The sequence below is a fragment of the Geospiza fortis genome, unplaced genomic scaffold (assembly GCF_000277835.1).
Source record: "Geospiza fortis unplaced genomic scaffold, GeoFor_1.0 scaffold194, whole genome shotgun sequence".
Lineage (NCBI taxonomy): Eukaryota > Metazoa > Chordata > Aves > Passeriformes > Thraupidae > Geospiza > Geospiza fortis.
The window spans coordinates 3,218,141-3,281,873 of record NW_005054322.1 but is presented as its reverse complement, the minus strand read 5'-3'; the positions used below and the strand labels follow the sequence as shown (position 1 = coordinate 3,281,873).

Below are 63,733 nucleotides of genomic sequence, written 5' to 3'. Positions count from 1 at the left end.
TTTGGAGTATAAGGTGGAGCAGAGAAACCCACTGGAGAAGTGCAGTCACCACAGGGCAGGGGACTGTCACTGTCGGGGTCAGCAAGGCCTGCTGAGGAGCACCAGAATGAGTCTCTGCCTATGAACAAACTCTTCACAGAGCCTGGAGAAGATGACAGAGTAGCAGCCTGCATTGATGTGACACTTTTTTTGTTAGCCCAGCTGTGGCTGTGCTTAAATAGTGACAGTAATAAGCCTCTGCATCTTGGATTCCAAACCAAACACAGACAAAACCTTTGTGATCAACTGGAAACCCTGCTGATGTCTTTAAAACATGTCCATGGGAGGACTACAAAGCATTAGCAGTAATATTTATTTTTCACAGCGTAACTGTGTTTTGAGAAGGGGAGGGCAATGCTCATTAGCAGCACCAAATGCACCAACCTGTATTTTCAGGCTATTTATGTGGTGGCTAGAGTTAATGGAAATATAATGGAATGAGATGCTTTTAAAAGTATGGGATTTAGCACAGTCAGGGAAAAAATCATAGGCATTAAGGAAATTTAATGAGAAAATCAGCTTGCAGTAATTTTACAGGCAATGATTATTTCCTTGATTTGACTACCCTGAATAGCTTTGTCTTTGGTATGATGCACTTGCAAGGTGTGCACATGAGGGCAGTGAATGATGCATTACAGACCACAGCTATGACTGTCCTGGAAAGGAAACATGGTTTGATGTACAGAAGATTGTGTGCCTGGATGAAAGGCTAAAGCCTGACCACCCCCTTTGAACCAAAGAGCAAGGGAGGGATCTCAGATCTGCTTTGTCCATTGGCTGCTAGTGACACATCATATCACAATTCAGTTATTTCAGTATTTGGAGTCACCTACCCTCCTCCTTTGGAGCTGGAGCCGAGGCTCTTGGCATAAGTAGTGCACCCTGCCCTCCAGCAGCATTGTGCTCCTAATTAGGCACTCAGTGTAAACCCAGTAATACTCAGGATTTTATCACTACACTTACACACATGCTCATGCCCACCTTACAGAGGTTTTCTCTTTCCTAGGAAGTGACCAGTGCTTTCACCCCTCTCTGGGGCTGATGGACATCACTGCTGTCCATCAATGAAGCTGATCTGGAGGGACTGAATGGTGCTAATTAGGCTGAAAGGGCCAGGGATTTTTTTCCCCTACCTTGGGGTGCCAACAGAGCAGAGATCTCTCTTGGGTCGCTTTAGCTGTCTGTAGGGAGAAATGGGTGCATTTAGCATCTGTCCCAGCTGACTGCTTTTGGAGCTCTGGGCTAGGAGAGGCCTTGCACATTGAAAGTGCCTGTTTGTCTTCACTGGAGATACCACTGATCATATCCAAATTTGAAACCTCCACAGGAAACTTCCCATCTGAATGCAGACAGACTTGGTCAGCCCTCCCAAGAGCCTCCTGTAGTGAAGCTGGGATATAGACCTACATCAGTCTTCTCTGCTGATGGCACCAGAAATGCCCAGGAGCCCAAGGAAACAGCAAGAGAGATGGTGTTTCATGGACAGATCATGATGGTTTCTATCCCACAGTTCCAAGTGAGGTTGCTTGGGCCTACCTCATACACCCTGTAGGTACAGAGGATTAGGCAGGAAAATGCCTCTCTTGTCCCACAGAGACAGCATAACCAAAATCCTCTGCTTGGAACACATCTCACTAACCTCACATGATTGAAAATGTATGGGGACAGCATGGTTAAATCTGTGTGCATCTTAAAGGACATAGCCTCAAAGAGACACTCAATGCTGTTCCTGGAGTCTGACATCTAGAATATCCCCTCACCCTTCTACAGCTCTGCACTAGTTATAGAGAGAAAACTTCCATAAGGCAATATTGGCTCTGGTCCCTCATAAAGACCTGGATCACGGTGGTTAGCCAGGGAAGAAACTCCCTGCAACAAAGACTTAAACTGCTGGTGCCAGACACTACAGGCCCAAAATTCATAAATTTTTGGGAAAGGAAGGAACAAATCTCCTAGTATGGATTTCTTGACAAAATTTGATTTCACTCAGTACTCTGGCACTGAGCTCAAAACTTCTTGCTGAGCTGTAGCATGCACTTTAGAACATCCGATTGCTTTCCAAGGTCACCAGCAAGAAAATAAGACTGAAGGCATCCAGGAGGATTGTCACTTATGGTGCCCTCTTTCTGAGTACTGGTCATGCTTTGCATAAAAAGAAAACTTCAGCCCTGTCAGACTGAAATGATTTGTTAATTTTATGCTTAGTGGTCTGCCTCCACATTCACTGCTCACTCAGACGAACAGTGTGTGAGCCTCCAGTGTGGGAGCTGTGTGCTTTGACAGGCTAAAGTCCAGGAAATGTTATTACCTGAGCTTTTCTTCTTTTTTCTTTTTTCTATTTTTATGGGTTTTTTTTGGGGGGTTTTTTTTTGGGTTTTTTTGTTTTGTTTTGTTTTGTTCTGGATTTAAAAGGATTAGAGTGAAAACTCAGAGCCAAACCTTCATGCCTGAGTCTCAGCAACTGTAATACAGCAAGGTAGCTCTGACCATTTCAAAACTGTATGAAACCCATGAAATCAAGTGGACACCTGTAACACTCAGAAGTCACTGGAGGGACCATCCATGATTTTATTTTTCCCAGTGGATTTATTCTGTCATTTCTTTTGGGTTTTTTTTTCTTTCCAACATACCATGAAATTTAAAATTAAAGATCTACTCTGAGGAGAAAAAACTGCAAAAAATGTTATAATTTATCTAAGGTGCTAAAGAAGAAATGAAAAATTCAGCAAAGATGTTTTTTTGTTATCTGCCTTTAAAACTAGAGTAGATTGCTCTGAAACATGTATAATTCTGCAAAGACCCCTTAGCATCATTTGGAGTATTGCTTCAAGCTTGTCTGCTTGCAACTTAATTTCTCCAACAGTTTCTACCTAAAAGCAAATTTCATATGAGGAAATGACACTGCATCTTAGATCACACAGAAACACTTTTCAGTATCAGTAGAAGTATCAGTCTCACAGGCATCAGGGAACTGTGGAGTTGTGCAGAGCTCTTGCCTCTCCATGCACATGGAGCCAAAAGGGATGGAGCAAACTGTGTCACTATCTCATACCATTTTCTTGCTAGCTCTCCTGCAAGTATTACATTAGTGAAATGTCATCCCAGAGAGTTTCAGTTTAGTCCTTGTCACAGACAGCACAAAACCAGTCACCTTTCTTTTTTATTTTTCGCTTTGATTTCACTCACTGAATTTTCTGTGGACTGAACTTGTTTACTTCAAATCTTGTATCAGCAGAGTACACAAACATGCATTTATTATTCAATGGGATATTAATAAAATGTCTTGTAGACACTTCCAGGGTGGGAAACTGTGTCTATGCTAAAGCAATCTCTTCCTATAGAGGAGGGAAAATAATGATAGTGTGTGAACGATAGTGAGCCCCATCAATTTTTTTGCTGTTGTCAGCTTTTTTTTTATGCAGAAAGCTGGACTTTGCAGCAGCAAATGTTTTAGCATGAGGAATCAGAGAACTTTCATTAAGATTTATAGTTTAAAATGCAAATGTTTACATCTAAAGCAATTGCTGTGGCTTCCTCTATATGCAAGGAAATAAATACTTGGGGGGCTCTGCCACAGGCCCCCAGTGTAGGTAGCGGTGGCAGCAAACCCCCCTGCATGCTGGAGACCAGAGTCATGATGGGTCCCCCCACCCTTCCCCAAGGGTAACCCAATCTTTCCCCTAAAGCTTGAGAAGCATGTGTCTCCAGCTTTGAGCTCAGGTCATTGATTTCTTTCCTCAGTGAAAAAATGAAGCCTGTTTGCGAGAAGTGGCGGCATTTCTTCCTTCGTAATCCATTGGAAAGAGGCAAGTAGTGCGACTGAGCTGTTCAGTTCATGGGATTTATTCGTGCTTTCAGCTCACTGGGAAGCTTCAAAGTGCTGTGTAAGTATTATTGGGACTGGATGTTCAAAACTATCTGTAGCCAGTCTTACTGCTGCATGCTTGAGCACACAGCTCTACTTTGTAAACATCAAGCCCCCCAACTCATACAGGCATTATTTATTTATTTATTTATTTATTCCTGGACACCTTTAAAGGATATGGGAACTAATTATATTGAATTCCATACATATACTTCTGTGTGTGTGTGTGTGCACATGTGCATACACACATGTATATAGGGCTTATATATATCTTAGATGTTTGTGTGTAATAAGTTGGAATTACATTAGAAATGGATGATCCAGAAAAATAATTAGCAAAGCATGGGCTGTGCCTCTTCACTTCCATTTTACCTCTGATACATGCATTTGCATGAGTGCCTTGCTTCCACTCTTGCTGCCTTCATTAGTGCCAACATAACCTGGTAAAATATATGTGGGATGGTGAAGCTGTGGTGCTGAGGAAGCAGGAGAGTTCAAATGACTGGGAAAACCCCAACCATAGTACTTCCTGAGGCATTTACATGTCACACATATTGGTTAGCTTATTAACAGGAGGGTCAGAGGCTAGGCAGAGAGGAAAGCTATGGCTGCAGATGAACAATCCCCCGGCAAAAAGGTCATCCCAAGGGATGCTCAAGCTCTGAGAGGCTGTGGTGCTGCAGCCCAAGCCCCAAGACTAATTTCCCAAGGCTGAGTGCAGCCCAAGAAGTTGTCGAAGAGCCTGGCTGTCTTCCAGGGCATGTCAAGCCCTAAGGTAAAACAGATAGGTCTTCAGACTGTTTTGCATGTGTTCAAATCCCTTTCCTGGAGACTGTTACTGGGGATAACTTTTATTAAAGTACTGTAAAAAAAAAAAAAGTTACCAGGCAGCTGCCTTTTGGTCTCTGCCTTCACCCCATCTCTCCCAGAGCAAGTGGGTGCTGGCTGTCCCTCTGTCATAGCCATTGGGCTGGAAGCAAATCCTGGGGAGTGCCCACAGGGAGTTCCCTCCCTGTCCCTCTCCTTTCCTTTGCTTTCTTTCTCTCTCAAAAACCATGTGTGCTCCTATCCAGCAAAGTAGTGGAGCAGCACAAAGCTGTGACTGGATGCTGCTATGGTGGGACAGTCAGGGTCTCAAAGGAGAGAGTGGATGAGGCAAAGTTTTGAAATCTGAGAGCTGACATTACCAGAAGGGTGCAAATCGTGGGAAAGAGGATTGTCGTCAGTTCCTTTGCCTAAATCCATGCCTTTCTCACACATCCTGCAAATCACTTCTCACAAGGCCAGAACTGATATGTGTTGTCTTCAGGGGAGAGACTCTTTGCAACCCATAGTAAATCACAATATAGGAACTTTTCTGACATGATGTCTCCCTTTTCATGGAGCACTCAGCTGGGTACAGTGAACACAAGAGGCTTCAGCCTTACCTGGCTGCTTTTTCTGTTGAGAAAAATTACTACAGCTCCATACCTGGGCAATTCTGTCCTGATGGGAACTAAGGAAGTTTAAAAGAAGGTGGCAGGTCTTATTAGAACAGCACAACCGTCTACACCAGTGCACTTCTGAACTACATCTACATGAATTTCCACTGTGTTGGAGTGACAGCCCTGTGGCTGCACTCACCCTGCAGATATGCCACAAGTTGCAGTGGCAGAAATCTCAAAGCTAGATTATTAAGAGGAAACATTTCAAGCAGGAGGGCCTGGCCCTCCCTTTTGTCTGTAAAATTTGTATCTCCATGTTTGAACTTGCAAAATACTTCTTTGTGTACTTGCATCTCTCCCCACTCTTATTTAGCACTCTTATTTAGGTGGCAACACTTTCATCTGAGCTTGCTTTTCAATCCCAAGCGGAAGGAGTCTGTGCAAATTGCAAGGCTGACCTTCTGAAATGAGGCCTTGAGTTCCCCCTCTCTTGTATTTAACTTGCAATTTACCACACGGAGGGAAGATAAATTAGATGGGTTAATTAGGAAGCTCTGGAATACTTTTGATCATTGTGCTATGCAATCATAGATGCATCTTGCATTTAGGACCCTGAATATGCTGACATGAAGCCTTTTCTGCATGCCAGCCACGTGGCATCTCCATCACAATAAAGGAGAGGGAGGGCAAGATGGAGTAGCCAAGCAAATCAGGAAAAACAACCAGCTAAATTGAGTGCTTTCTAATCTAATGCATTTAAGTCATACTCAATAAAGCTTGCCAACAGTCCCTGGCCTCTCTGCTGCAGAGTTCACAGAGGCATCTGATTAGAATAACATGTGTCTTCTAAAAATCCTCTTTTAAAAAGATTTTCATTCTGGATAGGGAATACATAATGAATTGGAAATGTCCCTTCGGGAGTGTGGGGTGAAGGGGGGCATCCAGCAAGCCCACCCAGCCCCAGAAGTCTGGCTGCTCTCTGCCTACTGCAAGATGGAAAACCCATCAGCTACAGCAAGTTTTTTATTCCCTGCCAAAAAAAAAACCCCAAAAAACCAAAAAAAACCAAACAAACAAAAAAACCACCCAAAAAAAAAAAAACCCAAAAAACCCAGAAATAGCCCCGATCAGTTTTGTATTTAACTATCTTCCTGAAATTATGTGAAATCCAAGCCCATTTTCAAATACCAGCAATGGCAGTGACATATCCAGGAGTCCCCAGGAACCTCGTTCTTCAGAAAAGTGCCAATTTCAACATGTGTTACATGACTTAGAGTAACTCGTTCAAGGTAAGGCTTTTGAGATTTAAGGGATGAGAGTGGACAGGATGTGAGGAGAGATGAGGAATATGGTGAGAAAATGGATAACCACTCATATCATGAGCAGAGGGGTGGAGCCAAGCTGTGACATGGGTTGTCAAGAGTAAGAGGAGAGAGACATTTTTTCCTTTTTTTAAAGACAAGTTAAATTTTGTGTCTGAATCTTGAGAACCAGACCACATGATATGTTGTAAAAGAGTACAGATTGTGCAACAAATGCTTTGTCTGTGACTGTATATTTGCCTGGAGCAGCTTCATGGACTGTGTGCATCCATGCTCTCTTTTTTTTTTATACTTCCTTGAAGAGTCTGAGCTTTTTCCACTTGCAGAATAGTTGGTGTCAGTGCCAGGAAAAGAGTACTTTCCTGGACAGTCTTGGTCAGGAAAATGCTAAAGTTTCAGAGATGTTCTCTAGCAGTGTCACTTGCTGCTTCCCCCACTGCCATCTTAGCAGAGCACATCAGCCTGAATAATGTCACAAATGGAGTGTCAAACCTTCTTGAGCACGGTTGTGTTGGTGTGTTGTATTTCACACAGGTATTAGAGCCAAGAAACCTTTCAGGGTGTCTCAGACCACACCTGAGCAGAGCTTTGCTGGCAGCAGTGATGTTCAATGAACCTTCCCTTATTGCAGTCCCGTTTCTCCAGAATTCCAGTATCTTTGCAGCCTGGGAGTCTTAGAGGACAGGTGATGGAGAAGCTGTTTCTGTCCAAGGCATGCCTATAGGTGTAGTGGAGAAGGGGAGAGATGGGTGGATACTCAAGAGAGATCCATACTGGCCTTGATTGGACTCAATGACCTTAAGTCCTTTTAAGGGCAAATGATTCTATGGCTCATTGCCCTTATCCAACAACTTCCTGAATTGCTGAAATACAGCAAAGCTCAGGGCCATTTAGAGGTCTTTATGCCCAGTCAAAGCTCTAGGTCTGGCCTGATGGGGTGCGATAACCTCCCTTTTCTAATCCAGCTTCACCTATGGAGGTGATGAAATCTGCATGGCCCTCTGCTCCTTGCCCAACACCCACACCACTGTAAAATCCAGTTGATGATAAAAGCCTAAGATAGCTGAAAAAATGTACAGTCAAAACAGAATTTCTGTGTACTGGTGCATGAGAAGAGCCTGTGATATCACCTGTATTCTTCAGTTGCATGTACAGTCCCCTTGACCTCACAATTCCTTTGGAAAATTGGACAGGAATGAGGACATACCTCATGATGCCTGGAGGACCACTGAGCTGTCTTGGACTTGTAAATACACCTAAACTGAGCAGTGAAACATTCTTGAAACTTGGTACCAGTCCCTGCTTTTATTTTCTCTGATAAAAAGGTTTCAATGTAGTACTGGTTTTACCAGGAATTAGACTGCCAGCTTTAATGTGGCATATGGCATTTTGTTGTATCAACAATTAGGTATTTACAGGCATGTCGTTTTGTGCCTAAGGCCAGCTTCTGCCAAGCAGGGAGGATTTGCACATATGATGCAGATTTCCATAAATAAGGAGCTTAGGTAGAATAGCAGAGCACTGGAAGATTGTGCTCAAGTCTGATTGTACCATGAAGAATTGTAATTTCTCCTTGCTTGTTCCGTCTTGGTACAGCAATGCATTACCCCTAAGCATTCCCTACAGTGTGTGACATAGAAAATAATTTTTCATTCTCTTTGTGGAAATAAATTAGCACTGTTACCATCCCTCCTTCAGAATGTTTAAGAATATATAGGCAACCTGTTTTTAATCTCCAGCTGACACAACACACAGTTATATACTTCTAGTATAAGTGAAATTTGCTCCAATCCCCTGGTTGCTTCCTTTGAGTGCTCTTTTGCAGTGCATATGAAATCTCTGACTTTTAAAATACTTAAAAATAGCTATGGGTTAAGAGCACTTGAACCTTCTCATTCACTGTGAAGACTAATTTAGGAAACCTGACAGGGTTCATCACTCTGCTCCTGATCAGTACAATCTATTAACAGCGTTGGCGGTGAAGTACCAGCTAGACAAAGGGAAAATGACTGCTCTCAAGTAAGCTGCTGAAATAAAAAGATATTAAGCAAAAGGCTTGGACATAATTCAGTAATGACCTTCATCAGCTGAAATGTTTTTGTGTTTTAAGTGAATTAATGAGATATAATTATTAGTGTTCTTGGAGATGGTGATCGGAGAAAGCATTTTGCATAATGCAAACAGAACAACACAAATGGAAGACCTGTCTGTCTCAATCAGACAAGGTCTCTTTTGTTATAATTAAATGTTATCACCTTCATTACTTCTTAAAACGTGCTTCACAGTTTATACTTTGACATCCTCATACCACCACACCATTGCTATTTATGGTACAGTCACATCTGCCATAGCAATGAAGGTTTTGAAAATGTTTTACCTGACTTTTAACAGATGGATGTTAATGGGATATTTATTTACAGAATAAAATTAAATTGAAACTGAATCTTAATGCACAATTTACATAATCAGCTTTGTTCTGAGCTGGTGAGCTGTTTTTCCAGCACTTGGGACCCTTCAGCCACAGCTGCATCAAAGAAACAGCCACTGAGAATGGAGATTAAACAATTTCCTAAAGCTAGAAGTCTTGATGAGAATCTATTATTCCATATTAAAGTACCATAATTTCTCCAGACACTGCCATAAGATCAAAGATGTATGTTAGAGCTTTGGCATAGCCCCCGATCAAAAGGAAGATGTTCAATTTGCATTTAGAAAACAATTCTGCCAATTATATTTTTCTGATGATTTGAAAGTTTTGTGATTTTACCTTTTGCACCAAAAGCATTAAAAAAATCTATGAAATCAGAGGCATAGAAAGGCTGTATGTATTTGCAGCAAAGTAGGAGAGATTTGCTCATACTATTTGTCCAATCTACCTACAACCCTCTGCCCTGCTGGCCCTCAGCTCAGCTGGATTTTGGCATATGCTTCAAGTGGCACAGAACAGAAGCCTCAGATGCAACGCTAAAAACTTGCTGAGTGCCTAATCCCTGACTCTTGAGGCTGTGTGAATGGCTGTAGGGCTGCATGGGGTTCTTCTGACCCAAGTGTAGGACCCAGAGTTTTTCCTTGTTGAACCTCACACAGCTGGCCTCAGCCCATTGATGCAGCCTGTTCAGATCCTTCCGCAGAACTTTCCTGCCTTTCAGCAGATCAACACCCCCACTCAACTTGGTATCATCCACAAACTGACTGAGGGTGCACTCTGTCACCTCATCCAGATCATCAGTGAGGATATTAAACAGGAGCCGCCCCAACACTGATCCCTGGGGACATCACCAGAGACTCGCCACCCACTGGATGTACCTCGTTCACCACAACATAGTCAACATAAACAACAGCCTTTCTCTCAGTTATTAAGCAGGTCACCTTGTCACAGAAGATCAAGCTGGTCACAAGCTGTGATCAAGCTGCTTTTCACAAACCCATCCTGGCTGGGCCTGATCCCCTGGTTGTTCTGCATGTGTCACACAATGACACTCAAGAGGATCGGCTCCATAACCTTTCCCAGTACTGAGGTTATGCTGACAGGCCTGTAGTTCTCCAGACCCTCCTTCCAGTTGACTGGAGGTTGGAGAGTTGACTTACATTTAGCCAGGGCTGCTGGTGAATGGTGGTGAGTGCCCTGGTGAGCCCTTCCACCAGCTCCCTCAGTACCCTTGGGTGGAGCCCAATGGGCCTCATACACCTGTGTGGGTCTGGGTGATGAGACAGGACACTGACCATCCACCCTTGGACAATGGGGCTTCATTCTGCTCCCTGCTCCTGTCCTCCACCTCAGAGGTCTGGGCACCCTGAGGACAGCTGGTCTTACTGTTAAAGCCTGAGGAAAGAAGGGATTAAGTACCTGAGGTCTTTTCTTCATTCTTTGTCACCAAGACAAAAATTCTCTTTAGCCTTCCTTTTCTTGATGACGAATTTATAGAAACATTTTTTACAACAGTAACCAGAATAAGTTTTATTTGGGATTTGACCCTTTTAATTTTCTCCCTGTATAACCTCACAACACCCCAGAGGTCCTTCTAAATTGCCTGCCCCTTATTGTCATAAACTCACTTTTTTTTCCCTTAGCTCCATCCAAAGCTCTCTGTCAGCCATTCATCAACTGATGTGTCCATGTCTCAGGCCTCGACTCTCCCCACCTAACCTTGGCTACTCCAGGCTCTCTGCAGTCAGCAGGGAAAGACCTGAACCCTCTGGCAATCCTTCCTACCTCCACCAGCTGCAGAAGTGACCTCAGGTGGCCATGAGTCTCAGTTACTGCTTTCATTTCAGTGTCTCCGCCTGGCTGAGATGAATACCACTTTGGAAAATGTGGTAAAGCTTTAAAGCTTTCTGCTTTAAAACCAGCCAACAGCCCCTGTAAGAAAGAATTTCTTTATGAAACTTATCTGAGGAGCTACTCCCCCTCTTCTTTGCACCTCAATGCAGGAATATTTTGAGTAGTCTATGCCCAAATTGTATGTCAAAAAAAGAGGATGGCTAGTCCAAGTTTAGCACAAAGGCTGAGTGAAAGACTTTCACTTTATCCTGCATTTAAATGTACACTTATGTCGAATTCTGATCTAAACTGGAATTGGCTGGGAACTGGCTGGGAAAGAACAAACTGGGCTGCTGAGAACACCAATCAACAGTCTGCACCACTATGGAGAGGATGGCTTTTGGCCAGCACAACAGCTTTTGTAGTACATCCTCAACTTCATGAAATCACAAGCATAACTCTGGGAAAACTGTCTTCAGCAGTTAACAGGAGCAAGCCAGGGCTCAAGGAAGCTCCTAACACTTCAAAAAAATTCTGAAATTGCAATTTAGGGATGAGAGGATGTGATGGGGCTGCTGAGATGAGCACAAAAGGCCAGGGTGGGTGTTCTATGAAGACAGTACAAACCCAGGTGTATTAGACTGTCTAGTAAAAAATGAGAACAGGAAAGTCAGCATTTCCACAGAGCCCAGCTAGAGGCAATAATCCAATTCACAGGGAAGTAAGAAGATGATGGTGACCTTGCCAAAAATCCAGCTTTCCAAAAATAGTACTGATAAATGAGTAGTAAAAAATAAGGACCTAATCACCACCAATAAAGAGAGAGACCGAAAGTTTGTCTTTCTACAAAAGGTAAATTATGCACTATAAGAATGACATCCATCAATTTCAAGCCAGAAGAGCTACCAATTTCCAGGGACTTGTAAACCAGTGAGCAGACTAGAAAAATATATTAAATTTACTCAATTTTTTCCCAAACCTGCCTAAATTTTATGATTATTAATACGTTCTTCCTGTACATGCCTGCTACTGCACTTTTCTTCCATTTGTACCTGAAGTAGTGTGCAAAAGCTGTCAGTCCAACCATTCCCACCAGCACACACTCTAAAGATGGAAACCTGTAGGATGGCACCACTGAACTGGTGAATGGCACTGGCTGGGGACATGGAACAATGCAGAAAATGGGCAGTGCTTAGGACCCTCCCCATGCAGTCCTGTGGCACTCTGCAGGCCACTCAGTCAGATGTCACATCTGTGCCCTTAGCATTAACAGGTGGAGCAATACTCATGATCATCTGCCTTTCCAACACCCCCCAGAAATGATCCTCCACTGTTGTCACCGACTCACTCTGGTTTGTAACCAAATTAGCAGAGTCTGGAGATTTGGTACCTTCTGGGATAATGAGAGTGTCCTAAGGTGACTTTATGTGCTTGTATTCCCAATTGTTTGTTCTGTTTATGCTGGATACTAAGTTCTGCACCTTTAAGGCTGGTTCTGAGAGCAAAGTGGGGAGAGAAGAAGTGCAGAGTTTGTTATCAGGGACTGCACTTGCTCCCCCACATTCTACTTCTGGACTGTGCTGTCTGCAGCACGGACAGACAGCAGGAGAGAGCTATTCTTTGCTTTTTTGTTAGTTGTTTTTTAGCTAGCTGAGGCAGAGAAGTTGCCTGGACTGCATTTTTTTTTTTTTTTGTTTTTGTTTTTCTTGGAACTGTTCGAACCTGCTCTGGACCAAAAACCCCGAAAAACGCCGGGAGCTCACACCTATGGCCCACTGGGGCCCAGGACGCAGCATTCCCATGCCAGAGGGACTGATAAGAGACTGAGCAACCTGAGAGTCCATGGCAAGGACTCTCTGAATTTGCCATCTCTTCAGAAAAGCGAGAGGTTCCATTGTTTACTATTATTAGTTTTTCCATGTTTGTGAGTACTTTGCTTGTTAAATAAACAGTTTTTTCTACTTTTCTCAAAGGAGATTTATGTCTCCTGAACTGGTGGGGGTCAGGGCTGCTTGAATTTGCTTTCTGGAGGGACCCCTTTGGAGGTTTGCTCCCAAATTTGCCCTAAACCAGGACAGAGAGTTTGCACAGCACACAGTCCTCTGCAAGGTTAAGTGCTGGGCAGTTCTTTTGTAGACATTGTCATCTCACTTGATAGACTTGAAAAACTTGAAGGAATGATAAATTCAACTTCTCTGTGAGAGATGCCAAAAAATATTTACCAGGTGCAGATTTTTTCATAACCAGGAAGATCAAAGATCCAAAGAAGCAATCAAAGTGCAAAGGACTCTCAAAACCTAATTCCTTCCAGAAACATCATTAGCATTCAGGAGAAGTAGTGTGTTCCCGTCAGGATCCTACATGTGTGCATGATATTTAAGCTCTGCCCAAACTATCTCAATTTTATTCAGAAAGTAATAATTTCTCCACACAATAGAGAGATCTGAATCAGCTGCTTAATGAAGGCATTGCACAGAAAGCAAAGCCAGGGACTGGGACATACTCCCAAGCTTGTGCCTCTTCACCACTTGATGAAGCATCTCCTCTGTCTGGAACTGCCAAGTTTCTCACACAGACAGCTCCAAACCAAATGTCTAAGTTGGAGTTAATTGTCCTCAAAGTAATTATAGAGGCAACAGAGAGAAACAAGGGACTCCAGCTGGTGACACAGCCTACTTTTAGTCTAATAGGAGCAAGATTAATCACAGCCTGAACATGCCCATTCCTTCCTACAGGACAGAAAGGAAGCCCAGGGAGACTAGCCGAGATCCGGACGTCCTGTCCTGGATGGACACCTGACATTATGACTCCTCACAAACACCTGGAGGAATTATGCACTCCCAAGTGTCTTTCTTGCCCATATATAGTGTTCCAGATTGCAATGCAAGATGTTTTCTATTACCATCTGTATGGCAGATTACCTTGTCAAGTGAGCAGTTTTCCTTATCTCTCTCTTTGAATGACCACATTCACACCTCCCTCGGGAGGGGACCTCCGCTGATAACAGACTATTGAATATCGGTGCATGACTGATAAGAACTATAACATCCCATTGTGAGATGCTCCGCCCAGAGGGAGGAGCCAAGCATTGCTACCCAGATATACTCTGAGATTCTGGAACACCAGCAGAGCTTTCTGCACGGGATTCCCCAGAGGAACAGCGACTGTCTCTTCTTCCACTGGATCTTCAGAGGAAGAATACATCCTTTTCTACAGGACCCCCTTGCTCCAACAGAACCACACCCGATACTTCAGGAAGTCTGCAGCCACATTTCCGATTGGACTGTCACCAGCACCCTGACCCACAGGGTGTCAGGTTGGGTTCTGACTCTGTCAGTGTTGTTCCAGTGGACTGCATTGTTTATTTTATCCTTTTATTTTTTTTCTTCCCTATTAAAGAACTGTTATTTCCTGTTCCCATATTTTTGCCTGAGAGCCCCTTAATTTAAAATTTATAGCAATTCGGAGAGGTGGAGAGAGTTTATATTCTCCATTTCTGGGGAGGCTCCTGCCTTCCTTAGCAGACTCCTGCCTTTCCAAACCAAGACATATAGGGACATGGCAGGAGTCAGTATTCTGATCACTGGCAAAAGAGCAGTTTATTTCTTCTAATGGAACACAAATAAGTTTGTTAAGATATGAACACATGCTCAGAGCTTTTTTCTTCTGCTGCCCTCCTCTGAACCTCTGCATTTGGGTCTTCATAGTCCTGTTTCTCCCTCTTACCAAACATTATGTTCAATGTTTCGTAACATTGGACACAAACACAGTGAGGGAGATGGCATAGAGAAAAGCAGCGTGTCTGAAGGTGCAGAACATGAACAGGTTCCCCAGCACAGTGCTGAGGTATTAATCTATTAAGAGCTGTAACCCAGTGATTAAGCAGGAACAACTTGCTGTCTGCACATCCACCTATTAATGAACACTGTTCCTCTTCTTCTCACTTCATTTTTACAGATGCAGCCCTACCCACACCAGTGAGAGCCAGCCATTTAACTTCATGCCTGAGAGATTTGCCTCAGCATCCCAAAGCCAGAGCAGCAGAAGAAAATACCTGTTGTTTTAAGCCTCTGAAGTAAAGAGTCATCACTTGCACTTAGCATGGTATTGTTTGAGTGAAATACAAGGTGAAAGATAGTTCATGCTTTAGGTTATTCCATGGCAAATGACTTAGAGACTTTTACACTAGAGTGATATCCTGCTTTTGGGGCCCTGTTGCAACAGATAAACCTCACTGTAACCTCTCCTTTGCTTTACAGTAATGCTCCTACAATTGCTCTGCAGAAGGCTCCCTGCATCTGTCCTGTCAGATTTCTTAAAGGTTCCCATATTCTGCCTGAAAGATTGTGACAAAATGCACCGCATCTGGACTGTCTGAGACACACGAAATGCATTTCCAGCCACTCTGGCCACACAATTGAGACCAGACCAGAATTTCAAACCTGAGCAGATCAAAAGGCTCTCATCTTCTGTGTCAGCAGATCACTGCAGACTGGCTTGTCCATTATAGTGTGAGTAGATGCCCTTCTAAATAGTGGCTTAGGCCATAGAACAGCCATCAAAATGTTGCTTTTGGCAACCTGTGCTCTTGCTCTGGGGCAGGTAAAAACCTGTTTCATCCGACTATCCAAGAAATCAAGAGAGACCTCACGGCTCTGTGCAGGAGAAGTCCTGCTGCCAGCTCCATTCTCTCCTCTTGCCTCCATCATGATGTCTGGGAGGAGGGATCCTCCTTTATTAATCACAGGTTTTTTAGCAGAGATTGTGAGTCTATCCTTGGACTACAAGCTGGCACACTGTAACCAGAGTTGAGATCCTCAAGCAATAACCTTCTGAAAATTTAGGTCTTGTTACCAGAAACTTTGAAAAAAAAAAGTTGAAAAACATGATTCTTGACACTAGGCAAATTCATGACAGTCACCTACACTATATAACCAGAAGGTGAAATATATTTAAGTAGTGCAAGAAAGTTTCAGAAAGACTCGATGTTCCCCAGATATCTTCAGGCTCTATTGGGATTTTATTAGGTTTCCTGAAAAAAGGAGAGAAGCTTTCTGGGAGATGAGCTGGCAGTTCTAAGTCCCAAGCTTCACATGTCTCCAAGCTGATGCTCAGTTGCCACCTTCTGTCCTGCTTCCTCATACACTGGGGAAGTGACGGCAATGATCTCCTTTTCCAGCATATCCATTTGAGCTGTAATGTCTGACATAGTGTTTTTCACAGCCTTCAGCTGCAGCTTCAGCTTATTGTAATCTTCTTGGAAGGATCTGTTCACGTCATAGAGATTGTGACAGCACTGTTTCTCCCCAGGAGGATGGCTCCTTTTCAGGAAGGTGTGGAGGAGCTCACATAAGTCCTGGAGAACCCGGAGGATTTCATGCTCTCCTGGTGTACTTGGGGCAGTCTCGATCTTGTTCTGAGTTGGAGTAGTGCTCTTCCTTTTACCTTCATGTTTCTGCTGGGGGACTGGGCCAGGATTACCCTTTTCCACATCTGCAATGGTGTCAATGTTCTTCTGAAGATCTGAGCGGGCATCTTTGCTCTCTTCATGGACTGTGATGGCTCTTTGGCCTTTCCAGGTAAGTGCTTTATTCTCCTGCTGGAAATCCTCAAAGGTTTTATTCTTTTCCTGGACTGCCTGGAAAGCTTTATTGCCCAGGCTGAGCTGAAAGCCTGTGTTCCTCTCTTGGAAGAGTGGAAATGGCTTATTTTTGTTCTTGAGGCTTCGCTGAATAGCATCAGTGCAAATTACCTGGACAGATTTGTTCTGTGACCGGAGATATTGTAGAGTCTTGTTTTCTTCCCAGAGCATCCTGTTTTTGATCCAGAGGACTTGGTTTTCCTGCCAGAGTGCTCTGTTCTCCTCCCAGATGCTCCACTCATTCTGTGCCTTCTTGCTAAGGAGTTTCTGCTGTGAAGAAAAGGGTGGCTGGCAGTAGGTGTCATTCACCCATTCCCCATCAATAAAGACAAACATCTCACCCCTTGGCTTCACCCGAGGCGTGATGCAGTCTGTCCCAGGCTCTGTGTGCTGCATGCTCTGGTTCCTCTCATCAAAGGCAGACATGGTCCTTCAGCAAATTGAGGAGGACTGTGGGGAAAGGCTTCTTCCAGGGCTTCTACAGGAGGCTACTGACCACTGCCAAGGAGTAGGTGACACAGCGGGGCTGGAGAAGCTTGATTAGGACTGAAAGAACAGGGAACACAGATACATAGATTTACTGCCAAAATTCCACATCAGAATTAAACTGCATCAATGACAGGACAAGCAAATAAATCTGTTCTCAGGGTAACTGATTTATCAAATAAATCAGTTAACCATGTTAGCCCTTTGATGCTGAAAGGTAAGGAATCCACCAGATACTTGTTGATAGAAGCTGAGAAAATTTGCATTGGTAGATAAAGCAGCTCTATGGCAGCACTAAAAGCTTTCTTATAAAAACCTGCACTTCCCCTTTATCTCTCTACCTCCTTTTTACAGACCTGTAAGGGAGCAAAAGACTATTTTCTGCCTCAGAATAACATGCTCCCAAGTGACCGATGCACAAACACGTTAAAAATTGTTATGAAGCTCAAACAAACTTTTCAAAATAAAACATTTTTAAAGGTTCATAGAAAAAATCTGGCCTTGAGAGCAGGTTTTTCTTGCTAATGCTGAGTAGCCTGTGTTAACAGGATGCCACAAAAATGCAGTGACAGGTTTGCTTTTTGATCTTAAAATCCACAATATGCACAAACCAAAGCTTTGGGACATCAGAGCTTTGTTGCTCTTTGCGTGGTTTTTTGACAAGCTCCCATCATCGCAGTCTGAAAACTGTCACAACCCATAGATAATTCTCCACCTTTCATTCTCATTTCTCCTGTCACTCTTACTCTTTATATGCTTTGATAGCTCTGTTATTTTTCTTGCTTTCTAGCCCTGCAATAGTGATTGCTTATCTTTTTCCTACAGTCCATCTGCCTCTTTTTCACATCATCAGAAAACTCATCTCTAAAATCCATACTGCAGGGCCAAACCTCTAATGCTTCTCATTTCAGACACAGAAACCTCAGACTTATCTGTTGAACACTCTCCCCTCCTTTCCTTACCCCAAATATTGCAGCTTAAATCATCTTCTAACCATGAGAGAACTGGGACAAATTATGGATTTCAGTCTTTTATGTGGGTAAAAAAAAAATAACAACTAACCAGGCAATCAAAAGTTATTGTTTTGTGCCAAAGAAAAGCTTGTTTTCTACAGCTTAACCAAAATTAAATTTATATGATTTTCATGATGAAGTTATTTGATCTGAGGTTGAACTATTTTTTATAACCAAATTGTTGGAATTCTCAGGGTTTCTACACAGAGTTTTTAACAGCACAAATGTGCCTTTTTCTAGATAAAATAAATAAATAAATAAATAAATAAATAAATAAATAAATAAATAAGTTCCTTGTCAAATTTCACTCTGGTGTATTCCTCTCACCCTGTGAGGTCTCCCAGCTTCCCCGCTGTCCCTTGGAAAGCCCAGTTCTGCCTTTCTGTCTGTGAGGAGAGTTTTACCTTCATGAATCTTGCCCTCATATATCTACTCTAAGCATTAAGCAGAGGGTGACCACCACACCCAAGTCCCTCATAGCCTCCAGCTCTGCCATCTCAGTGAGTGCCCTCTGTCCTATTGCTGCCCTCTCCTTTTCAAAACCTGTTGCTCTCCCCTTTCCCTGTTATTTCCACCAACAGCACTGCATGTCCAGGCTCCTCCAAGTTACTTCTTAGAGCCAACATCAATAGATGCATCCTGCACCCCCTTCCCAAGTTTGTCCAACCACTCATAAAATTACTACTTTGTTTAAAATCCCAAATTCCTGCATTTAGGAGAGGGCTATTGCAATATAGGTCTTTTTGCATTAACATTTTGTTTAATTGCAACTTGTTTACTGTCTGGATTTCAGGACTGTCTTCCACATCTTCTGCTGCTTTATCTCATGTCGCACTTGTGTTTTCATAACATCATTCTTCTGCTAAAAAAGTATCTCCTTAAAACTCTGTTTTGGACTTTTTTTTTCCTCACTTACACTATGTCCAGAGCCATGCATTGCTCCCTCCCTTACACCCTTTTCCCCTGCAGCCTTTCCAACACATCCCATTCCACTGAGGTGCCCAGTCCCATTTTTTCCCCCAGAAGCCCCAAAATGGGGGCCTAGTGAAGGGTGAAGGAGCAGAGGGCAAATCAGCCACGGAAGGAACAGATCCCTAGTTATCCAGGGAAGATGCAGAACACATGCAGCAACAGAAGCCCAGACCCATGTGCCTATCATGGACAAGCAGCTACAGTTCTTAAAGTCACTTAGAAAGTGTTTACATTGCACATTTTCAGGATAAACAGAAATGTATAATATAAATGACTTGGAAGGACATTACCTTGGGGACAATTAAACTTGACAGTGGCTCTGTCAGCTCTTTTGCACTGCCAGTGAGACATCGACCCAGCTTTAGGGAGATGCTTCAACATCTCAATGCCTCCTATATAATTTTTTCCCCCATCTCTGAATAATCCCAGGAAATGCTGGGCTGCTGGGTGGATGGGCAAGGCAGCCAGCTGCGGGGAAGCCACAGCAAACCAAGAGAGGCTGGGCAGTTTGGGAGCACACCATTGCAGACCCAGCAATGCTTACCTTCTCAGCGTGGCCAGCTGTGCTCCTTCCCTCTGCCCAGAGCCGAGCTGAGTTGCTGGGGTGTACAGAAGTGGTGGGGTGCACAGCAAGGACGGGACTGAGGCTGGCGTGAGCAGGGACCTTGTCCCAGAAGCAGCCACCCGGTCCCCAACCCTTCAGGGTCTGGGAGCTCCTACACAGCTCCCTTCTGCGCTCCTTCCGTGCTGTCCTCGCAAGATTGGCTTTGCCTTTTCCCAGCATTGCTCTTCTGGGTTATTTCTCATGGAAATGACCTTCCTGCTAGCTCAGCTCCCATGCCCTTTCCTGAACCCAGGCTTCCTGACTTCCCCTTGATGCTCATAACTGAGAACAGTTTGGATGGATTCTTTCTCCATCACACCCTCTTAAAACAAATTTTGCTTTTATTCTGAAACTTCAGATTCTGTTTGCTGCTGAACTGATATTGATACATTCAAAAATCACTTCCTTGTATGCACTGTGAGAGTTGAAGCTGTCTTCTGAGGACAACGTGGTGCTCTTCTTTGACTATAAGTTTGAGAGCAGACTATAGCTGAATGCTAGTAAGAAGAAAATCAAATATAGAAGGCATTCACACATGCAGGTTTAGATATTATTTGTAACAGCCATTTCCACTTCCAGATCTTTACATTTCTAATTAAGTCTTTCTTATTTGCTGCATCTTTCAGATGTGGATTTTTTTTCTAATCAGGATTCTTGAATAATAAATACAGCATTTCATTTCTTTTTCTGTGAAAATTACCAAGTTGACATCACCCTCAAGGTGACTGCTATTGCTTTAGGAACTTGGAGGTATAGTTCAGCTTTGGTGTTATATGAAAATTATAAAATCATGTATAAAATCCTTCTCTGTAATTGCTGCCTTGCTTATATTTAATCTTAGACGACAAAAACACATCACAGGTTACTATGGCAACTCCCCAGGGAGTATCCTTCTTTATTTGAGCTCCAGGATCCTGTATAGGAAAACAGAAAAATGTCCTCAAAAGAGAAAATATTTCATCATGGGCTGTTTGTGCTTGGCCTGCCATCAGATGGGAATCTAAGGGTGCTGCACAGTGGAGACACTTTTCAGAGGGGTGACTGAAATGTCCAATCACAGCATCTGCAGAACTGTGGCTGTGGACTCTGAAAGTGACCTTTGATGAACATTTTAAGGCCTAAGAGCTGACTAGAAACTGAATTAATAGAAAGAAGTGCAGCTGCTTAATCCAGAACCATGGAGAACTAACTTTATAGTGAGCGTACCTTTGCTTTTCTCACACAGTATTTTCCTCAAAGTTTTGTAAAGTTCTTCTGCCAAGTCAATTTTTTACTGAAAATTATGAATTCAAAGGCCAATACATTTGTATCAAATTTAATGAATATCATCAAATGTGTTTATGCAGACATCAGCATTGGAAATGCTGCAAGAGTTCACAGCAGAATTTTTTATAGCAGCTACACTGATTTCTGAGCTGGACTCTCAAAAGGACTGAAATGTCATTCACAAGATTACAAAGGCAGAAATAATGCTGAGTGTGTTCCCCTCCCTGCCAAGAGACAAGTAACCCCTGCTCTATAAGAAGGGTTTGAAGCAGTTTGCCAGCTGAGTGTTTTGTCCACAGCTTCAGACCACTGAATTTCTCAAAGGTATTTCACTGTACAAAGAATTAAATATTATTTGTAACAAAAGCCTTTTTTCTCCATCCTACCTGCACACCTTATACCATACTGCTCAGCTGACTTTGCTGTCCTTCTTCTTGGAGATTGTCTGGTTCTAGAAGGGATTCAGTGCAAAGGAGTGTGTGATCCCAGACACGCTCATGTGATACTCTCCATGTTCCGTGCTGGGGTGCAAGAGGTCACCATCCAGTGATGGGTTGAAAGCCAGGGGAAGAGCAAGGTATGAACTGCTGCCATGAAGATTTTGCAAGAAGGGCCCTGAAGACCCCATACCAGCCTCCTTTCTATTAGATAGTGGTACATACCAGCAGTAAATGTCAGCCCTTTCCACCCTTTGCTTTTGGATTAGAAGATCTGGTAAAGTGTCTGAAGTGAAAATAATCTGTGTGGGGGTCTTTCAGCAAAAAGCATGCTGTATTCCCAAATCTTTATTTGATAGAACCAAAAGTGTCTGCTGCCACTTTCTTCCATGCCAAACACATCTGTGCTTTTAAAATGCCAGCCTGTGTTCATGCTAGTGCAGGCTGGTCTCACCACACACTCATCCACTGTTCTCCAGGGCATTAAGCCTGGATGTGAGTCCTATCTAGTCACTAAAAAGACTCTTGCATATCTGAGTGCTCTTGAATCATCTCCTGACCTCAGTTGCTGGGTAGGGAGTAAAAATTATATTTTCTCAGTTTCTGAGGCAGTGAAATGTCTGGTAATATCTCAGCATTGTATTCTGCCCAGGAAGAGACAGTCAGCAGGGTGAAAATCAGTAATGAAAAACTCCAGATCAGTTTTTTTTTCAGGCAGATAAATGGCTTGAGTGGCTCACCTATGTCATCACCTACTTGGACTAATTGTCCTTCCAGGGACACTATCACAGTGCTGCTGCCAGTGTGCCTCAGTGTAACCCTCACAACATCCAATGCTGTGCAAATCACCAACCCTGCATTCTCCTCTCAGCACTGGGTCAGCTCAGAGCTGAAATGAAAGGGAGAAATATCTACTTTCATATCTTCCCTCTGATCCTAATTGTATTTTAGACATTGGGTAAGTCATCATTTCCTCAGGTTCTCAATGAGTTTGGGATGCTGACTTTCTGATGTAAGCTGTCAAGAGAATTTAGTTCTTCTTTGTGAAGTGCCTTGAACATGAAAGCATGACAGCAAAGAAGCCCTACACACCACTCTTATTTATCCCCCTGATTGTAATACACACATGGTTTACAGGGTGAAGGAAAACATTTTACTATTGCTAGTAAGTGACATCTTACAGACATGTCAGGCTTTGTGTTGTTCCACCTTTGATCTCATTCTCACTTTGCTTGCTTTGTACTTTAGCTAAGAATATTTTTTTTAAAAATCATCAAAACCCATGCGCATTTTCTTGGTCAACTCTAAGCCATTTCCTGTCAATGCTGTTCCTGTGTGTTGTGCCTCTGTGAGCCTTGCCAACAAAAACCAGCCCAATTACCATGTCACTCTCCTAGTTCTGTCTGAACAGATCAAAATTTACAGAGCACTCCATGCTGCTGAAAGAGCCCATTGTTCACTGATGAGTCAATACTAGCAGAAATGGTCAGTGGTGCACTTGTTTCTGTTCTGAGGGCAGAGGGGCACAGCTGACATTGCCCCTGGAGGAGCTCTCTGCCCTTCCTGTACACAGGGACAGTTTGGAAGGGAACAGTCACCTCAGTGTGCCAGGTGTGAGCATGGGTTATCCCCCATGGCCTCCCTGGGACCCTCTGAGAGCCAGGCCTGCCAGCAGGCTGAGCTGGACATGCTGTCCCTGATCTCTGATAGCCACAAACCCCAAACACCAACAGGCACCAGTGTTCAGGAGACAGACTTGAGCCCCCAGGGACCTGTCAGCCAAGTGATGCTCTGGTTAGGTCTCTGCTGACTGCACCTGAGCTCTGAGGTCCTGCAGACAGGTGCAAGATTTGGGAGTTGGGGGCATTTCAGCTCATTCTGAACACAGAGCAGCTCCTCCGTGTGACAAGTCTCTGGGTGAGAGGAAAAGCCAGTGGCTCCATTCCTGATTGACAGCGAGAAAATTAAGGGTTCAGGTTTATTAAGCAATCTCTAACAGTGATTTATGGGGTCCTGTACATTTTAATCTAACAAAAAAATTTAAATCATCTAATTAGCTAAGTGTGTAATCCTGTATATTAATTGTCTATTAGCCACTTTTAATTATAATGGAATGCTTATCAAATAACATGTGATGGCCACGTAGCACCAATTTAAGTCATTATCAGACCAGCTCCTACTTTAATAAGGATCTGTTCAACTGGAGTCTCATCACTTCATTTTATTTTAAAAGTTCTACAGAAAAGGAAGCAATCGCCTTAAAAAAATAATATTCCATTAGGACTTTCTATACTCTTTACTGTAAACAACACTACGTGAAGAATCACAAAACTCACATAAAATATCCAAGGAACTATCAAGGAACCTGGAAAGCTAGATCTTGTTTTTAAGTTTGTCCAGGAGATCCTTGTTCATGCACACAGTCCTTTCAGCATTTTTGCTTGGCTTCCTCTTTCTAGGGATGCATCACTCCTGAGCTTGGAGGTGGTGATCCTTAATTCTTAACCAGCTTCTCTGGGCCCATCATCCTTCCAGGGAATTCTACCAAGCAGATCCCTGAAGAGATCAAAGTCTGCTTTCCCAAAGTCCAGATGAGTTTGTTGTGTGATCTCCTCAGTGTCCTAAATATTTGAACTCCATAATTTTGTGGTCGCTGAGGCTAAGGCTGCCCTTGGGCCTCACATTCCTCATCAGATACTCTTGCTGGTGAAAACAAGGTCCAATATTAGCACCTCTCCTCATTGGCTCCTCTATCACTTGGAGAAGGAAGTTATTATCAGGGCATTCCAGGAATGTCCTGGATTGTTTATGCCCTGTTGTGTTCCTTCCCCCAGGAGACACCAGGGTGGTTGGAGTTCCCTAAGGGCCAGGGCTTGTGAAGCTGAGATCACTCCTACCTGTCTGCAGAGGAACTAACCCACTTCCTGGCCAGGCAGCCCATAGCAGACCCCTACTATGATGCCACTTGTCCCTGCTGTCTCTTTAATCCAGACCCATGAGCTCCAAGGTGGCACCTGATCCATCCCCAGGCGGAGCTCCATGCACTGATCATCAACATGGAGGGTGACACTCCCTTCTCATCTCCACACCCTGTCCTTCCTAAAGAGCCTGTATCCCTTCATTCCAACTCTCCAGTCACAGAGCCCACCCATCACAGCCCTGCAGGCATGCACAGTTCTCTAATTCCTCTGGTTTATTCCCCATTCTGCTTGCATTCAATAGAGGCATTTAAGCTGGGCCCCCATTAAGATGACTTACTGTCTGGAGTGGCTGGAATCACACTGGGCTGCTCTTCAGGTGCTCTCGTGCTGGCCTGTGACCCCTCTCCAGGCTCTGAGCATCTCTGGCTGGCACTGGCACCACACTGGTAGGAGTGGGATGGATTGAGGTTTCCCTCCCCTGGCAACATCAGTTTAAAGCCATCTTCACCAGCCTGGCAAGTCTATGGGCAAAGACATTCTTCCTCTTCTCTGGCAGATGAACTCCACCAGCTCCCAAGAGATCAGGTTTCTCGAAGAGATTCCCATGATCTAAGCAGCTGACCCTCTGGTTGCGGGACCAGTGCTGTAATCATCCTAAGATTTTATATGGACTCTCCCGCCACTGCCCTTTCTGATTACTCATGTGTCATCTTCCAAGCTATTTTGAAATAGCTCACTCAGACTTGTACCCATGTTCCAACGGGCAAACACTGCTGGGTACAGCCCTCTCAGTCCTTGCAGGCATGCAAGATTTGTTTTCCCGTGTTTCTTTATCACTAGACCTGCAGGAGCAGACTTCTAACAAGGCACAGGACCCATCTGGTAATCTTATTAAAAATCAGATTTGGCTTTCAGAATCAATCTTTACCCAGTGGGTTTCTCAAATGGTAGCTCTGTCACCTGGTTTCTACAAAGAGCTCTGCACTCAGCTCCCAGGACTATCCTTCCACAGCACTTTTGCATGTTACAGTGGCACACAGAATTTTACTGGAGCTAGTGGGCTTGTGCAAAGCATGCATCTTATGAAAGATATAAATATCTTGAAGGATGTCTGAAGCTTAGTGCTAGACAGTGTAATTTTGCCAAACTAGAAATGCAAAAAGAACGCTAAAAAAAAGATAATATAGGCTCATAACTAAATTTAAATGTGGGGTGGTACTGAAATGAGACCATTTCAAGCTCTGTGGAGTACTGGTTTACCTTTTCTAGCACATATCATGCTTTGATGGGCCATGGCACACTTTGCTTAGAGGAACACAATTTTAACATCTGCTCATCCCAGGGTTTAAATTGGTGCCAGAGTGCTCTTTTAATGGTATGCCAGAAGAAGAGAGGTTTAAACAATGAAATAAGAGAATAAACAGTTAGAACCCAGGTACTATTGTTAAGCACACCTAGGAACAATTAAACAGGCAATTTTAGAAAGGTTATGTAACCCCTAGGAGTGACTTTATGCCAGTGAAGCAGCCCTTTTTATCTATTTCCCTCAACTTTAAACCTGCAGAATCTGTCCTGAGGTTAATGGAGGTTACAAAAGTTACCTGGTTTTCCAAAATTGCCCACAAACCTCTGTGCAAATTTAGGGTCACTGTCTGTCCAAGTACTCTGCAGTGGCCCTCAAAAGATAGCTGGAACCAGAACACACATCCACCCAGAGAAATGCAATGAGAAAGAAATAGGTTATCCTGTCTTCATATGTGTCCAGAGGATATCATTAACATTAATGTAGTCATAAAGCAGCACCTGCTGGCTCAACGCAGCACATCTTTGCCTACTACCAATTAACTCTTCAAAAAATAATAGAGAACAGTTTTTGCCCTTCTGCCCCAAGCACAAAAACTTGTTTCCTGTTAAGCATTATTAATTATAATGTCCCTGCTGCTTTGCCTCACTGAAATGAACAGTCCCATTAGTGACATAAGCTTCATAGCAAGGTGTATCCCAGCAGGAGCAAGTGCAGACTTATTGGGCTTTAAAAATATTATACTGCTTTTTATTAGTATTGTTGTTCCTTACTTGTTATAGAGCTTTCACTCCTAACCATCCAGAAGGAAAAAAGCCCCACACATCTCAGTCAAAGCACAGATCCCACCTAGACAAAGAAGCAAACTCCATGAAGATGTTCAAATTATGGTAATGTGAATGATTCAGCAAACAAAGTCCAAGCAAAAGGCTTAGGTGTGGCAAGTCATGTGATGAGATGGGCAGAGACACTTCCCAAAAAAAGCTGTAACCATGTTCTGCATTGCTAAATGTGAGCTGTGGTCAGATGCTGATGGGAAGAGTGAAGGTGAAGGTGACCCTTCCTCTGCGGTCAGGTGTAAGGTGCTGTGACTGTGCTGTGGCACATCAGCTGGGTGCTACCTTGACTCTTGACTCTGCTCCAGGGTCCTTTTAGAACCAGCTCTTCCCCAGTGCACTGAAGCAATGCAGCCACCCCTTGTGCAAGGTTCCTGATGTTGTGTTCAATGAGGTCACTCACATATACACAAGATTTGTGTCTCTGACTTACAGTGTGAAGGTCACTCTCTCTTCTGCAAGGTGTCTCTTACAGCCCTTGTGGCTGAGCTGCCAGCCCAGCATCTTTGACCATCATGTGGTGTTTTCTCTACACCCTTTGCAGCAGGATCCAGGAGGAGGAAAACTCCTCCAGTCTCACCAGACACCACCAGGTCTGAGCACTCCTGAGCTGAGCAGAGTTGGCTGTACAAGAAGAAAAGCTAATCCTGTTCTGCTTAGGGAAAGGACAGCTCTTCCCTTTCCACCTGTATGCAGAGATGAAGTGGCAGATATATGTGATGCCCATTAAAATATTTTACATGGTATTTAACCTGAGCATTTTGGCAGAAGCCATAATCCATCTGAGCTGTCTGTACAACATAAGCATACAGTATATGGCAGCCAGCCCATTAACTGAAGAGCTCTTTTGCATAACACAAACACTGAGGTTACACGTTGTGCTTGTGTTACCCTTCTTATCTTACCAAAGTCACTTTCTGCACAGGCAGGATGTCAGGAATATGATTTACTGGTTTTGCTTGTCAGTGCATTGCAGGTGATCACAGACCAAGTATCATTGCTGAATGGACAAATGCCAAGGACAGTGATTCCTGTATTTAGAATAGAAATACAGCAACGTGCAAGGAGTTTCTGTCTAAAGCCATGTTGCCATTAGTAGCTTGCAGAACGCTGCATGATTGCTCCTCCAAAAATGTATCTGATTGCATGTTTATTCACAAGTTTGAGCTGCACAGAAAAGTGCAGCTGAACATCTGTCAGCTCTCCTTTTATGAGACACTCAAGCCTTTCCAGAGCCATGAAATGCTTTGTATTATTTGCTGCTGGGATTGTCACATCTTCCATATCTAACAAGGTACCTGGAGACTGTCCTTCTATTTCTAGCAAAGATTTCTGCCTGACACTAATAAGAAGACAGCATCCCAACACCACCTTTTTGAAGCAGAAAGGGGCACTCTAGTGACCTGGGAAGCCTCATCTGAAATAACTAAGCCAAAGCCTGCCATCATCGTACAGACAAGGTACATTCCATCAGCCCATATCTCCCTCACCTTCCACCTCCATGCTGATTAATTTTTCCAAGTCTCATCTCAAGAATTGCTGAATGACAGAAAAAGAGATATTTCTGTGACTCACAGGCCAGTTTTTGCAGTGCATATTTATCTGCTTTGCCTGATTGATCAAAGATACCATTATCTGCTGTACTCTGCAATCTCATTGACTGGGTTCAGCCTTGCTAACTTCTCGCCTTCAACGGTCATAAAGCTTGCTAAAAATAAAGTTAAAAAAAATTTGGGGTTTTTTTGACTGGGTTGTGGATCTTTATAGAGGTCAAATTTCCTTCCCATCCCTGAGAGAAGTTACTTTCTTTCTGATGACAGTGGATTATCTCTTGCAAATAATGAGACCTCTGCCTAATAATTTGTCTTTGTTTTTTCCTTCTCTTTGCATCAGCTCCCCACCACCAAACACAGAGCCCTAAGAAACATTGGCCAGCCATCTCCATTTACATCTACACATATCCCCCATGTTTCCTCTTTTGGGCAAGCCCCAGACAGTACTGTTTAAAGGCAAAAATTTAGATGCAATAAACACACTTGAGCAAACGAGATCAGAAATTTCTTGCCTTGTTGTTGAAACGCATCATCCTTGCTGCACAGCTGCCACCAATGCACAGCCACACCTGGGTGATGGCAAGGGCTGAGCTGCAGCTTTCCTGGGAGCCCTGCTAAAGAAAATTCACCTGAGATTCAGGTGAATGGTAATGCCAAGTGAAACTGTTATCATTCTGTGGGATACCTGTGTTCTTCTTGAGGAAAACATAGAACTGGAAGCACAGGCACTCTCAGAAATCTGAAGCAGCATTCCTTCCATATTATGCATATGAAACACCAATACCTGAGAAGTGACATTCCACAACTTTTTTTTTCCCCAAACAAGAGAATCACTGCAAAACTTCCTAAGTAAAGAAAATCAGATGTGGTTAACAAAAGAGCTAAAATATGGTTGGAGCAAGAATTTTATTAAAAAGATAGTTCTTTTAAATGCCTTGCTATTTGCAAATACATTTAAAATAAATTATAGAGATAGCAGCTCTTGCTTATACTGACATCTTTTGTACTGTGCCTGAGAAATCACGGGTACAAGTTCACATACATGTCACCGTGCAAAGTGCTCGTGGTAATCATTTTCATGGGGAAAAATAAGCACTGGAAGGCTCATGTATTTTATGTCATGAATTCAGTTAATGCACACATCAATCAGATTGTCAAAGCTGTTTACAGCCCATGACTGGGTATTTCTAGCTTTTGACATATTATATCAAAGAGAACCAGAATCCTTGAAACATAATTTTATAGCTCTCTCTCCCTCTCTACTCATAGCTTTCTTCCCCTACTCAATTCTTCTGGTAAAATCTTTATATCATTTGCAGCTCCTTCAGAACTCCACAGTCACCAGCTTATTAGCCACATCAAGATCACATTATTCCTCTTCTGAGACCCTGCCCTGGGTTTTCCCCAAAACTTACAAGGACTAAGATTTGCTATATTTAGGTAGGTTCAACTACCACATCCTTCTAAATTAAATTGCTCTGGTATTCCTTCATGCCTTTGCACATCACTATCTAGTTCTTTTCATCCAATTTTAAAATGTACTCTTATTCTTTTTTCTCCATGGTCTTCTTTTTTTTTTTTTACTTTTGTACTTAATGACTTTATGTCTGGCCGTTGATTATGAGATGTGTCTCCTCTGGGGTTTGTTCAAAGTTTAGAACTAGTCTAAGATATTAGTCCCAAAAGAGCGTGTGAGAAGGAAAAAGGGTTGGGGGATCTATATTTTTTCTTGTGAAAATTTAGAACCCTGGAATTAGAAATGACCCTTTCTTCTGTATTTTTCTGCCACATGAAAATCATTAAGAAATACCAAGTTTTGTCTCCATGTATACTACATGTAACAAAACAGGGATTTTGGAGTCAAGCATTTCAAACCATGAAGACACAAAGACGCAACACTCACTAAATTAGTGGGTACCAACACAAGAAATTTCTAGCAACATGCACTGGAAAGATATAAGCTCAGATGTGCTCCACACCATCAACAAATGAGATCAGCTCCACCTGATGGACCATCTTTAAGAGACAGACACTGGACTTGACAGCCAGCCCATGAAAAATTAAGAGGTGTGATTTATTCAAAGGACCAAATATCTCACAAAACTGGGCAAGGAGAAGGAACAAAAATGCAGGAGGGGAGAGGATTCAGAAACAGTCCAAAACTTGTGGAGGCAACTGCAGCATATAAACAACCAAACAGGACTACTCCAAGAACTTGGTCATAAAGTTTAATGGCTTGTTATTTATACAAAGCCTTCAGTAACGCAGTAAGAAAGTGCCTGTTTTCCCTCACTTCACATCTTTACTGTTGAATGCTTTCTTTTCTCTCTGGGTCTCTCTCCATTTTAATTTAAACAATATATCTGGTTTGAGTGTGACTATAAAGCAGACTCTTAGCAGAGACAGAGGTGTGTGCCAACTGGAAATGGCTCCACTCCCATCCTTTCCCAAGGTCATTCCCCACCAGCCACACCTGAGGACAACAAGCCTGCAGTGCTGTGATCAGGCAGGAACGTGCTCCAAGGGTAGCAAAGAGACAGCATGCCCCAGTAGCTTGCATGCAGCAGAATTTCAAGTCTTTACGGTGTTGTCAAACATTGTTTTCCTCCAAGACATTTATTAAACGCTAGATTATTGAGTGCCCTGATAGGTTTGCATGAAGGACATTGTGAGACTGACTGACAGATTGATGGGATGAAGATGTCAGGAAAGCATTCAAAATTTACTTTTGGTAAAAGTCAAGAAAAGGAAGGGAAAAGCCTTCCAAATCTTGCTGCAAATAGGCTTTCCCACAGATTTAATGGGGAAAATAAATGTGCAGATTCCGAGACCCTACTTTGAATTGCATTAGTGATTTGAGATGCTTCATCATTCTCTACATCATATGAACTGCAGACTTCTGATTTCCCAGACTCTGCTAATAACAAGCCCTGTAATTAGGTATCTGTCCTTTGCAATCAGCACTACAGCTTTCTGTTCATAGGAGAAAAATTGGAGGGTGAGAGAACCACTCAAGAGCATAGGAAAGCTGTCACTGGTATAGTGCGGCTGGCTAATGGTTTCAAAAACGCTATTAGGTATGTAGCATGTTAATAAAAATGTTCTTGCTCATTTGTCTGTCTGATTGAACCCACACAAGTTTTGGGTGCGAGCTCATTTTCTCAGACTCCAGTAGTTAAGTAACAGATTTCTTCTGATTTCCTCCTCCCCTGTACCCATGAGCCATTTGCCTGGATGACTGGCCACAGACTGTTCCTGCTCATTAGGCAAGATTTGCTTTTGAAGTTTGGTACAGCAAGAGGATGTGGAAAGGCATCATGGAGAGAGGCTGCCTAGGGATTTACCCTCCTATTTTAGCCTGTTTTTTATTTTGCCCATGCAGTTTGCAGTTTCTGTTCTTTGACTTGAAAAGAGGAGCCCAAGCATGTTAGCAGACAAAAATCAGACTGTTACTTGACTATCTTGGAAAGCTTTGAGAGGCAGCAACAAGGAGCCTTCAGTGTAAAACCTTGGCCTGTTAAAGTCACAACAACATCAAATGTGTGAGGGATTTTACATCCGAAGGTAGAGACATTTTGCCAGTCTTATCACAGCCATTAGAAGCAAAAGAGCAAAAATTAATCTGATTACGCTGCCTACAGTAAGGCAAAAGTCTGCTGCTCACTGCATTGCATTGTTGAGATCACAGCAACTCCCAAACCATTCTGGTGGAGTTCCGCTGGACCCCATTTAATGTCTGGAGAAGTAAATTTCCCCACCAAGTTGTCTCTGACTACATTTTAAAAATTAATTTAATGCCAGAGCATCCCATTCTTCATTCCAGCAAAACTGCCTTTGGAGAAAGCAGTGACAGCTCTCAGACATAATTTTCTGCCCAGTACTTACCCGAGAGTCTCTTCATCTCTGAGGTTTCCAAAGCCAGGAGTGTTATTTTCAGGGACACACATATTAAAATTAATGCTAAATCCAAAGCACTGCATGCTGTGGGGCTTGATTGGATTTGGACAAAGAATGTCACTTTCTAAAGTCAACCCTGCATGTAGATCATTTTTTTTCACCACCTAATCATGATTGTGAGGACGTAAATCATGCGAATTACAATGAGAGGAGTTGATGAACATGCGCCGCAGGAGCTCCAACTTCAATCCCCTTCGAGGTCACGCTGGAGAAAGTCCCTTCCTTAGGGTTTGATTTCTGCTGCCTGGCACATTCCCTCCTTAGCCACACTCTTTTGAGGCAGATGAGAAGTACACCGCCTTTGCTTCTGTTTTGTCTATAAACTGTCTCTCCTTTTAACAGGAAAATGAAGACCCATAAGCATCTGTAAAGACTTCCTGTATTTTTCCTACATTCACTTACAACCAGGCTCTTAATAATTGGATATAAAGTGAAAATCCTCAGGAGCACAAGAGTGAAGTCTGCAAGTGCACAGGAATTCAGTCCTCTCAATATTTATGTTTAGCATTAAATACTTCATGCAAAAACAATGACTTTGACTCCCAAGGCCTTCCCTCTCTTATCTCAAAAACTGTTCATACATATGCTGTGGGATCCCTATGCAAATATAAAAAGGGGGTTAAGTTGTACGTGTAGTAAATCCTATTTTACACTAAATAGGCAAGAGCTAACAGAGGGCCTTTGGATTAAAAATAGGTCCCTCTTTGCTGAGCAGACTAAAGTATTCTTACCTCTGGCTTCCCTGCCATGCAGGAATTGACTTTTTCCTGGTGAGAAATTAAAGTGAATTATAAAATCTATAATGTATTAGAGGTATGGTCTGTAAAATAAACGATTTTGATTTAAATAACTGTATATTAGGGAATGTTCCCTGCCTCCACAAAACCACTCCTTGTTTTGCAGTGGGAATTTGTGCCCCAGCCCGTGTATGACAGTACCACTGCATAAGAAACTTCCATGCCCTGAAGGAAATATTGGGGACACAAGGTGAAAGTTGATCTCACAACTCTCTGAGTAGGAGGTGAGCACTGCCCGTGGCCCCAGACATCATCTTTGACCATCATCTGGTGTTTTCTCTCCACCCCTTGCAGCGGGATCCAGGAGGAGGAGAACTCCTCCAGTCTCACCAGATCAATTGTTACTTCCAGGACCACACATCAAACTCATTGGCATTTTGGCTCAATTTTTATGGCTTGTCCCATGAAGAGGAAAATGGGCTGTAGTGTTGAGCTGAAGGACACGGAAAGCAGAGGGCTTGCCAGGCAGCCCAGCTGCAGGGCCACTGACCTGCCATGTGGTTTTTTGTTTCACTCCTTTTCAGTTGTTCCCTTAAAACATTTTTTAAAACACTGCTGAGCACAAGGAAAATTCCTCTCTCTGAGTCTTGTGAGACCAACCTCTGGGTCCACAATGAACATAGTCACCAGAGTGGAAAATACCCCACAGAGTCTGATGGAGGGACTTAAAGGAACTGACTGCAGAGGGTAAAGCACAGCTGGAGGAAGCAGAGATGGAGCCACAGCTTCCTGACAGCACCAGTACATCTCACAGCTGGACTCAAACAAACACTCCCTTTAAACCTGGCTTTCCTTTCCTTTCAAGAAATCTCTGAGAGAAATGCAGAAGCAGTTTTTGCCCAAGTCATTAGCCTTTACAACTTCCCCAAGACCTTTCAGCTCAGACACTCAGCTGCCAGAACAAGCAGCAACCTTATTTCACCTCTGGATGGCAGAAAAACAAGGCACATACAAAAAAGATCTAAACTCAACAAGTTGGAGAGCCCTTTTGAGGACAGCAGGGGTTACTGACACACTCCATGCCCCAGCACTGGCAGATGGATGGGGTGAGGATGTTGGTGTGCTGTGGCCCATGGGGGCAGCTTATGCCAGAGAAGGCTCAAGATGCAGCACACAGCAAAAAAGAACAAGGAACATTTGGGTGGAACCTGTTCACCATGACTTAGAGGATGAGATACCCAGGCTGTCCTTCTGGAGAAGCACAGAAGGGCACTTCATCCACCTGCCCTCAAGGCTTGCTAGGGGCAGGGTGCCTCAGGCACCAGCAGTATGATCCTTCCTCCAGACAAGCTTGCAGGCTGGTGCAGGCTGGCATCCCACTTCCAGCATGCCAGGCAGGCATGACATCCCTGGATATGATCTTACATATCCTCCACCACTGCAAGTCCCTGTCCCCTCCATCCCCCAGCGCTGGCCAATCTCCCACAGCCCCACCAAAATACCTAGGAAGAGCTGCAAGCTGGCAGGAGCCCTCACCTCCTTGACTGAGAAATGTGGCATGGCAATGTGAGAACTATGGCAACAGAATCCCCATAGAATCCCAACAGAACCCCAACAGAACCCCAATGAATCCCCAGTGGAATGTGCAGGGGTGGGGTCCAGCAGCCCAGCAAAGCAGTGAGAAGAAGAGTCCCAACAACACCCAGGGACACTGAGGACAAAGAGGGTGCCCCAGGCACCTCCCAGCAATCAGATCTCTGCGTGGTCCTTGTGGCAAGGAGTCTCCTGGATATTCCTGCCCAGAGAGGTATGCCTGTTCTGTGACACCTGTGCAGGGTTTGATGGGGACAAAGCTTGTTTTATGGCTATTGGATGCTGCTTTACTATTTATCCACCATGTATCCTTGTTGAACCCAAATTTGCTGTTCTTCTTTCCTGGTTTCCCTTTCATGTGGGAGATGAAAACCAAACCCCTGATGGAATAAAACCCCATCCTGTATGGGAGTTAGGAAGGGAGGAGGAGGAGAAAGATGCAGGATGTCCCAAGAGCCATCACTTCCCTGCAGCAGGCAGGGGTAGAGACAGAAGAGTGGGTAATGGGATGTGGAGAGATACAGAGTCAACCTCCTCCCTCAGACCCCCAACCATCCCTGGAATCAGACTTTCCTGAGATGTAGAAGCAACAATTAGCCAGACCACACTACAGCATACCTTAATAAAAATTAAAAATAGAAAGGTAAAATTAAGAAAAACATTCTCAAATATATGTTGAACCAATCCTTGTGAGAGCTGTAGTCAGTGCACCCTCTGCTCACTCCTCTCTGGCTGCAGATACTGCCTCAGGCCCTCGAAATGGCATGTGGAGACAATACATCCTGGCAGGTAGCTTCTTGCCAAGGTGCCTATGAACAGGGCACAGGCAAGAGATTTTTACCTCATCTGGTAGGACTGTGCCTCAGCAGGGTCAGTGCTGACAGCATTGTCCCTTGGTGTCTGTCTCATTCTCCAAGTTCTCTTCATAAACAATATTCACATTCCTTTATCTCTTTATTTTCTTCATCATAAATTCTACTTCAGAACTTGTAGTTTTAATACAAGACAGTCCTGTGAGTACATGTATTTTTACCTTTGACTTAATATAACATTGAGATATCTGGATGTGCAGCATAAATAAGAGGCTCTGTTGAATAGTGTAAGGATAGTTTATTCCGTCAGGGTAAGGAGAGCTGCTCAGCTCTCTCTCAATACAACTGGCTCTGTATAACTGTGGGGTTTTTTCTGCTCTAAACTACAGCAGTTGTAGTTACTTGGTATCACTGCAAATTACACCACTGTTGTTTGACTGGGTGCATTGTGACTATGACTTAAGTTTACCTTTAGGGACCAATGGATTAGTTATGCATTATTTGCCATCTCTTAGAAATGCTCCTTCTCATCTCCACTAAAATATTTGACTGCTGCAGAGGGCAGGACAAAAAGCAGTGGAGCTGGGGCTCCCCTTTTGTACTGCAGGACATGAAGCAGGAGAGAGTGTTCTGCCAAAAGTCCCTTGCGTGGATCAGGTCCTGTGAGCCAATATGAGGGAAAATGTTTCTACCTGCAGTTTGCTGCAGTGTTAGAAATCAAAACCACAGCCAGCAGAAACTTCAGCTCTGTGTTACCCAGAGCCAAACCCAATAAATCCCTGGCATTGCTGTCAGAAGAGTCCTTTACTCTTCCAGAGCATGAAAGAGACAGAACCACTGGCAGTTAATCGGAGATTTCTGTGCTCTCAGTCCAGCTTCAGACCACTCCTTGTGTCTCACACCACAAGTCCCAGTACACACACTAACAGCCATGATTTATGGCTGGAGCTGCTTTGCATTCCTGTGCAGTGTAATTGCTGTGCTCTGGGAGTGCTAGGCTTTCTGAAGAGCATTCATGGACTCTACTCCTCAGCTGTGTGTCCTGTCTGCTCTGCGGCCCAGGCAATGGCATCTGCCAAAGTCAGGTTTTAAATCCAAGCAGCAGAGGTTGGTACACTGATTCTGCATACCCCTCTTAAGCTGTTGATGCTTACACATTACAAATATAATTTTTTCTGACTTACCAGAATAAATGGATTCCATTCCTAATTGTGGGTGTTACTGGTTGCAAGCAGAGGCAGCTGGTTCTCCTCCCTGCACCTGCAGAACTGGCATGATCTTTGAAACCCTGAGGCTGAGTGAATTCTCTGGAGTCCAGATCATCACATATTTGCTATATATTTCTATAAGCCTAGTAATGGCCACTGCATGTTACAGAGAGGTAATCAGCCACTCAGCTGGAGTCAATGTCACTTCTGTGGTGAGACCCAGGCTTTTGGATGCATCCCTTCAAATGGAAAGACACTGCTGAGACAAATATTGCTGGCTCTGCCAGTGCTCACAGGACTGGCAGGATGCAACAGGCACAAGAGCTGCACAACAGGAGACCACTCCAGAATCTTCTGGGTGATTTACAGTGACCAATTGATTTCCAAACATCTTCCAAAGTGCAAAGTACAGAAACAGAGTTATTTTAGGAGATTGTTTTTTCTGCAAGAGTTGTGGTTATAACAGAATTTGGAGACCTAATCTGGACACAGCTGCAATGGCTGAAATAGATAAACAACCTGCTTGCTTTCAATTGGCTTGTTTGGCACTTAAAGTGCATAAATGTGTTGGGGTTTTTTAGGGATATATATATCCTACTGCATTATGCTAGATATTTGAGTGTACATAATGTATGCAATAGTAACAACAGTACTGTGTGTATAATGTTCACACTACTCTCCTTGAGTCTGTAAATAATTGCACACTCACATATACATGCACAAACATATCTGTCTCTTTAGCACTTAAGGAAGGGTGGAGTCCACCACCCCAACCTGCCCTTGGTGTGTGTGTTGGGCTGTAGCTCTGAGTACCACAGCACCTGTGGTGCCAGCAGGTGCCTCTGCCCCAACAAAACGGGGAGACTGCAGCGATGCTTTAGGGGAGATCCCAGTCCCTGCTGGGCTGTGGGTCTGAGAGCTCCTGGCATCAGCTATTGCATTGGAAAGTCCTGCCAGAGTGTCACATCTAGTGCCATCAGCTACTGCATTGGAAAATCCTGCCAGAATGTCACAACCAAGTCAAGTCACTGTCAGGTGCCTTTCATTGCAGTGGGCTATAAACTAGGAGATTACAAACTCCATAGGATCCAGCAGACATTGCTTAGAGGGAAAGATTCCTCTACCAGCACAAATATCTTGAAGATTGTGATGGAAAGCAGAGGTTGACTTAAACTCTGATTTACATAATATTCTCTCCAGACCTGCTGTGGTGCAGAAATTCCACTGCAATGTCTCTGTATGGATGTCTCTCTAGCCTTGTGTACCCAGCTCTCCTCTACCTTTTGGGATATGTGCAGGGGTCTTACAATAGGAATTAATTTAGTTGACATTTTGCAATATGACACAGCGTTTAATTCTCATTTGATGGCATTACACTCTCTGTCTTCTGCCTCTGCCTGGGCAGTTACAGATAAAGAAATGTTATTAAAACCATTTCCCCTGAGGTAATTCTACAGGGAAGGTGTTGTCTCTTTTGCAGCACCCTGCAGAGCTGCCTGGGATACTGGGTCCCACCAGGTGCTGTCAGTGAAAGAGCTTGACAGTATTTTCCTGGCCATCCTTGCCCCCCGTGGGGGACCCCAACCCAAAGAATGTGGTCACAGAAACGGTCAAGTCAGCTTGATTCCTAATGGGGGATGATGGGAGAGCTCAGAGTAAGGAAAACAAGGCTTTGATGGTGAGGCTGGTGGTTGTGGTGGGAATACCAGGTGGGGCTGGGCAGCTCAGCTTGCCAGGCGTACCTCGCTCAGGGAAGTGCCACAGGATGGAGACGGCAGGAGGTGCTGCTCTGGCCTCCCCTGGACATATCCAGCCGGGCTGTGTCTGAGAGCACAGGAGCGGCGGGCTGTGAGATGAGGCATGACAACAAGAGCTAAAGAAATACCAGGGCAGCGGCGCCAGGGAGGCAATTCCACTGTTATTAGCACAAACACAGCCATCGCTCTGCCTTTGTCTGCTGATGAATCAGAGGAAATTGCCTCCGAGCCCTTCGCCTTCCAGCTACTTCAGCTGTGTTTTGTTTCTCTAAGATTCAAATATTCTGACTAGATTTCAGCATATTATTATGAGAACAGAAGAGCTATAGAGAAAGTGAAGATTCACAGAGGAAATAGCCAGTAAATGTTGCTTTGAATTCTCTTGCTTTTTATGACAAACTCTGATGTCAGGGACAGATATGGCTTTGGAGAAGATGTGTTGCAGCGCTGCAGATGTATTTGTGAATACTTAGTGACAATTTCCTGTGACATTGCAGTGGGCAGCTTATCATCATGAATGAGATTTTTAAACCTGCCTTTTTGATGTAACTGATTCTTCTATTTAGTGCCAGTGCCCATGAACTATGAGCTTACAAAACCAAGAGCACTCTTCTTTGTATGCCAATCCTCTCTGGCCAGATTAGCAAAATGTTCTATTTGCATTTTGCAAAAAAAATTGGACTTTGTAGCAAAATATGCATCAGGTCAAGTGAAAAATGTGACAGTTTGATATCAAAATCCCAGAATGGCTCATGATGGAGAGGGTGAGGCAAACTTCCAAAGCAGGAATATTTCATTTTGGCACTTTCGAAATGTGGCATTCCATCCCTCTAATTTGCCATGGGCTTTTTGTTTCAAACTTTTCTTCTGATGAAAAGAAGCATGCAAACAAAAAAAAAAACCCACTCCATATTTAGAATTCAATAAAATACTTCATTTTATCCTCTTCAGTTTCTTTGAAAAGTTCAACATGAACCCTCAAGTGCTGCATTCCCTCAAACTGTGTGGAAGCTGCTGATCTGGGAGTTGTGCAGCTTTGATGTGCCAAGTGCCAAGAGAGGGTACTCTAAGAGCTGCTGTTATTCAGGTTATTTGGTGGGACTGTCTTGATGGCCATGAAACCTCAGTCTGGCAGGTACAGTACAAGAACAGAGACAGAAATTGTCTGTCCTGAGGGCTTTACCCTCCTGACCTATGAATCCCGTGGGGTCAGGGATATGTTTTTCCATGGAGCAATGCAGAGAGAATGGGATAATCCACTCAAAACATTTTTCCACCACTGAAAGAGTAGTTCTCCACACTTCTTGTATGAGGTGATTTTTCTCTTTTGTTTTGGAGAAAGTCAGGATAGGAGGGGTGGCAAGGCAACATAAACAAGCTGTATATGAAGGATGTGATCCTGCCCTTGGGCACTGCTGCTGCTGCTGCATGGGGCCAGGCAGGGAGCTAAACCCTCAGGTTCAGGGCTTGTGCTCTTCCACTGGGTTTCAGAAATGCTCAGCTCAGCTGTACTTTTATTTATTTCAATTCCCCATTTTCAAGGTGGCAAGAGAAAATATTTTAAAAGCCTTACTAATAATACATTATAAAACATCCTTTAAAACATTCATGAAGAGGAAGAGTTCAAGGAGAGCAGTCAAAGTGATGGTGGTGTGCAGGGACACACGTGGGTGAAACACTGGGCACAGACATGAGGCCAGGACAGCCCTTGCCACACAGACATTGTGAAAGTGCCACCAGCTTGCCCCACAGCAGACTCTGAGCTTGCCCAGATCCATGCACTGCAATCCCAGGCCAATGGCAATTACAGAGCATTGCAGCAGGGACACAGGTGGTCCTGAGCTGAATGAGGACACGGCCAAAACAGTTGGATTAAACGTGACTTCCAAGCACAAGGTGGAGAAACATGAATATTACCCTCTGCTTGGCAGAGGGGAGGCACATCTGGAATGCTGTGTCTTGTCTGGGGCTCCCCAACGTGAGAGACAACGTGCTGGAGCAAAATGCCAACAAGACATTTAGAGGCTGGAGCTTACGTGCACAACAGGAGGTTGAGAGAAATGGGTTTATTCAGCTTGGAGGAGAAAATATTCAAGTACCTCTCATTGCTGCCTGAAGCTGCTAAATGAGAGTGTGAGGACAGAACAGATTTCTCAGAGCTGCACTTTGGTGGGATAAGGGACAACAGACGCATACTGGAGTATGGGAAAGTCCAATTAAATATTAGCAAAAGTATTGTCAGCATAAGGGGGGTTAAATGTTGGAGTTGGAAAGGTTGTAGAATCTTAGCTTTTGGAAACGCTTAAAATTTACCTAGGCAAAAACCCAAGGACTCTGATCTAGTAGACTTGCTGTGAGGAGAGTCCTGGACCCTGCCTCCAGAGGCACCTTCCAGCCCTAGTTATTCTACAGCTCTGTGGCTGCAAAAACTCTGCAGGGAAAGTAGAATGACAGCAGTACAAAGATCATCAGAGCTAATGACATAGAGATGTTTTAAAGTATGATTAAGAAGGAAAGGGATCTTAAAAGTCTGTTACTAGAGAAATGGCAGAATTATTCATGAAAGACAGAAATGACAGACTTTTGCAAAACTAGCTCCCTAAGGAGATTAAAATTAGGCAACATAATTAGATTACATGATAATAAGATGCTTTGTGTCCCAGCAATGAAAGATGCAGTGTAAAGCTAGGTTCTCTGCAATCAGGAGTTGCCAGCTAATCTAGACCAAAGAGCAGTAAGAGAAATCTTTGAGGGTCTTTCTGGGTCATTTGCAATCGGTTTTCACCATTACCTGGATCAGAAGGAAAGGTCCATAAAACTGAAAAGAAAATTATCCCAAGAGAGGGATCAGAGGAGAATTAAAGATCATCCTCAATGTGAATTCAACACAGAATTAGGGAATATGGCTTTTGCCAGACCAACCAACTCTGTACAAGTTTGATTGACAAAGGTGAAAGTGCTGATACCTCATACATGTTCTTCTCTGTAGCGCTTGTATTCCACAAGTAAACCAGTTTAGCCTTGTGGATTCCAACATGCTAAACACCGTGTCTCAGACTTACAGCTTTCAGAATGCAAGAAATTGTAACAGAGGATCATTGCCAGAGCACCTCAGAAACAGCCCTGGCTGGGAGCTCGCATGGGCAGCGCTGTCACCTCGGACAGTGCTCTGCCGGTCCTGCTCAGCCCTTACCTGCTCCCTTCTCAGGAATTATTCCACCAGGGAAGCCCAGCCAAGGGGTGAGGACCATGTCCCACTGAGTCATCCCAAGGGCACCTGCAGTGCCTGAGTGTCTGTGGGCTCCCACAGTGCTGGCAGAGACCCTTCTGCCGAGGGCAATGGAACATTTTGGGTCTTCTGCATTGATGAAATGCCTGGAAACATCATCTCAGTCTGCAGTCAGACAGAGCAGAGGAGCATCATGCCTGATGGGAATTGACAGGGAGGGGCAGGCCAGGAAAGAGGAGGTTGTGAGGCACTAGTTCTGCCAAACTAACCTTATTATTTTTCCCTCCTTTATCTTTTGACATTAAACAGATTGAGTGGGAGAACGGAAGATGCAGACACAATTAAGCAGATATTGCAAACAGGAGGGTGAGTTGCTTTTTATGGCTAGTTTATGTTACAGACACACAACTATACAGAATAATGCAATAAGAAAAACCATGCAGTATTTACCCTGGGTTTATTCACTGCAGGTCCTCTGAGAGCTGCTTTTGTTTGTCTTTATTTAATTGGCATGGTCGGATGGCCACCAGCAGGTCCAATTAAACAGATTCAATAGATTCCACTGTACATTTTTATTTTTTTCTCCATCAGTGTGTAGCAAAAACTGTCCAAAATAATTTGTCTGAGTACTAGTAATGAATATAAAGTGCACTCTATTCCAGCCTGTGCACAGTAAGTTTCAGCTGTACAGCATTTTACAGCCAAAGCAAACTGGGTTAATAATGAAATCACTGATGCAATCTTTAGTACAGCCTTAGTGGGGAAGAGGGTAGTGTGTTATGATACGAGATATTTGGTTGCTCAACTTTGGGCATATCTGAAACACAGAGAGGCATTATGTCATCCTTTGTAGCTATCTTGAGTTTTGGCCTGAAGTGTTAGGTGGGAACAACTTAAGAAAATCCCACCAATAAGACCTGAGCATGCCCTCAATATCAGGTATTTCTTTAAGTGCTTTGTTGAATTGGTGCCTAGTAGATCCTCTTGAAAAGAAAGTGATTTTCAATCTAATAAGGTTATCTTAGTGTGAACATTTTAACTACATCAATCAATATGCCCATCAGGAGTAAATGACTAATGGGATTTCTCTTTTCTTTCTTTCTTTGTTGCAAGAATGATGAATTGACTTTGCCTGTTGCTAAAGATTCTCATCTCCTTAATGCATTGCAGATATGTTTAATGGACACAAGCTGTCAGGGTCTTGCAGTAACCAGTTCCAACCAAAAACATTTCCCCTTCGGATTTGGTCATCATATCCCAGTTCTGCTCTCACAGTGGAAAATTTGAAAAGGCTGGAAGAGGAATATGTGGCTTCTAAAGAAGCCTTCAAAATGCAGAGAATGCAAGATTATATTGAGCAGAGTAATCTTGCTCTCTTCTACAAAGAGACAACTAGGAGAACCAGCAGAGGTTTTGTCTGTGATGTGGAGCCTGAAGAAGCCTCCTTATCCCCTCCTGCTAAACAAGCAAAAATTGCAATTGAGTTTCCTGAAAGATCTCTGAAGAAGGAAAAGATATTGACAGGTATTTTTGAGCAATCTGTTACAGGGAAGAAGAGAGAGGAAGTCAGCTGCTCTGGAGCTTTCCTATGTTGCTCTCTGCATATCATAGAATCATAGAATGATACATCATAGAATGGTTTGGGTTGGAAGGGACCTTAAAGATCATCTCATTCCAACCCCTCTGCCATGGGCAGGGACACTTTCCATTAGACCAGGTTGCTCAGAGCTCTATCCAACCCTGTCTTGAACAATTCCAGGGATGGGGCACCAACTTCTCTGGACAACCTGTGCCAGTGTCTCACCACCCTCACAGTAAAGAATTTCCTCCCAACACCTAATATAAATCTCTCCTCTTTCAATTCAAAACCAATTCTCCTTGTCCTGTCACTATCTGACCATTGAAAAAGTCATTCTCCTGCTTTGTTATAAGCCTCCTTTAAGTACTGAAAGGCCTCTAATGTCATGTCCCTGGAGCCTACTCTTTTCCATACTGCACAACCCCAACTCTCTCAGCATGTCCTCGTAGGACAGAACCATCTGTTTTCATTTTGTCTGGATCAGAGTTGCTCTATTGCATGTAAATGCCAGCAAATTAATATTAGACAGTTATCTCTCTTATAAGACTCTTCAAGCTCTGTTTACTTCAGGTAGATAAATAGATAGGCAGGTAGATAGATACAGGTAGATATGTATATCCTTCTTTTAATAGCACTTAACAGCTCATTGGGTAACCCTGCCAGGATGGGGTCACAGCTGCCCCTGCGAGTGGGTGAGGAAGGGACAAGTGGCTCCATCAAAAGCCACTGGAAGGGGACACAGCAGCCCTGGGGAGCCACAGCTGGTTGCCTACACAGGGAGAGTCTGGCTTTCTGCAACACAGACTGGATCACAAACTGGGATCCAGGTGGACAGCTTGGCATTATCCTAGGTCTAAACAACTTTTTGGGAGGAAAGATCAGACTTTTTCCGTTAATTCTTCTTGGAACATAGTATGAGCAGGGATTCTGCCTGCTATAGGAGAGCCCCTGGCACAGGCAGCATGAAAGAGCCTGTCTATTCCTTGAAGTAAAGGGTTACCTATTTCCTGAGGAATTCATGCGTTGGTCCTCCTTGGGGGTTATCAACAGAAGTGTTTTCTGCTTACTTTTGCATTTTTCTCAATGCAAATTTGCCAGCTCCTAAGAATGAGAAAAATAAAGTGTTCACACACGCAAGGTTAATGTTTTAAAGAGCTTTCCATGTGGAAATCAAGTATTCTTATCAGGAATACATGTGATCTGCATCCTTGAGGACAAATCCTGGCAAGAGGCTGAGAGTCTGAAACCACCACAAAAGACAGGCAGCAAATACATGCAGAAACCTCTCTTAGTGCTATCCTAGGCAGTCATTTCTTGGATTTGCATATCACAATTAAAATTCAGGTGATATATGAAGTTTGTTTCAGTAGAGAGATAGTATGTAGACACAGGAAGGTTTACCAAGGAAAGTCAAATATGGGAATGCCTCATTAGGGACCCAGTGTCAACATTTAATATCCCTTCAAGAATTTGTACACTACAGTGTAGATGGGGATTTTTTGGCGTCTTTTGATTGCTTTTCATTCTCTTTTGTCTTTCATAAGAGTGGCTTATGTAATCTGAGCAGTAACCTGCATTTCTATGCTTTTTCTGGCTCGCTGTCATAGCTATCTATACCTCTCTTTTTTTACCATGTGTCTTACTCTTCCACATTTTCTTTTCTACCATCTCCTCTGCCACCCTACTGCCCTTCCCAAATGCCTCCTTGTCCAGCCTCTTTCCCCAGACCCCTGTGTGTCCACAGGCACCTCTCCTCTCTCCCACCTCCTTCTGCATACACCTACCCTAAATCTCTTCCCTCTGTCCCCTCTAATTTTCTGGAAATAAGACACTTGGTATGGAGACACTGAGGTAGGTTGCACAAGAGCTGTGGGACCTGACAGAGCCCGTGGGACAAGGTGAGATGTCCAGCTGACCCCGTAGGTGTGGGCTGTGACAGCCCCCAGGCCAGCTGTGCTCAGCACAGAGGGGGAAACGTGCAGCCTGTGGCCACTGAATTAAGGCAAACCTGGAGGAGAAAGGTGCTGGTCTGGCAGCAAATCCCTCACGGCACCGCACCTGGTTGGGCCAAAATCACCATTTCAGGTTCACTCCTCATTCTTGCAGCATCGCGACCTTCCCACAGAAGGGCACCCCAGTCCTCTTCACCCCATTGCTCCTGTGCAGCCACAGGGAAGGTGAAACACCCGTGGGAATATGCCCTTCCAAAGAGTCTCTAAAATAAGGAGACCCAAGCTGTTTACAGAGGAAACCTGAACAGAAAGGCAAAGTAAATTAGCTTGTTACTCCTGCCTCTTCCCCTGCAAAGCCTGCCCTCAGTCTCCAGCAACTTTTTTTATGGTTCATTTTCAGGAGCTTTTTCTTTGCTCTCCCTCAATTTATTATACCATTAAAACCAGTGGGGAAAAATGTTCCTCGTTAAGGTGAGAAGGTTTTATCTGAAATACAAAATAATGAAATGGTAAGAAATCTCAAGGCAGGAAAAAAACCCAACCAACCCGCTGTTCTACACAAAAAGAGGATCTTTTTTTTTTATTTTTAAAGAAAACTCTTTCTCTCCTGTCCAGCACCAGCGACATATTCTCCATCAGCTCAGCCCACAGGACCTGTGCCAAAGGAATGCAGGTAAGCAGAGTAATTGGTAACATTTTTCTGTGCAATTCAGTCACGTTAGGCCGTATTTATGCCATACACAGGCAAGCAGCAGGAACACTGAGCAACTGGAAATTTACAGTGTGCCTGAGACACTCACAGCCTGGCAGCCTCTGCTGTGCCCTTGCTATTAATAAATTGCAAGTTTTGCCTGTCCAAGGGGTTGTCTTTGGGCCCCTCAGCATCAGCTGTATTAAAAGGGATGCTGCCATCCTCTGCAGAGGGGTTTTTAAAATTTTTTATTTTATTTTGCTAGACAGATAAATCTTACACAGCATCTCTCGAATCAACTGAGATGTGTGATTTTTATTTTACAGGCTGTTCTTCCAGGTGAGGAAAAAAAGTAGGTCTGATTCCCCAGGCACAGTAAATCAGCGCCGTGCCGCCGTTGGCAGCCCGGGTGCTGCTGCAGCCACACGGATTTACACCATCTGGAGACGCGGCTCCCTCCTCCCGCCTGCCCCACGCAGACGCGGGGACACGGCCAACCCTCCTTGCACAGAGAAGGCAAGGAAAAGAAATTGAATAGACACTCTTGTGAAGAGGCAAACAAAGACCAAATTCTTTTTCAGTGTCTTTAAACAGCACTCAGTTCATTAATAACAATCTTTATAGGAATATCCAAATTATTTTTTTCAGCTCCTTTCTTCCCTTGGCACCAAGGGAAACAGATGCAAGCAGCTGTTTTAGGGAAAGCTGTTACATTGTTACAGGAACACACTGCAAGGTGTTTTTTTAATTATATTTTATAAATTACATTTCTAGAAATTGTAAATATGCTATAGATTTTTAATAAATTTAAATGTCCAACACTTATATAAATAACTGTTGTAAATAACTTTCCCTCTGAAAGAGTGCTGATTCCATTTCTTCCGCAAATTCTGAAAATATTATGGGCTGAAGTAAAACCTCTGATGGCAATCAAGGGAAATCAGTCTTAAAAGTTTCCTGGCTAAAGTCACTACATGAATGCAAAAAAAAAAAAAGATTTTTCCCTCATCTGAAGGTTTGTGAGAGGGCAGAATGCAGTCAGCTCCCTGCAGGGCTGGCCTGAGCTGTCCTTAAGGGCCTGGCAGTGATTTGGGGTGCATGCAGAGAGCTGCCCCCCAGCCCTTCATGGGCAGGCAGGTTAGTCACTCTGAGCGTGTCTCGTTCTTAGGCTAACACCAGCTTGGCCCAGGGAGCATCCCAAGTCTCCCACCTACAGCCTGGCCCCAGGAACAGGGATTTCCATGAGATTTGGGCTTGATACTGGTCCCAGTTAACCTGCACATAGTTCTTTACTGGGGTCCTCACGTGCAAGGCAGAGATGATGGCATTTTGCTGCCTCAGGAGAGCTGGCAGAGCAAACACGCAGTGGAAGCATCCCCCTATTCCTCATAAGTTTTCATCCACAGATCCATTAATTTGTGTGTGATCTGCCCAGAATCCTTTACAATTCATAGGCAACTAATAGGAAAGCAGCGATGTGTAAAGACCTTGTTGAATTACTAATGGATATAAATAAATAAATAAAATTGTAAACACCCTTCACTCCTTACCTTGAATCAGATCACAGTCGAGCCTCAAGCAAAGTTTGTTCAGTATCTTATTTTCATCATTTTGTGGTTTGTTTCTTTTATTTGCCAAGGCCACAGGTATCTTTAAATTAGTATATCACAGGGACTGTAAAAGAATTATCCCTACATTACACAGATAGTAGTGGCTGGACACCTTGATAGCTCTGTGTTGTAGGCTCAGGATGATCTTGTACCTTGGCTGACAGCTTCAGGCAAAGGAGAGAGTGGAAGGGTGTATGGAAAGCCTCAGCTGCTGCTGGACACGCTGTGGTAAGAGAGGGGTGTCCCAGCAGGTCCCAGTCCAAGTGTGCACAGAGAGATACCACATTGTCATCAGAATGGGAGCCACCTACTGCCCTTTGCAGAGCTGTGTGAGCTGAGATCAGCACAGGGTGATTTTAGGACAGATGAAACCTTGTTTTGTCCAGTGGCAAGGAAAGCAGTGAGACCATAGAAGAGTCTGTACAGCTGCCACCAATACTCCTTGTCCATTCTGGTGTGCTGGCTCTTACCCTTCTCCTCTGTGCTGTCCTCAGCTTTGTGAGGGCAATTCTCTCCTCTGCTGCTGCAGAGCTCATTTCACAAGGATGGGTGCCTTGCATGACCTGTGTCCTGGGTTCTGTTCCTCTCCTCTTAAGCAGGGTGGCCTCCTGGTAAGCCAGGGCACTGCTAAGCCCCTCACCTGATAGCCCAGCAGCTGAAGAGCATCCTCAAGAGTGCTCTGAGGAAATGTGACCCCAGTCCACCCTGTCAAAGAGCAGGGATTAGCTGATTTTGCTGTGGCATGGCCCTGGAGGCTGCTCTCCATCACCACCCTGGCCACGATGACACAGCTGAGGAGGGATGAGAGCTGCTGAGGCGGGAGGATGCCCAGAGGTGCTCAGCACCTCCAGCCCAAGTGCGCCAGCATGGGCTGTCCCAGCCAGCAGGGATGGCCATGACCCAGAATTGAGGAATATTCCAGTCTTCAGCTTCTTGATTTTAACAGGCCTCCTCAGGCTGATGGTTCCCTCTCTTTTTGCCTGAAAAGGGGCAGTTAATTCTCTTGAAATTCACCAGTAGTTCAATGGTGCTGAAAGTCTACCATAAATGTGCAAAAATGTGGTGGTGTTCGCAGGGGTCCCAGGAAGAGGGAAGAGACGAGGATCTGACTCCATGTTTCAGAAGGCTGGTTTATTATTTCATGATATATATTATGTTATATTATATTACAAGAACATGATATACTAAAACTATACTAAAAGAATAGAAGAAAGGATTTCATCAGAAGGCTTGAAAAGAATAGAAAAAGAATGGAATGATAACAAAATCCTGTGTCTGACCAGCGAGTCTAAGACAGCTGGACTGTGATTGGCCATTAATTAAAAACAGCCACATGAGACCAATCACAGATCCACCTGTTGCATTCCACAATGCAGCAGATAACCATTGTTTACATTTTGTTCCTGAGGCCTCTCAGCTTCTCAGGAGAAAAAATCCCAAGGAAAGGATTTCTCATAAAACATGTCTGTGACACAGAAACTCTTCCTCCCCTCCCTGCCTTATGCAGCCCCCAGGCTGTGCCTCCTCCTTGCCACCAGTGAGGTGAGCTTCAAGGCCAGCATCTCCTTTTAGGCCAGCACAACTCCTCCATCTCCAGACATACAGCTTTCAAAGGACATTTGAGGGCCTTTTGAACCATTCACAAATGTGACCCAAATCAATCCCATTGATTGCCAGGGGCTCATTAGGCACCTCAGTGTTTTAGGGGTTCCTGGCCTAAGGGTTTCTCCATGAGTGAAGCACAGTGTTGTCACCAAGCTGTCTCAGCCCACGGGGGTTTATAAAATGCTTAGCTGGCAAAACAAAAAGCATTAACTTCTTGGCTACAGCATTCTGCCAAAAGATAGGCAGGTCGTGCTTCAATGCAGATGTCTCAGGGAAAAAATGTGCAGTGCATTAGAGAGCTGTGACTCATAGAATAATTATCCTTGTTTCTCATAGTTTATTAATAATTTAAACCCAATCTTGATGTTATTGATCTATCATTGAATTGGAGATTTATTTCAGATCTGTAGTCACTGAAGCAGTAAATTTAATCCCCCTTTCCTCCCGCCCTTCCATCCACTAAACTCACTTTATAACTAAAACATGATGTTTAGGCTGTCTCAGTAATTGCACAGGAGAGTAAGAGCTCAGAGGCAGTGGGTGGCAGGAGCAGCCTTAAGCCCACATAATACCAAGGGAGGGCATATAAGGTTCTGGGTTTAATACCTCATTTTGACCACACCATCCTTTTCACATGGGCTCAGGGATGTCAAAAGGACCAGAAGCTACTTGCTGGCATGTGCATCACAGCCAGATCCTGGACCAATTTTGCCTGTTTTCATATAGATTTGATTACCTATGGTTGGCCATCAGTTTTGCAGGCACCTCCCCAGCTGTGTATCGCACTCACACTCTTTGTCACAGATACGAGCTCACTGAGGTAAAAGTGCCTGCAACACGTGGGCTGTTGCAGGGCACATAAGCTCTTGGGCCTGATAATAATCTTACTTAAACTGGCAAAAAACCTGAAGCAGCTGCCTGGGTGTCCCAGGAGCATCGTGAGTGTAAAATCCATTTATGTGTGTGAAGGATCAAGCCTAGAGAACTCTAATGTGGAGACTCCTACAGCAGCGCTCACTGGGCTGTGCCATGCATCTGCTGAATTCAATAATACAGCAGCAAGACTTGGCCTTTTAAAAGGAGCCAGGAATAGAAAGCAGCATCCTTTATGGGTGTAATGTGCCCAGAAGAGGGATTTTTGTAGGCAAATGAAATATATTTTTTATTAGACCAATTGTAGTGTGCAGTTGGGTAGGAAAATATGTTCTTGGCTGTACCAACTCTTTCTCAGGTCTGGAAGAAAACAAATGTGCCCAAATGTGTGTCTGTTCTTTTCCATCTATATTAATGGATACAATTAAATGTACTTCCATCCTCTGCCAGCCTATCCCTGTGGCTGATCTTAGACCCTGCAGCTGGAACCACCACAAGTGGGGTCTCTTGGCCACCATGGGGGTCCCTGCAGCTGTAGAAGTGTGTGACATGGCCAAGCTGTCACAGCCTTGCTCTAAAAATCGGACCTGATGGGTGTCACAGAACAGAGAGGCTGTGTTGGTGTGGTTAGTGCTGCATGTACCCACAAGTGTGTGCTCTTAGTGTGTCTGGTGTTCCTTGCCCAAGCAGGAGACATTCCCAGAGAAGAACAGCAGGAAAACAAGGCACAGCAAACTCAATGTAGTTTATGTTTTCCAGAGGTATCATTTTCATGAAATAGTCACGAAGCTCAGCTTTCCTTGGTTTGGACTTGGAGAAGTTTTGTGTTTCAGTTTATGCTAGCTAAACCTGGAATAAGACCAGGGAAATGCTGCTATTTCTTTAATCCTGCAGGACGAGGCATGGTGCCAGCAGTAACACATCAGGGTGGAGGTGCTGGGTGTTGCAGGGCTGTTGGGAAGGGAACAAGCCCAGGGAAGTCCCTGTCTGGAAATGCTGCTGGATGGCTGGGTCCCTGTGTCACTGGGTCCCACCTGCCCTGATGGGACCATGGTCACTGCAGGTAACAGCTCCTGCAAGGCCCAGGCTCAGGGGCATTACACCTTTCTCTTCTCTGAGGCCTGAGAGCCTTCTTTGATAAATATTCACCTGAAGCCATGAATTCCTGGGAATTAGAGCTTTCCTGCAGTTGGAAAGGAGTGAGCTCTCTTCCTCCCTCTCCTTGGTGAAATAGGTGGAGTGAGCAGTCACAGGCACGGGTACCCATCACCAGGGCAAGGCTGCTCTGAGAACCTGCCTGTGATGGGAGCAGATTTGGTGCCTCTCTAAACACAAAACCTCAGTTCCCAGTTTAGCCCCACTCCAGGCAGTTAGGAGGGAGTTGTGAATGCATGGTGAGCCCCGTGGCAGGGAAGAATGATGCATCTGACTCCATGTTCTCAGCAGGCTAATTTATTACTTTATTATATTACTATATTATATTAAAGAATACTGTACTATACTAAAGAATACAGAAAGGATACTTACTGAATGCTAAAAAGATAATAATGAAAACTCATTGCTCTTTCCAGGGTCCCAGCACAGCTTGGCCCTAATTGGCCAAAGAGTCAAAACAACTCACACTGCAGTCCAATCAAGCAACCACCTTGGGTCAACAATCTCCAAACACATTCCACATGAGCACTACACAGGAGAAGCAAATGAGATAGGAACTGTTTTTCTTTTCTCAGAGGCCTCTTTCTGCCTTTCAGCTTCCCAGGAGAAAAAACCCTGGGCAAAGGAATCATGTTCAGGGAATGTCAGTGCCACAGGAGAGTGTTTTTAGTACTGAGCAGCCAAGTAGAGAAGCTGAGCACCACTTCAGGGCTTAGTCCCTCCAGAAAATGCCATTTAACATGTGTAGGTCTCACTGCACCCTGGTGAGGGGAGGAAATGCCTTTTGCTGCCCTTTTAGGGTGAGTTGTGAGACATCTGAGCCCACATCTCCTTCTCCCCAGGCTGTGTGCCTCCTACTCTGATTTGCTTTCTGGAGGTGTCTTGTTTCTTGCTGTTGGCAACATTAGGCTGCTAACTCAGGTTAACTCACTTAGGGTGATGACCTTGGGCCCTGGTTGCCCTGGATCAGCTCACACAGGAGGTGTTTGTCTTTCTGGACTGCCAGTGCACATTGCTGGGTCGTGTTGAGCTTCTCCTCTCAACCAGCACCCCAAGTCCTTCTCCTCAGGGCTGCTCTCAGCCCACTTTCTGCCCACCCTGTGTTTGTTCTTAGGGCTGCCCTGACCCGTGTGTGGCACTTGCACTGGCCTTCTTCAACTGCAGGAGTTTTGCATGGAGCCACCTCTCAAGCCTGTCCAGGTCCCTCTGGATGTCATTTGTCAGGTAGAGAGTGGCTGTCCAAAGCAGAGGATGTGCACTGGGGTGAAGTCTGCTCCAGCGTATTCCAGGACAAACACCAGGCAGCCTGAGTGACATAACTGTATAGTCACTGCCTGCGCCACTTCTCTTTGCCCACCCCAAACCTCTCAGTCTCCCATCACTGGGGTGCAACAGCTTGAAATCTGCAGAGGGAGAATTCCTGGAAATCTGGCTCTATGCCTTGCCCTGCCCTGCAGCTTGTCCCAGCAGCCCTACTTTTGCTTGCCAGGCATTTGTATAAATAGGATTAACATCCACAGTTACAGTTAGCTAGGTTGCAAATTACACAGGCTATCAAGGCTAGTGCTTCAGGGCATACACTGATTACCATCAGAGGGGCAAAAATGAGTTTTTCCAATAACAGAATATTGTGTGATTGACTGGGAACATTACAGGGCAGAGTGGATTAGCCTTTGCCATCAGTATCGGTTAGATGTCATTACCACATCAAAGCACCAGCCCATTCAGGCAGCTGGCTGTCCAGGAGCAGGGCTGCTTGTTAAACCCGACACAGATTTTGGAGCTGTTTATGAGATGTGCCTGCAGCAGGCTGTGCTCCCTGCTCTGCTTGCCTGCCTCCTGGGCTGAGCACCTTCAGCTGCCCAGAGGAGCCTGCCTGCCTCTCCTTTGCCTCCTGGGTTTCCTGGCTCTGGTGGGATCACTGGGTATCAGCAGATCGGGGCAACAGGAGGATGGGAGGCAAAGTTACTTGTAGGTCTGCTGACCCCATCCTCATGGTGTTTCTAGAGGAGCTGAAGTCCCTGTTAGCTTTCTATTATGGATGAGCGGCTTTGCCCACTTCCACATCATTTAATTTCCTTCATCTTGGCAGCAAATGATTGCCTCATTTGAATGGAAGAGCTAGAAGTGACAGAAAATCTAAAATAAGAAACATAATTAGCAGCAAAACTTTTAATTCTCCTTTCTAAGCCATTTCTAAATGTGTTAGTGCTTATTTATTGGACCTGGCTTGGCATTTAGACAGCTCCCTTTAGTGCTAATAGGGCTGATTACTGGGTTGAATACTAAGGCTTTGAGGAAATGGCTGCTCAGTATTCAGAGATGCCAAGTTCCCTCGACACAGAAATACCCACTTTCTTCACAGGAGATGAGTTTTATTCAGCACAAACATATTAAAATAAGGTTGCCACAGCAGCCACAGATGGCACACCCGCAGCCCATGCAGGAGGTGCGTGGCTGTGGGATGCCAGGGCTCGGCCTTTCAGGGGCTGAAAGCTCCCTCCAGCAGGGGCAGGACAGCCCAGCCTTTGTGACGGCAGCTGGGCTGGGCTTTGCTCCGCATCACTGGCTTGGCTCTGGTGCCAGGGGGCACTCAGGGGTGGCAGGACCCCCGAGAGCGATCCATGGGGAGACCTGAAGAGGATGATTAGGGTAGAGGGTAAACAACCAGAGAAGAGGAGGAAGAGGAGGAAGAGGAAGCTATCTTGTTTCTCCAGGCTACAGTCAAAATTTGGGGTTTCCTACCCTTGCCCACTTACATTTCACACTGAAATCCAAGACTCTTGTCTTCTATCCAGAGCCAAGCAGAGCAGGGTCTCCTTCCTAATAGCAATCTGAGGGCAAGAAATGTGGGTGGGGATTTTTTTCCCTGTAACTATCATTATTGGAGTAGCTCCTTCAGTGTGTGTAATGGACCTTTTTGTGTTCCCTCTCCTGCAGATCAATCAAGAGGACAGATGTCTGATTGTCCTCCTGTTCCAATGTATATCACCATTACTCCTTTGGAGCTGCTGCAAAATAGCACAGGTGTCAATAAAAATAGAATTTGGGCTTTCATTTACTTTCATTTAGGCTTTATAGGTGAAAATGGTGGGTTTTCAGAAAATAAGCCTCACCTTCACATTACTGAGTACGTGATGTCAACACAAGGCTGCTTGGGTGATGCAGCAGCCTCCAAAAATAGAGTGGGCTCCTAAAATCTGAGAGTGTCAAGCCAGCCTGGCTAGCTAAGCTTTGCCAGTGGCTAGCCAAGTGCAGTGAGATCACCCTGATCTGGGGAACAGCGATACTTGAGCTCAGGAATTTCTCCCTGGGTGTGATTAACTTGTAATGGCCACTATCCCTCATCATCATTTCTAGCTGGGAAGGAGGTACACTGTGAATTTACTGGTTTGTGGCCACCAGCTTGTAAACTGCCATGGCATGGCTTTTAAGGCAGCCTTGGAAAAGTGCACAGGAACACAAATGTCCCTGTCATTAAGGCACTGAGACTTCAACCAGAAGGGTCACTCGCATATTGTGTCAGTGCAGCGTCCAAGTGTTTGTTATTCATTTGCTGGGGGAAAATTTAGCAAATCACTCAGATTTGGATTGAACATTAGAGCCACTGCTGCACTTTTTTTTCCCTCCATCTCTTGTAGGACTGTTGCTGCTGCTCATACCCAGGCATTCTCTTTCAGTGATGCCTTGGAACAATAAACCCAGGGTAAGCCAGGCCAGACAATGAGACGCACATGAGAGGTCTGCATGGAGAGCAAGGCTGCATCCCTTGGTTACCTGCTGCATTCCAGACCAGCTTGGCCTCCAGCTGTGAAGCCTTGTCCATGCAGGTGAAGAATTTTTCTTTGGGAGCTAAAGGAAAATGGCATGGACCTGCCTGTGGGTCTTGGTGGAAGACTTTTTAAGGTGAGAATTGTGCCTGATGTGGGAAGACAGGCAGGAGCACCAGACACCTCAGGCTCATTTCAGCCATTCCCCTTAGTGAGATACATGGCCTGGTGTGAAATGCAGGACAGAGGGATGACTGAAAATGGTCAGCCCTCAAAATACACCTGGCCCAGCATTCTGCCCTGGATGAGACCCAGCAGATGCTCAGGAAGTAACACAAAAATAGAGCAAACATTTGTTTTTGCTTCCCAGAATACTTTCCATTTCCCCAGTGGTCAGTGACTCAGGAACCTCCTGAACTGCAGATGCCATCTCTGCATTTAAAAGCCCTTGATGGATTCCTCTTCTATCGATCAGCTTGCACCCTATTGAACCAACACAAACTTTAAACATCCACTGAACCCTATGGCAAGGAGTGCCACAGCTAAAAATCTCCTTTGTTTGTTTTGAACTTGTCACTTGATAGTTTTCTGTGATGTTCACTCTCTTCCTTTGAAGAGCACTGAATAATATGAACAGCTGTTCCCCAGTCACATCGCTCTTCCTTTCACAAAACTCAGTCATATTTCTTCTTCAGACATTTTTTCCTCCAAGATAAAAAGTCTTAATCTATTCAGTCATTCCCTGAATGGAGGCCCTTTTGTGCTTTTGATCATCTTCAATTGCCTTGCTCTATAACATTTCTATTTCTTCTGTATCATATTTGAGATCAGTGAATCAGGACTGCACAATGGCATTCAAGAGAAGGGAGTCCAAGGAGTTATACAGCAGCATAATGATTTCCCCTGTTTTGCTCTCTCCTCCTTTCCTAACAATTCCTAGTTTTCTGTTTGCTTTTTTGATTGCTACTGAAGTCTTGAGCTGACATTTGCATAGAGTTATCTATTACACCCTGAGGATTTTGATCCCAAGTGGAAACAGCCAGCTTGGAGCCCATTATTTTGTATGTAAAGTTGGGATTGTCTTTTCCCATGCACATCACTTTACATTTATCTACATCAGATTTTATCTGTGATTTTATTACCCTTTCATTCAGTGCCATGAGGTCTTTCTGAAACTGTTCACAGTCAGCCCTTTGCCTCATCCACCCTTAATATCATCAGCAAATTTCTCCTCTCCCTGCTTGCTGCTATTTTGACATTATTTCTGAATATTTAGAAATGAATATTTTTCTGAGTATTTAGACATGGGACAATGTTCTGGCTAATTTAACAGCTTACTCTCTCAAATTTGAAGCGCCAGCTCCCAGGGAGAGGGGGAGAAATGGCAATTCCCAAGCTCTTGGGGTGTCACTGGAGAGCAGCTGGGGATAAATGGCATTTATCCAGCTAAGCAGCACTTCTAGCTCTCCCCTTGCACAGGTAGGATGGGGGGTGATGGGGCACTTGCTGGGATGTGTGTCTGCCTGTACCAAACCAGCCTAAGATGGGCCAGCCCAGGGAGGTGAGCAGGAGCCCTGGGGCCCCAGGAAAGGGTGCAGAGTGGAAGCAATGGATGGCAAAGCCTTTTTCTGGGAAAACCTTTGCACACAAGGTTGTGTTGAAAGAACGGGAGCTAACTGGGACTCCTCCTCACAAAAAGCAATCTGGGAGCCTGTCAAGCTTGTCCAAGGGAGCCCAAGGCCAGAGTCAGACAAGGAGCCTCCCTCCATGGGAGGAGAACTCAAGGATGATGGAACAGTCACTGCCCTCTGCCCAAGCAAGGTGAGACCCAGCTCTGGCTGTTTGGTGAGAGAAAACCAGGAATGACAGTGAGGAGCACTTTCCCAGCAGTGTGTTTTCCCTGGAAGCAGCACCTTGCAGCAGTGCCTGGCAGGGGATCAGCCCTGGGTAGCAGCACCAGGGGCTCTTCTTTCTGCTGGGGGTGTCCTTGTTTGGGGGAAGAGGCTGGACAGTTCCCACTGCCATTTGTAGGCAAAAGGAGCCAGACTGAGCCTCTCTCCAGCACCACAGGGGAGCATGAAATTAACTCACCTAGAGGAAAAAAACAGGAGAGAGTTCCTCATTCCTATCCAATGGACTACTCAGAGCCACAGGGTCACACAGAATATGTTGTCTCCTGCTCTCTGGTGCTAGTAAATTCATGTTGCAGCCTCTAGAGCCAGGCAGGGCAGGATTTGCCAGCTCTTTGGTGAGATACCTTTCAGAAAAGCCATGTGGCTTTCAGAAAAATGCTCTATGGAAGTGATTTGATGCTCCCTGCAAGGAGAAAAAGGAAGTGTCTTTACTGACAGAGCAAAAATTACTTCTGAGGGCAGAGGCTCTCCCCTTTTAAGAGACTTAATCTTGACCATCAGAAAACCAGAACCCTTTTGACGACAAAAGAAAAGAGCAGGCGTCAGTGACTCAAGCACAAATGTTTCTTGAGCTGTGTGAACATTTTTGGCAAACAAGATATGTGTGCACATAAAAGAAAGACCAACTGATTTCACAGATCCAGGGAGCGAAACAGAAATTCAAGAGAAATCCAGGGGCAGACTCACTGACATTGCAGCCACCAACCCCCTGCTCATCCGAGTGTGCTCAGCCCCCGAGGCAGAATCCTCATTTCCACCCCAGCCTGGCGGCTCTGGCCGTGCCACTGCCCACTCCAGGGACTGAAGCTGAGGACCAGCAAGTGACCAGTGCTCCTCCAGAGTTGTGGGGCTCTTAGTTGTTGGTTTTTTTGGGTCTGGATTGAAGGCACTTGAGACAGTAATTCGTGTTTGGACTCAAGTGTTTATTATTTCTCATCAGTAAAACAGTCTCACTACTGTGAGTTTGGCACCTTTCATTAGAAGGCACAGAATGGCCAACAATCTCTTGTTCCAAGGTCTTTTAAGACTAAACTAACTAACTAAGAAGTGACACCTAGATTATTTTCCCTTTTAACCCAATAACTGATCCCAAAGAGCTGCAATGTGGACTTTTCTGCCCAATTACAAAATGCCACCCAAACCCATGAAGAAGGAGGAAGAAGAAGCATGAAGAAGAAACTTAGGATGACACTTTGTGTTTTCTATTTTCTTTCCATCCACAACATACTAAAATTCCTAAAACCTAAATTTCTCACCAAGTGATACATTTACATTACTTTTTATAATTTATTTTACATTTTTGTGGATTTTACTTTATTTTGAAGTCTAGGAAACTTTCTCTATGAATGAGGGTTAAAGTCAGTGCTCCTCTGGGGGTCAGGGCACCCCAGAGCAGACAGAGAAATATTTCTGGTGCTCTGGGTTTCCACACAGAGTGGCTGAGGATTTCAGCAGTGCCTTCACCTCTTGTTTAGGGGTGAGGTTTGGGGTGGGAACTGTGTGGTGTGCCCTGTGCCAGCTCAGCGCTGGTGACCCACACCAGCATGGCTCACACCTCTGCACAGCCCAGCTGCACTGACAACGGGTGTAAAATCAGCCCCTTTGGCTCCTGTTACAAACTTGCATTTCATTCAGGTCAGAACTGGAGGGTCTTTGCCTGTCTCTCTCGCTGGGAGGTGTTGGGGAGGAATGAGCAATAAATAACAACTCTTCTCACCACCAGAAAGGCAGATGTGGGTCGCAGGCAGAGCACAGCTTCTCTACAAGCAGCAGTGGCAGCAGCCAGTGTAACTCAGCCAGCACAAACCCACAATGCCTGCAAATAAAGCTGGAGTAGGATGCAAAATGCGCAGATGCCATTCCTTGGTCCTGGTGGCACCAGGGTTTGTGCTGTCAGCCCACCCAGCCCTGAGCACAGCTGGTTGGCAGATAAGAAAAACCCATGTGGAAAGAAACCTGGGGGAAGATGGGCTGCATTTAGGTGCCAGGACTGATCACAGTAGAAGGCAGCAGAATGGCTACTATAAATACTACAGAGAGGAAAAAGGCCCTTAAGGCTAAGCCAGACTTGCAGGGCTTTTGAGCCATTTTCACAGAATCACAGAATGGCAGCGTGGTTTGGGTTGGAAGGGACATTAGTGATCATGTAATTCCAATCATCTAGCTCCATCCCTTCACCATGGGCAGGGACACTTTCCACAAGATCAGTTTGCTCATAGCCCCATCCAGCTTGGTCTTGAACATTTCCAGTGGTGGGGCACCCACAGCTTCTCTGGACAATCTGTTCGAAGTGCTTCATCACCCTCTCAGTAAAGAACCCAACCCAAACTTTCTGACAGTTTAGAGCCATTCCCCCTTGTCTATCACTACATGCCTCTGCCCAAAGTTCCTTTCCAGCTCTCCTGAGCCCCCTTTAGGCACTGGAAGGTGCTGTAAGGTGTCCCTGGAGCCTTCTGTTCCCCAGACTCTCTCAGCCTGTCTTCATAGGAGAGGTGCTCCAGCCCTCTGACCACCTTTGTGGCATTTCTCTGGAACAGATCCATGTCTTCCCGGCTCTGAGGAGCCCAGAGCTGGATGCAGCACTGCAGGTGGGGTCTCACCAGAGCAGAGCAGAGGAGCAGAATCCCCTCCCTCACCCTGCTGCCCCCACTGCCTTGGATGCAGCCCAGGACAGGTTTGGCTCTCTGGGCAGCAAGTGCTCATTGCTGGGCCTTGTTGAGCTTCTTGTCAGCCAACACCCCCAGGTCCTTCTCCTTAGGGCTGCTCACAATCCACTCCCTGCTTGGGAAATCCCCAGTCAGGAAGGAGGGGAGCTGGCTGTGAATGTTGCCATTGCACAATCTTTACAAGTGCAGGTTATTTTACTTTCCAAAATGCAAATTTTCCAATTTCCCTTGAAGATTCTTCATATTAATGCTGTCTTAAAAACTCAGTGTGTCTTGACTTCTAATGTAGTTTCTCTGGGTTTTCTTTTTAAAGAAGAGACAGGAGCTGTTTTTTTAAAAATTGTTTATAAAGTTTTAAGCCTTTTAAAAATGCATAAAGCCTTTTTTTCCTCTTTTCCCCCCCACTTTCTCAGTGCTTCACAGGATGTTAAAAGAAGGCCAAATTCCCAAGTTGTCCACATTTTCATATGAAAAACAGCTACAACTTTCCATTGAGCTCTTAAGAAGGAAGTGTAAACATGTCAGCTGTGTTTGTGTGGGAGCACAGATAACTAAATATAACCTACATTTCCTGCATTATATATATATATATATATATATGCTTTTCTGAGAACAGTCTAGACCTACAGTAGCTGATCAGAAGGAGCAGCCCCAGGAAAATGTGAGTCTTCTGCCCATACTGTGTGAGCATGGCTGTAGCCAGACTCTACCCACCTCCACACTATTCTCCTCTCTTGCCCTCCAAACCAGGCTGCTCCATTCAGACTGCCCAGCAGGGTCAGGACCAGGCTCCTCAGCCAGGAATCACAAGGAGAGTGCTCCTGGTCCCAGGCCACCAATTTCCCAGCACAGGCAGAAGCTTCACAGGGTTCAAGCAGCCTTGAGTAAGGACATCACCCCTGTGCCCAGCAAGGGATGGGGTATCCTAGGACATCCCCTCCAACCCAACTGCCAAGGGAAGCAGCACCCCAGGCCCTGTTGTCCCAGCTCCTGTGACCTTGGAAGGGCAAGCAAGGAATGAGTTCTGCCCAGTGAGCCAGGGGCTGGAAGGGATCTCCCTGACAGCTCAAGCCCTTGCAGCATGGCTCCTCTGTTCCCTGCCTGCCTCTCCTCTCCCTTCCCCAGCCAGACAGCATTGCAGTTTCTGCCAGCGTGCAAGAAAATTACCTGTGATTTATCACACAATCAGTGATTTTGTTGCCTTTTTTATTTTGGACATAGAAGCACGTTATACTGCTCTCCCACTCTGAAATATAGGGGTAGCAAATCTGCCTGCCTGGGACTGTCTGTCTTTTTAGCCTCATAAAAAGCCTGGAAAATGAAAGCAGGAACAAAATCAGTCAGTTTGTTGCTTTTTTTGTTCCCCTCTATCCCTTACAAGCAGGAAGGAACTCTTAGCTATTCTGCAAAGCCAAACCTGCACCTCCAGGTTATTAAACTGGTACCAGAGCTACAGCTGGAGCCACCCACTTCAAGCACACAAAATGCCTCCAGCTGGGAGCTGCTGTGTTGGAGTCCCTCAAGTCCCTGCCACAGCCCCAGCCCCAGCACAGTCCCTCTCTGCAAGTGAGAATTGGCTGCTGCATTAACAATGACCTCTCTGCTTCCCCCTCTCCTAGCTGCTCTCCATTCTTCCCAGAGAAGCAGGTGGTAATGCTGCTTGTTTCTATTAGAAAATATTAAGCCCTGCTCCCTTGTAATGCTGGGAGCCAAGCCCTTAGCAAAGAAATGTTTCTATGCTCCTTGTCAGTACCTTGCAGGATAAATTACTTTTGTGTCTGATGAAAAGAGGGCCCTTAGCAAATTGCATCATCAGAGAGCAGCTAATAACACAGAATAGAAAAAGTTATCTTTGTACATGGAATGTGAAAACACAGAAGTGAAAGATGAGTTTTTTCCTCAGTTATTTGAAAGAGTTTCATTAAACAGTAAGCAAATAAACAAAAATACCCAAGGTGAGGTAGAAAGCACAGAGTGTGATGGTCTTGCAGAGCTCTGGGGTTGGTACCAGTGGAGGGGGTAAGAAGGCCTGGGGCATCACATCCCCATCCCCTCTGTCCAGGCAGGCATCCCCACCACACTTCCACGTGGAGCCCCAGGTGGCCACAATGGAAGGATGTGGGATTGTTACCTGCACCTGGGAGGGAAGCTGCAACAGAGCTGGTTAGCTTCAGGTCAACATTGCTGCTGGATTGTTTCTCATCTCCAGTGAGTGCTCCTCACTAAAAGAATGACTGAGGTGACCAATTTCTTGCAGTCTAAATTGTTATATGAGGTGAGTGATGACTTTAGTAAAAGCTGCAAGCATATGAGCTATCAAATAATAATTTTTGACATCCCATTCCCAGTCTCCAAAGTTTCCCTTCAGAAAGCTCATATCTGGGGGAATCACTAAATCCCGTCTCAATTTTACAAGTCCTCCTTGTGCTGAGGCTAATTAATGGAGACCTTAAATGTCTAAGCGGCTCTTACAAATCATTTTAAATGGCTTTTGCAATAATGCCTCCATCAGACTGCTGCAGTGCTGCCTGCACATACCTTGGTGTTCCCTCCATCACAGGGCAGCCAGGTGGGACAGCCTGACACTGAGGGGATCCTGAGCACCACCAAACCACCCCTGACCCACCACCAGCCTCTCACAGCACCGCACACTTCCCCTTGGTGTCAGCCACGTGCTGGCTGCTGCCTCACCTTCATGCCTCAAGTGTTAGCTTTTCGTGTTCTGCACTGCATTAGTACATAACTCTGAACTTCATATGAAGTGTTAGCAAGTTCTCTTCACAGTTTAGTCAGACAAAACAATCCTTATCCAGCCTGAGAAGCAAGGACACCGTCGCAGTTTCAGGCCCAAAAAGTGTAAACAACAGAGAACTGAGGAGAGCAATCTGGGAGGATGGGACTTCATAACCTGAAGCTGTAATTGGACAATAAACCCCAATACGTAAATGGACCAAAACTTACAAAAGCATGAAAATCTGTGACCCAGCATCCACCTTGGGTGGAGCCATGGCTGGGCTCTTGCACTGCCCAAGCTGTGTCCTTTGAGGGCCTTTTAATAAATACCTACTTTATTCCTTTAGCTCTGTCTAGCCTCTCTTCTAGGTAGCCTCACAAGGCATCAACCTCCAAGTTGGGGCTGGCTGCTGCAACAGACCCAGCCTCACCCAGCACCTGCAGATTAAGGGCAGTGCTAAGTGACCACTCTGATATTTGTCAATAGAATGTGATCGTTTTGATGGGAGGAAAAGAGAAAACTGGCAGCTTGTCCTGCTTATGGGCAGGCTCAGGCTTGACCATGGCCAGTGCTGTAACACATCACAGATGCAAAGTTAGATTTTCTTTTTTTCCTGTTGTTTTCTCTGAGCTGCAGCACAAGGTAACACTGAGGGAGACCAAGCCACTCTTGCAGCCTGGTGAGAAGCAACTTCTTCATGCTTGGACAGGAAAAACTCAATGCAACACATGCTGTGAAGGATAAAAGCTCCCCATGTGCCACAGCTGGGGGATGGTCCAGCATCCAGAGCTGTCTACCCAGGCTGTCATGAGATGGAGAGCATCAATTCATATTTGTATATGTAAATATGGGCTGTTTTCCCTCACATGCTGCCTTTCCCTCTCCTCTGTAGTTTGGCAGGGCCATCTCCCATACCCAGCCCCACACACAACCATACACACATGGAAGACCTCGTTTTAGGGACTTGCAGGTGTAGACGTGCAAAGGAAGAGAGAGACTGTGGAAAGATGACCATGATAAAAAAAGATAATGGTGGAATGCAGCAGAAAATCCAGCTGCTAGTCCCTGGATGGAGCATGGTCAGCGTACCCCACCTTCCACACACAACACAGCACAATCTCAGGGGGCTGGAGTGGAGACACCACAGTCAGGCTCCATTGAAGCCCTTGCAGAGGGGGGAACTCAGTGGTACTTTCCAGTTGATAAACCCCTGAAAACAGCAGCTGAAAACCAAGGGAGATACGGGATGATATGCTGCTGTTGAATCAGCAACCGTGGTGAAATCACTCTCCTTGGACTAGCACATGTCCCCATCACACGGGTCCCAGCTTTTTCGGGGTGTTGGCAGACCAATCAAACACAAAGGGTTTGAGTTAATCTCCCTTTTTCATGTGGCAGGGACTTACACACAGCCCATACTCCAGCCAAGGGGTTTTTCTGCCCTTCAGGGACTCATGGTTCTCCAAAGGGCCATCCAATTTCTGTAGTGTGCATTTACCAAAGGACAAAAACTTACCAAAAAACAGCTCCTGACTTGATGCATCAGGTCCCAGAGGCAACTCTTGAATGGAGAAAATGGAAGCTTGGTCCATTGCAGACAAAATGTGGTACCTGGGACCAGGAAGTTGTAGGGTCTTAATTGACCCAGCTGCGTATTTCTTCTCAGGGCCACCCTGGGGAGATACCTGGGGAGGGAAGGGGGACCAGGAAGTTGTAGGGTCTTAATTCACCCAGCTGTGTATTTCTCCCCAGGGCCACCCTGGAGAGGGGAGGGAAGAGGCCACCAGAAGCACTGATCTGACCTGACTTCAGCCTGCACTCTCACAGACCTCCTTTCCAGTCCATCACCATGGAACAAAAAGGCCACATCACCATTAAGGTTCAAGATGGCTTACTGTCCCTCAAGCACAACAATCCTGTTTCAATGCCTGGCCAGCTCCTGGTGAGCA

The 63,733-nt window shown here is 44.7% G+C and overlaps 1 protein-coding gene across 1 annotated transcript; it reads right to left on the bottom strand.

Annotated features, from left to right (window-relative positions):
- Positions 1 to 16,000: 16,000 nt before the first annotated feature.
- Positions 16,001 to 19,676, bottom strand: CBY2 (chibby family member 2). Its single transcript, XM_005420762.2, has 2 exons — positions 19,568 to 19,676; positions 16,001 to 17,098 (listed from the first exon to the last, which is right to left on the bottom strand). The coding sequence occupies exon 2, from the start codon at positions 16,976 to 16,978 to the stop codon at positions 16,001 to 16,003; it is 978 nt and encodes a 325-aa protein (XP_005420819.1). The 5' UTR covers positions 16,979 to 17,098; positions 19,568 to 19,676.
- Positions 19,677 to 63,733: the final 44,057 nt, after the last annotated feature.

Excerpts from the sequence above, each read along its gene's own strand:
- CBY2 (XM_005420762.2), bottom strand. The coding sequence starts at position 16,978 with ATGTCTGCCTTTGATGAGAGGAACCAGAGCATGCAGCACACAGAGCCT.